This window comes from Pinus tabuliformis, chromosome Q (assembly GCF_031772625.1).
Source record: "Pinus tabuliformis cultivar Carrire ecotype Pingquan chromosome Q, CPIR1, whole genome shotgun sequence".
NCBI lineage: Eukaryota > Viridiplantae > Streptophyta > Pinopsida > Pinales > Pinaceae > Pinus > Pinus tabuliformis.
The window spans coordinates 991,247,976-991,320,064 of record NC_142296.1 but is presented as its reverse complement, the minus strand read 5'-3'; positions in this window follow the sequence as shown (position 1 = coordinate 991,320,064).

Here is a 72,089-nt window from a genome sequence, read left to right as displayed (position 1 = left end):
TTAGACCCTCGGTCCCTGAAAATGTGACTAACTGGCAAGTCTTTAATGATGATGAAGACATCATTAATTTCCTCACCTCTAAGGAAACATATGATGATGATATCATCAATGAAGAATCCCATGATTAGGAACTGAAAAAAAAAATAATAATAATAATAATAATAATAAATTAATTAATTAATTAATTAATTAAAAAAATAAATAAATAAAAATAAATAAATAAAAATAAATAAATAAAAATAAAAATAAAAAAATAAAAAATAAAATAAAATAAAAAATAAAAAAAAATCCAAAGAAGATTAACTCAGATCTAAAAACATTATTCCTAGGTTTGTGGTCAAATTAAAGCTTTTTTATAGTCTCAATGATAGATTCAAAATTCCTACAAATTGTAAAACTAACATTTCCACTATGAAATTTGAAGTCATTAATCTAGGCACATATCAAAATCCATAAAATGTTAATTTGGGCTTAGGTTGCTCTCCTATTGAAAGAACTGCATTTATAAATCTTTTGAAGTAATATAAATATGTGTTTGCATGGTTATTTGATGATATTAAAACCTATGAAACATCTGTTATACAACACACAATTCCAATGATGCCAGATGTAAAGCTTGTTCAACAAAAACTTATGAAAAATCATCCAAATATTGAAACCTAGATCAAAACGAGCTAAATAAATTGCTAAAATAAAAAATCATTTTTCCTGTCAGACATTCGAAGTGGGTTTCAAATTTGTTTTCAATAAGGAAAAAAAATGGAGATATTCAAATTTGCATTGATTTCAAAAGCCTCAATAGAGATTTTGAAAAAAGATAATTTCCCATTATACAGAAATAACTTGAAATTTGCAGTTGCTAATGAAATAAGACTTAAATCAATAGACACAAATTTCTTCTACTAGGTTCTGCTCAAGGAAAACTGACAATAGAAACACACAATCATTCAATCACATTGAACATAGTTTTTACTAGGGAATCTAACTGGGAAAAAACCCTCCTCTATTTGTATTATATCATATGAGAACCATGATCTGTTACAATGACAACTTAAATGCTTCAAGCTCGCTCTGCACTACAATATTGATATCCTCCTCTTGCAGAACTACTCAATATTTAGACAATGTTGGGAAAAATTCTGAGAACGGGGGATGGATCAGTATTTTCAAATCAATAACTTTTTACATTTCATATTCAGATTTATATACACGACTTTATTGAAAGGAACCTGCATGTGTACGCGACTGTTCTTAAGACAATTAGCGTATATCCAGTGAACTTGTGATTCAGTTAATTCATCATATGTTTTCCTTCATCCAGTGCATCAATACTTTATTAAACATTAGATAAACAGTAACCATGTGTTGTAATAAATAAACCATTACACATAACCAACACACATGAACACCAAGATTTAAGGTGGAAACCCAATGCGGGAAAAAACCACCTACTGTCGTCGTCTTTGTCTTCTTTTTAATATAAAGAAAAATTTGTTTACAATATTTTACTGGCACATACTCATACCTGTACGCAGGCAACTACCTATAGAAGCCTACAACCTTCACTCGTTCTCTAGCTGCTACTGGAAGGGAGCTACAACCCTGTGGTTCTTGTACCTGTGTAAAGTTGTACCAGTACGTAGGCACCAACCTGCAGAAGGCTACAACCTTCACTCATTCTCCAACTGTTACTGGAAGGGAGCTCCAACCCCTTGATCTAATCACCAGCTACTACTGGCAAGAAGCTTCGACTTCCTCACTAAAGGCTCCAACCCTCAGCATCCTCCATGGACCATGTTTCATCAAATTTTCAGACTAGATCCACCTGCTTCAACACATCATAACTTGTAAGCCACGTTTCATCAAATTTTCATACTGGACCCATTATCAACACTTAAGCTTAATATCAAAAATCAAACTGTAACTCATCATTGTAACATTTTCATTTATCTCTGACACATCTGAATAAATCAATCACTGAAACCCAATCATCAATCTCTGACATAACTAAAACCCAATCATCTATTTCTAAATCAACCAATCATTGAAACTTTTGACACAACTAAATCAAACAATCACTGAAACCTTTGACACAATTGAATTACCCAATCATCAATTTCTGATACAACTGAATCAACTATTCACTCAAAACCCAATCAACCGACACTTAATCAAAATTAAACCAATCAACTGGAAGAATCAGATCACTGTAACCAATACACATAACTAAACTTAGAACAATGTAGCAACAACCAGAACCAACTGCAATCTCAAAAAACATATGTCAGAATGTATACACTACTTCAATGAGGACAACCTGCGTGTATACACTACTTTAGTAACTCAACTTGCATATACCTCTAAAGATAGTAAATCATAAAACTTTTGAACCAAAAAATTTACTAACCAAAGACATTCTAAAGATCTACTGTCATATTGCAAAGTTCTAAACAGATAGCAGAAAAGGTCACCCTTCTTACTCAATCAATCAGTCATCCAGACTCAATCTCCTTATACAATTAGTTTAACTTCGGATCTAATGGATACATCATTGGATAGATTATCCATTTCTGAACAACAAGACGTTCCTCTGAATATGCTACTTGGAAGTGTTGAATCCGTGTGTATACTCACCTTCACCGAGGAGAACCTGCGTATAGATCTGCAAATAATGACTTATAGCTTCGCAACTTTTTAAGACTTCAGATATACCCAGATCATAGCATTTAAAGGATAAAACATGTGTTAGCACTTAGATCTAGTCTATCCATTATTAGATCATACAATGATAAGTCATTTCGGGTCTCATGATCCTGATCCATCATTAGTGCATAATTATTTCAGATCTATTATGTCTCATCCATCATCAAACACTCAGGTGCATACTTAGTTCAGATCAAGCAAAGCATAAAAAGCCCACAATATGCATATTTTCTTTCGATATAACTCTTCATAAGATTTTCATCGCTTGCACACCTACGTACTTTCACCTTCACTTCCTTATATAGTTAGAGCCTTTGTCAATACCATGGACCAAAACAACACTTAGAACCTATGGTATTCTTAGATGGGATCAAGTAACCATTATTCCGCTCAATATTGTGGGCTAATACCATGGTATGGACCCTTGGTATTCTTTAACCTTAATTTTTCATCCCATACACACTTTTCCTTTTGTGGAACTATGTGCATACGTATACGTGCCTTTTTTTCTGTGTACCTGCATGTATACGCAACTTGGACAAGGTTAAACAACATATGCAAATTAAAACATTATCTTTCCTCAATTTGTTGATTTTGATTTGTAATCCTTTGTCCCATCATCCTGTTCTTCTGTGCCATTACTCTTTTACCTCTGAATTGACTTGTTACAATGTGATTTGCCATCATACATCACTTTATCATTACTGAACTGACCTGTGGATACAACTGGTTATCATATATGTGAGTTTCCATCAAGGACAACACATGTACCATAATGCCAACAATCTCCCGTATCAAGCTTCTAATTTTGATCCATAAACCTTTGACCCATTATTCTGTTCCATCATTTTGTCACCTCTTATCTGACCTTTAGATTCATCCAGTTACCATTAACTTATTTTGTTATAAGTGAGTTTCCATCAAGGACAACACATGCATCATAATGCCAACAAACAAATCAACCTATTCGGAAGATCGTATTTCCTTGCGCAATCCACCCCCTAAAAAATAGGGAAATCTCTTATTTCCTTGTGCAATTACCAAGAGAAATATCTCCCCTGCTCAATACAAACTCTATACACTCACTAGTATATAATAATGATTACAATTGTGCCTTTTTCCTCCACTTCACTAGGCAATTTTAATTGCATGTGTGACTAGGGCCATTTTTAGTAAATTGACTAGTTAACTAAGATTTAGTTGAGTTTACAATAGTTAAACTACTCAACTGAAGTCATACTAACTCTATTCTATAATAGAGCTAAAATAACTGAAATTCACTAAAGATAACACTTCTAAATAGCTAAATATTAGCCACCAACTTGCATAAAACTCTACTTCTAGCCCACAAACTCGAAATGAATGAATTAACTGAGTGATTTGGCCATGTCACACTTTCTAACTACCTGACAACTCATCTTACTAAAGTGGAAATTTGAATTTCTCCATTTGACTAAGGAAAAAGTCAAATGAAGCCTTTTCTTGCTACAATTTAACACTCCTTCTTAGCAATAAAATGGTTTGAACAACCCCAATCTTTCTCCTCTGGAACTCGATCTTGCCTCTTGACAAATCCTTTGTCAATATGTCTGCATTCTGCTCCTCTGTAGGATTTTATTGTAACATAACAATCCTCCTTTGTACACAATCTTAGGTGATGGTATCTGATGTCCTTATGCTGGGATCTTCATGAAACATTGCATTTTTAGAGAGTTTTATACAACTATTATTGTCACGTTGCATCAATGTAGGCTCCATCCCTTGAATGAAGAGACCAACTAGGATCTTCCTCATCCAAATAACCTTGCATGCTTCTTGATTAGTAGCCATGTAATCAGCCTCTGCTAAGTTGAGTGCTACAAATATATATTTCCTATTATACCAAGAAACTATTGCTAACCCAACACTGAAGATTGTTCCCGATGTGATCTTCCTATTTGAGGGGCTCCCTACCCAATCTCCATCTATGAAGCCTTGGAGCTTCACTCCATCAGTATACCTGTACCATAAACCAAAGTTTGTTGTTCCTCTAAGGTATCTTAGAACATGTTTTTCTACTTTCTAGTGAAGCTTGGTAGGCTCCACCATGAACTGATTAAGTTGGTTCACTACAAAATAAATATTGCGCCTTGTGTTTACCAAGTACATAAAGGACCCCACCAACTGTCTGTAGATAGTTCCATCTATTTCCTCCCTTGTAGAATCATCCTATTTCCTCCAGTTAGTACCTAAAGGAGTATCCATGGGTTTGCAATCCTGCATATGGAATCTATGAAGGATTTTAGAGGTGTACTTCCCTTGTCCAAAAAATATCTATCCATCTCCTTGTCACACATACAAGCCAAGGAAGTAGTGCATCAAAACCATATCCTTCATCTCAAACTCTCTTGTAAGGTCCTCCTTGAAGTACTAGATCAAACTATCATCTCCTAACAGAATCTAATTATCCACATAGAGAACTATGATGAGCATAATTCCATCTACCATAATGTAGTAGAGATTGGCATCTGCTTCACTCTTAATGAATCCCAATACACTAAGATAAGAATATATGTGAATGTACCAAGCACGAGGTGTCTGCTTGAGACCATAGAGGGCTCTCTTGAGCCTATATAGATGTTTCTCCCTACTAAAGGACCATACTTGCATTGGTAGGATGAGTTGGGTGGAGGATCTACCAAATGGATGTTAAGACTGCCTCCCTTAATAGAGTGGTTGAGGAAGATAAGAATCTATGTGAGCGTACCAAGCACGAGGTGACTTCTTGAGACCATAGAGGGCTCTCTTGAGCCTACACACATATGTCTCCCTGCTAAAGGACTCGAACCCCTCAGGCCACTGAATGTAGGTCTATTCCTCAACCACTCCATTAAGGAAGGAAGTATTAACATCCATTTGGTGGATCCTCCACCCAAACTATGCTACCAATGCAAGTATGGTCCTGATAGATGAGTATCTTGCCACAAGGGAAAATTTCTCCTCATAATCAATCCCCTCCACCTGTGAGAAGCCTTTGGCCACAAATTTGGCCTTGTACTTCTCAATACTGCCATTAGTTACATGTTTGACCTTTTACAACCATCTGGGACCAATAACAAATATTCCCTCATGTCTAGGAACAACCTCGCAAGCATCATTGTTCATGATAGAGTCATAAATCTTCACCATGGAATTTATCCACACATGTTGGGAAACTGCCTATTAAAAAGAAGATGTCTCAGAATCAATAAATTCTAACATGAGTGCCATATATCTTGTATATCTATCTAATTATCTCTTTCTCTATAAGAGGAACTAGGTGCTCCAACCTACTCCTGAGATTCCCACACCAATATGTCAACCATCTTGGTCCTCTTCCTCCTTTCTTTGGAAGTCATTATGTGAGTGGGTTCATCCATTCAATCTGCTCCCTACTCCACATGTAGCTTCTCCACATCATCCTCCTAGAATGTCCTCTTTCCTTCGAGCAAGATCTGGCTCTATGGATCTAATTGAGGCTCCTCCTTTGAAACTAGAAGCTCCTCCTCTAGTGGTATGCAAAACTCTTGCTTTAGAGAACTCCTCGTGGCTTTATCCTCTTCAAATCTCACATCCTTCCTCAAAAAAATCATCCTTGGTGAATTCATGTACACCCGGTAAATATGACGTGTCTCAATATAACCTATAAAAATCCCCCTAATTGTTGTGGGCTTCAACTTTTTCTTGCTATCTTTGGAGACATGACAATAGACTATGGATCCAAACATGTGAAGGTGGGAGACATCTGGCTTCCTCCTGGTGAAAGTATCTTCAGGTGTAATCATTCCAATAATTTTGTGAGGGATTTTGTTCTGTAAGTAAAAAATTGTATTCAAAGCTTCTACCAACAGGGATAATGACAATCCCTGGTCATGCAACATTTCTCTAGCAACTCCTACAATAATTCTATTTTTCCTCTCTACAACCTATTTTGTTGTGGGTTGTGGGGTGCAATCAACTCACTTCTAATACCCTCATTGTCACATAATTCTTTGAAGGCATTAGACACATACTCTCCTCCATTATCACTTCTTAGGGATTTAGTTTTATTCCCAATGTCATTTTCAACTAAGGCTTTGAATTCAATGTTCTTTGAATAAACCTCATCTTTCTTCTTCACGAAATAGATAGAACATTTATGGGAAAAATCGTCTATGAAGATCACATAATACTTGTGCTTTGTAATTGAGGCTATGGAAAATGTTCCACACATATCTGAGTGAACTCGATCCAAGATGGCTCTAGCTATGCTATCTCGACCCTGAAAGGAGGATTTGACATATTTTCCAAGAGTGAATCCCATGCAAACATCACGTTGATCAAGGGTGCATTTTGGAAGTCGAGTGGTGGTTTGTTGCATTATTTTTAAAGCTCCATGGTGTAGGGTGTCCCATGCGCATATGCTAGATCTCTCCAACATCTCGGTCCTAAACTTGTTTTGCCTTGCTACTCAATGAAGTGCATGCATCCACCTCTAGCTTAAAGATATTTTTAACCCGAAAACCAATTTTTTTACTTTTCTACTAGTAACATGATTCAGATAATCCTTCCCTCCACTGAACACCACATTGTATCATCTATCTTCAAGTACAAATACAAAACCTATATTTTTCATTAGACCAGGCACATACATTACATTCTTTAGGTGAAAATGGGAGCCTGAATCCCTCTTAAAGGTGACAATGCCAATCTCTTTGGTACTATACCTTCCATCATATCCAAGCTCTATGTGTAATTGTAGGTCCTTCTCCTCTAAGTTGTTGAAGAACTCCTTATTTCCTGTCATATGAAATGAAGCACCAGAGTCTAAGTACCATACATTACCTCATACAGTACTTTCTATGCAAGCAATGAGGGTGAAATCCAACTCGAATTGTGACATGAGAGTATCTCCTCCTACTCCTGTTGCATGCTTCTTACTATATTTCTTGTGTGGACACTTGGTTGCATAATTTCCATACTCATTGCAGTGAAATAATTTAACTTTACTGAGGCCTTTCTTCTTTCCATGGTTCTTGCGAGATTCTACCTTGCCTTGGGCCTTCCTACCTTTGGCTTCATTTCCCTTTCCTTATAAAGTTTTCTTCCTCATCAGTTTTGGATGTGACTCCATCTCTAGTGTTTCTTCTAATCTCCTCCTACACCAAGTCATACGAAAGTCTCTTCCAATTTGGAAAATTTTCTTTTCCATTAACTAAATCCTTATATTTGTGCTAGGACTTTGGAAGACCAAGGAGTTCTAAGCTCAAAAGTCCAGATGGAGGAACAATTTCTCCAACTCCTCCAAGTTCATCTCTCACCTAAGTGAATCTAGATAGGTACTAAGCAATAGTTTCATTTTCACCGGTTCAAATGTTCCTGAGCTTATCCCTAAATGCCAATTTCCTTGAATCACTACTACTTTCGAATAGGTATGTGAGAATTTTCCACATTGCAAAATAAGTCTCCTTTCCATGCAAATTCAAAACCACATGTTCTTTGACTCCCTGTGGGATTATCCTCCTGGATTTTGCAATATCTTTCTTCTAGTGAGCCAACTGTTGTGCATCTGATGCTGCTAGTTTTGGAATATTAGTTTTTGTGTATTCTAATACTCAATTGTCATCCAACAGAACTTCCATTCGATCTATCCAAGAATAAAAATTTTAAGTTCCCTCCAATGCATACTCAAGCCTCAATCCATTGAAAGACATTGTTCCTGCATTGAAGAAATACCTGCACCACAAATCTGTTATTCGAAATTTCTTTGAGAGATGATTAAGAACCTAGTTTCTATGCAGTTTTCAATAAGTTTTGGCTTAGGGGGTCCTGAACAAGGTTCATATTTAGTTACACCAACCAACAAAACCATACATTGCTGGCCCTTGCAGCAACAACCTATGTAGCGCAGGTTGTAGTCTCACCTGAACCAGTATTGGGGGATGCAAGACCAAGTTTCTGCATCCAAAGATGAATGTGATGTCTTTTAGTACCTCAAATCTGCTTCCACACAGATCGATAATCTCCTAGGGCTCTTTTACTGCAACTAGGTTAACCGATTTCTAGACCTTCGCGAAGGCCTGCGATCAGCAATTGCAGACCTAAAACAGTCGATTTATCTACTTTTACGCATCAACAAGTAACCCTAGATCGGATTTCGCATAGATCTACTTAATTCGTTAGAAAACATAAGAAGAACAGCCTGTAACTTCACGGAAGTGGCTAAGTATTCATTTTGTATGTTATTAAGACAGATTTAGTAAAGTCGCGTAGCATTCAATAATTATTCCATAAAACATAACATTAATCAATAACATATAATATAAACAGATGCAATGGAAATACACAGTAATTCTGTAAACAGTCTTCTTTATTGATCTTCAATTCACCGATTACAGACTCTCTACCCTATGCACACAATTGTAGGGGTCGGCACACTCGGCTGCGAGCTCTACCCATCCTTCTTGCACACTCAACTGTAGGAGCCTTTCCCTTCTCTACCTAAGTGCAGGAAGCAAAGCCTTCCTGCCTTAGCTCTTGCTCAAGACAACAAAAACTTTCTTATGTACCCAATTTTCTATCCAAACTTGTTCTAAACTTCCTTCTTAGACTCGCTAAGACTCAACTATTTATACTTTTTCTTCATACAATACCATGGTCCCCGGACCACGGGAGAATCCTAAACCCAACCAAAACAAGGGGCTAAGGCCCCCTTGACTCTATCTAACCGTGCGCTCTGCATCCACATTTTGTGGAGAATTTACATCTTTTACAAAATTTGTCACAAAAAATGACTGATTAATTCAATTCTACCCCTAGGGACCCCATCCCAACAATCCCCCAACACAAAGATCGTGACTCGCCCTTGAGTTACTCAGTTGGTTGTTCTACTTTCTGGCGGAGTTCATTGAATGTCATGGTCAATGCTTGTAGCTCCGCGGTACTCTATTCTGCTACTTGTTGGACTTCCTAGAAAAATTTCTCTATGGTTGGCCCCTCTACAACCTGTTGCATAGTCCTTTGTGTCTGCTGCATTGCCTTCAGCTTCTCATGTATGGTTTGTGAAAAATGGAAGGCTTCCTTTGTCAAAGGCTCAATCTGTGCTCTAAGCAAGGACTGCTTCTTCTGCAATTCCTGTAGTTGCAACAATTTTTCTTTTCCTTCCTGTAAGCGCGTGAAGCGCTAGACTAGTGCCAACGTCTGTGCTGTCATATTGATCTCATCGTATTGTTGTTGCGCTTCCCTGATTTTTGTGTTCAACTGTTGTAGTGTAGGATCCTCCTGCAGTGTATCCCAAAGGCCCAGTGACTGAATGAAGAACTAGTCGCATCCTTTTACTACGACATATAGTTGGGCCATGGATTCGTTTATTGCTGCTCCTCTTTTTTCCCAAACCTTCGACGGTGCGTTCGGCTGCAATTTCAACTGCAACTCAGCTATTTGCATCCTTAGATCGAAAGTCACCTTATCAACCTTTTCCTTTGACATGCGCACTGCGACAACCAATTTCCTCACTTTAGCTGAAGCCTTTGCATCTTCTCGTATATCCAACTCAGGGATGCACTTAAAGGCCTGCTCAATTACTATGACCAAATTCTCGCGTTGAGTCTGCAATTCCTCTTGTTCCTTTAGCGCCTGAGTCTTTTCTGCGAAAAGCTACTCATTTTTTACTCTAAACTCACTAGCAACAGTGAGTGTGTGTTTCTCTCTTATTTTCAATTCATCAGAGACTCCCTGATGCAACTCATGAAGGGTCTGAAGCGGCAGTGTGGCAAGGTTCAGTGCCATATTCTTCACTGTGTTGAGCACTATGAGATCCTCATCTGATTCCACACGGACTGATCCTTCTAGTAAAGGAAAGAATCAGAGATACAGAGGCCATTCAATCTTTGAGACTGCACTCTGTCCCTATGTCAGGCTTACCTTCCCAACATCCACCTAAATTATGTTTGCCTGGATCTGCAGTTGGCGCAAATCCTTCTAGACGCTCCCTAGTGTCTGCATGTATTGTTGCTCAAATTGTTGCAACACCTCTGTCATTGTGTCCTAAATCTTGTCGCCGATCTCATCGAGATCGCCCTCTGTTAGCACCATGGGATCAATATGCATCTGCTTTTCAGACTTGTGTTTCTTTCATTGTCCACCTTTCTGCACCTACATGCGCTTCTTCAAGATGAAAGGAGTGCTTTGCTCCTCACCACCTCCTCCCTGCTCTAATAGCTCTTGCTCGTCAGTGTGGTGAGAAGCAGACTTCTCACTCTCCTCATCATCCTTCTGTTCTCTTTCTACCTGCACTTTGGCAGTGCGCTCCTCCTCCATATGGGCCTTCTCTGCAGCTACCTTAGTATTCTCCTTCTTCTTTTGCTTAGCTAATGTGCGCATAGCTTTCTGAGTGGCTTCCTTCCACTTCTATGCATCAAAGATTTCTGCGCATGTGCTTGTTCCTGCATCTAACTCCATAGGCATGCACCATTCTTGAAGCCAAAGCCCCACAACTTCCTGGATATCTGTATCCGTCACCATATAAGGCAGCGGGTGGCATTTCTACTCATGGTCTCTGCGTGCTTTGATCAATACCAGATGAAAATCAGCTTTGAATTCTACATAGGTCGATAGCTGCTTGAACAAGGTAGGAGATAACCTTGGCTGCTAATTAACCACCATGTGCATGTTTATATCCATCAAAACCCAAAAGATCTTAGCTTCTTGAATACGCTCTAGATATTTTGTGGCCCACAATAAGGCAAACCGCACTGCCTCGGGAAATTCTTCTTTGTGTGGAGGAAACTGGCTATCCTCCGGTAACCTCCAGGCAACCAGAACAATCGACAACAATAGTCAGGCATAATGAAATGACCTGCTCTCCTCCTAGGCCTCTCGGCAGTTCATGAGGAACTCCTGACAAAGATACTTGGCCCAGTTGTATTGTACCCCCTTTGTACACTGAGATTCAAGCGATATGATAGGCGCCAGAACTTCATCAGCGCAATATTTTCTCATTAAATTTTCTGCTAGAATTTGGGAAACCAACTGTACTTCTAGGTCTAATATGGACGTGATAGAGTATACTCGTGACTTTTTTATCATACCAAATTCCTTCTTCATCTTATCTGCCAACTCTTTTTCTCCGGTTTTTCCTCCAAACTCTTTGGCAGGGTTCGCCCCTTTGTAAGGTAACTTTGTGATCCTGTGGATCAACATGTATGTGATGGGGATAGGCTCACCTAGCCATAGGTATCCATCATGCATTAGCACGAGGAGCTGATGCACACAAATCGTGTTAATGGGGGAGTGGTGATAATGCGACACTAACAACAGATTGAGCAACCCTGACTGCTGAATACCAGAGACCCACTTGATGGGCTACAACATTATAACCCTCATATTAGCATAGTAAATTTTCTGCATATACTTGTGATTCGCTAAGTGAGGAAACTTTATATGGTCTGTGAGTTCCCAATCTTCCATTTTAAGCAACGGAATGTGCACTAGCCTAGGACCCTCGAACATGACCTGCTCAGGCAGCAAAGGTGTCGAAACTGAAAATTTTCCTGAATTAGGATCCTTCGTTACCTTAGTTTTTCCCTTTCATGAAGGGATATACTCCAACAGCCTCATCATAGGCTCCACCCCTTCTGCATCGACATCCTCGATACCCTGGAATTCTTCCTCTTCTAGGTCCACTACTTTTTCTAGTTGCTTGTCCTTTTTCTGCTTTGGCTGTGTCTCTATATGCTTTCTTGGTGAAGTTCACACTAGCACTAGCTTCTTTTGTTTTTCCTTCATGGCTGGTTGCTTTTCTTTCATGGTGGGCTTCTTTTCTTTTGTCACTATTTTTTTTTGCCTAAGTGACCTCGGCGTCGTAGGCACAGCAGGCATAATCTCCATACTAGATTCTTCGGGACATGGCATGTCAGAGACAACTGCTTCTAAACTTAGGGCTTCGATGGGGTTAGTGGCAGTCATTCTTTCCATAAATAACTCAGGTTGCTGGAGAATAGTTTGCAAGTGAAATAAACTCTTCCCAGAATGCTCAGCTCATATGCGTCAGACAGCAAAAGGCTCCAACAATTCTTAGAATGCAAAGTGTTCTCTGCTAGACTAGCACATGTAATCTATAGGGGGATTTGAATTCAAATTTGACCATCCCCCCACATTCGGATGATAAATGTTGTTTTGGTGGTATATCTTCAAATATTTTCGCCTTGCTCACCACCTCCATGCGCCTCTTAACCGCTTTCTGGGTGTCAAATCATGAATAGTAACTCCAACGGTCATTTTGTGGTTGGGTTACGCAATACATTTCCCTCTCGCGCAATGACCTGAGTGCAGCTTCATCTGGTGCATCCTTGTCAATCTTCGCGTAACTTTCTTGCTACCTGGTCCTCTAAATTAGGCAATATAGCTTTTAGTCCCGCACTCCCTTACAACTGCCTGGAGCACTAAGATTGTCCTGCTGCCATATAGTCATTGTGCAGGATCCCCCATATATAGCTTCAACCTGCTTCCATTCACTTTTCCCGGGAAGGGTTCCCCATTCAGCTTCGTGAGCTGAATTGCACCACCATCCATAATTTCCTTGAAAATATATGGTCCTAACCAATACATTTGGAATTTACCTAGAAATTTAGTGAACTTACTATCATATAACAACACCAAATCATTTACCTTGTAAGTGCGAAGCTTGATGTGGCGATCGTGCCATGATTTTTCTCATTCCTTTTGTACTTGTTGGTCGAATCTTGCCAAAAATTGATACTGCTTTAGCTCCATTAGTTGTGCGAGTCATTCTTCCAAGGCCGCATGATCTGCCATATCCATCAAGGTTTCTATGCATAGACTCGGCACAATGTATTCCATAGGCATTACTACTTCGACCCCATAGACTAATCTAAACGATGTTTGTCCTGTCAGCTTCTTACAGGTTGTCCTATAGACCCATAACACCGCAGGTACGCATAAATCCCAATCATTTTTCTGCATGTTACAGATCTTTGTCAGCGTATTCCCCAAAATTTTGTTAAAGCTTCGACTATCCCATTTGCCTGTGGGTGATACGATGTACTCTTCTAATGGTAGACCTAGAATTCCTATGTCAGCGCGCTAATTGTTTCATTTAGAAAGTGCATACCCCTGTCACTCATCAAGACCTTCAGGCATCCAAACCTCATTAAGACATGTTCAAACAATAATTTTGTTGTCGTAGCCCCTGTACAATCCTTTCCTAGCTGTGCTTCCTCCCATCGCAGTGATAATGTAGTGTGTGCCTGTTTTCTTCCCAAGGGGATGAATTGGTCAAATAAAATCAATTTCCCACTTCTAAAATGCCTGTAAAGATACTTGAGGATGTAGCAGTAGTTGATCCCTTTGTGATGATTTTCCAGTCATTTGACATGCATCGAACGCCTTACAATATGCTTTGGAATCCTTATGCAAAGTTGGTCACCATAATCCTGCACACAAAATATTCTGTGTGGTTTCTTTTCCTGCATAATGGCCTCCAACAGCTCCTCCATGAGTCTCAGCGAGGATACTATCACGCTCAAACTCTGGCACATATCTCCACAATATCTCATCTGCACCCATCTTGTACAAATGTCCTGCAATGACCGAAAAATCAGTTGCGCGTATTACTAATTATTTCCTTTGTTGACTTGTATATCCTTCAAGCGCCATCCCTGTAGTTAAGAAGTGAATAATAGCAGAAAAATGGTTATCAGCTACACGTACCACAAAGAGCTACACATCGGGCAACCCTTCCTCCAAATTAGTGGGTTCCTAGCCTATTTCAATTTGCGACAGATGGTCAGGTCCAACATTCAACCTCCATGACTTTACAATGACTTCAAAGTCATACTCCCAAAATAATAAAAACCATCTAAAATTCTTTCCCCCCAACACAAGTTCATTGACCAGGTATTTTTAGGTAGAATGATCTTTATACAGCTTGAAATGTCCTCCCAACAAATAATGCCTGAATTTTTGCAATGCGTAGACCATGGCCAACCCTTCGAGCTCAGTCGTTGAATAAATTTTCTTGGCCTTTAATAAATGTCTACTTGTGAAGGCTATAGGATGGTCTAGTTCTCCTTCGCCTACCTGTGTGAGTACTACACCCAGCGCAATGCAAGAAGAATCCACATGTATATGAAACCCCTTTTTCCAATCTGGAAATACCAATAATGGTGCAGTTACCATATTTTCTTTCAACACATCTAAGTTGCGTTGACGTTCTTCATCCCAACAGAATGTCACATCCTTGTTTAGAAGTTTTTCCATGGGCACGATAATTTGAGCATAAGCTTTCATGAATTTTCTATAGTATCCCGTGTGTCCCAGCATCGCGCATAGCTTGTTGACATTCCTAGGGGCCTCCAAGTTCACAATCACCACAATCTTTGCAGGGTCAACCATCAATCCTTTTTTGCACACAACATGACCCAACAAGATCCCAAAAGGTACACATAATATACATTTTTTCAAATTCAGTGCTATCTAGTACCTTCGACATGTATCCAACATAAGGTGCAGACTTGCTACATGGCACTTCACCAAGCCAAACATCGTCCAGTCATCAAAGTACACTTCCAAGAACTTATGAATGAATTCTTTGAACATTGCTATGACTACGGGGGAAAATATTGCAGGTGCATTCTTCAATCCAAATAGCATAATAGTGTATTGAACCCATTCTATCGCAAAGGTGGTTTTTCTTCTATCCTCTGGGGAAATCTTAATTGGATGATACCCGGAGAATCCGTCAGTGAAGGAATATGCCTCTTGCCCCCCGACGTTTTCTAACACCTCATCCATAAACGGCATCGGAAATGGATCGTGAACACAGGCATCATTAAGTTTCCATAGATCTACGCAAATCCTTATTTCACCCTTTTGTTTCTTCTCTTGGACCACCATCGGGCTCACCCAATCGGACTCTTAAATAGGTTCTATAATGCATGCCTCCAACATTTTATCCAGCTCTTGGTGAACCTTCTCCCTATACTTAGGATTAAGGCGATAAGGCCTCTGTTTAATAGGATTCTCGTCTGGCTCCAGTCTGATCTTCATAACGCCCAAATCAGCATTTATGCCCTTTAAATCCAAAAACTTAGTGAGGAAGAGATCCTAGTATTCGCAAAGTAATTCAGCAACTTTATCTATGGTAGCGTCATCCCAATATTCTCCAATATTTGCGAACTTTGGTTCTTCCTCAATGCCAATGTTTACTTGCCTCATTTTCAAAGGTGCAGAGATGTCTAGGTTCTTTACTTATGGTCGTACGACTTCGCGATGCCCTTCCGTCTCTGTAATATTGATATTCCTCGAGTCTTCTTCCTCCTCTTCAGTGGTCATGTTATAACATTCCAATGTGTGGCATAGCTTGGTGCTCCAATCTGGTTGGGTTCATTCCATATGTTCCTTCGGTGTTATGAAGATAACCAATTTAATTTCTTGCAACTCTTCGTCAATGCTTGCAAATCCATCTCAAAGCTTAAAGTCATTAAGAAGCTTTCCTTCAATATATACCATTCCGCAGTGTCATGGCGAAGCTCCATTTCAAGGTACCAGTTCATGGGGATCGTATCCAAGGTATGACAGAATATGTGTACCCATTCGAGCTTTAGTTATGTTCCCCATGCCTTAGTCCATTTTTCCAGGTGATCGCCCAGATCATCTCTTCCATTTTACTTCTCTGAAATTCTAGTATTAGCATGCCTAAATCGGAGCTTCATCACTCTTTTGTAATCTTGCCATCCAATAAAACTATACTTGTGCATACCCCACCATCGTACGAGTGTAGCGCGTAGCACCAACTCCAAGGCTTGAAAGAAGTGGTCCTCAGGGACTTCACACTCAAATTCATCTAGAAACATATCTACAACATTCAAACCATCATAATAAGGTAACTTTCTTCCCTCTGACGAAAGACAACGCAACGACTTTGTCATCATATTACATCACAATGTAGACACTTCATGTCAGTGGTTTGCCAATTCTTTAATTCCTCGTCTGAATAAGAGGTGTAGGAACTTCCCTGGTCCTGTGCAATCTGTCCATGTGCCATTGGATTGATCTAATCCTAATCTCACGATGTTATCTTGTAGATTTGATCTAGCTCATCGTTGCTTTCCACATAATCGCAGACTGGTTCAGTATAGTGCACCCCTTCTGCAGGATCTAGTGGTACTATAACCCTAAGCAACTTTCTTTCAAATGACATTATCCTCTTCTTCATATTAATGACCCCATTCATGTCAATAGCCCAGTCGATTCCCAGGAGCACAGGGTAGGGATTACTATCATCGACAATTGCTATAACTTCAAAGTCTGCTTCGGCACTCGCACCATCAATATCAACCATTACTTCATATAAGCGTCCCATGGAGATGATTTTCTGCTGATTCGCCATCCTGATATGAATCGGAGACAACTGCAGCGTAGGTATCCCCATCCTTTGCCATGTTTGTTTCGGTAGAACATTCGCATCAGACCCCAGATCCAAGATGACCTAGTCCATTTCATAATCACCTATATACGTTGTTAGATGCATCTCTCGCCTCGTTCGTGCCTCATGCTTACCTATTTTTCTAATCGTATGTTGCTCCAAAGGAGTCTTTTCCTCATTGGTGCACTTGTCTATTAGGTCCTGCAATCCTTCCATAGCGTTCCTATCGCACAACAAATTTATGCAGGTCTCCTAAAAGGTAGTGAGTATGGAAGGATCAACCTCTGATGGCGCACTAGTTTCTTGCAACTTGTCCTAGATTTCTGAGCAGGAGGCCTCAGCAAAGCTCTTTTTGGCTTCCATGAATGTTTCCTTAATGTGATTAAGATCAACGCCAAATTCCTTCTCCAGATCTTTGTGGACCCCTCCATCTTCTTCAGGTTGGTTACCCTTAACAACGTCAGTCGTCATATCACTTCTTAGTACAATATTGATGTTTTGATCCTCCTCGTGGGGCTCAACCCTCATCATTTGTAAGTTCTGCGTAGGCTACAGAGGCTGCAGTTTCTTCTCCTGCATATTAGTTATTAACACTGAGCATTCTTCTATGGCATGGTCGAACTGTCTGCATTATTGAAACGAAGGGTGTGTAGGATTCAAGCAATCTCAGGCAAAGTACCCTGGCTATCCGCAGTTGTAGCATATAATTTGACCACAACCTCTACTAGGTCCTCCTCCTCGGCCTCGTCCCCGACCCTGAAAACTTTTGCGCGCTCCTCCGACACCTTGATCTGGAGGTTGAGTCTCCGCTTGCATACGGTAAGTAGGGGTTCTTTCCATCATCATCTCATAGCTTCGACAGTGGAACTAATCGTGGCCCATAAACTAGTATAAATTACAGAACAACTGTTGAGGTGTCTGAACGAACTTCTGAAGCAAGTGGCAGTTATTCGTCGCATGTTTCCCAGTAACTTGAAAAATAGCACACCATAGCGCAGCCCCCGTGCTCAGCCCTGCAGGGGCTTCTGGCTTCAGGGGGATTGGCCCCCACATTGTAATATAATTCTCGTACATGGGACAATGATCTTTATCGTGCCTGTGGCCCTTGCACTTCAAACACCAAAATTCTATGCACACTTCTGGCTTGGTCTCCTTGTCTTTCTTAAAACTCTGTAATTCTAGGTGCAGGCTTGCTAATTGTGAGTGGATCTATTGTACCCCTAGGTTTGTATACTGAATAGATGATGCATGTAGCCTCATTGTGATCTCCAAGGCTTCTGCTTATGTTGCTATCTTCTATTGTGATAAAGAAATTCTCAAATGGGGAAAAAGTGACAGGATAAACCAGTCACAATGCTGGCTATCTGAGATCTGCATGTTAGCCTATCTGATATGGCACTTCAACCTCTGATCAAAGTCCCAAGGCATCTCCTCAACCTTCATCACAATCTCTTTAAATTTAATCACCGACTGCGAGTCAGATTTAGGCTTACTAAACTCTTTTTTCAAAGTCGTATGAGTTTCTGCTAGCGATGCATGAGGATTGTCAACACAATACTTAATGTACAAGGTTAGCGCGTAATCCTACAAGGCAGTAACCAACTATGCCTTATTTATATTATGATTATCATCAATGATTTGTTGTGTTGTCCATGCAGAGTTTGCAACAAACCAGAACTGCTTTGGGTCTTCACTTCCTATGCCCTTGAAAATCAGCATCTTCATTGCGTTCGCCATGTTGAATGGAGGCAGTGGAGGTGGAGGTGTAGGTGAAGGAGTATGCAGTGGTGGTGAGGGTGGAGGTGGAGTGGATGGATGATGTGTTCTAGGAATACCCTGAGTTATTAGTTGAACAACACTTCATGACGTAGTCTACACCGCCTCTTCATCGTCACTCGAAGGAGGTCCAATCAATGGGTTATACTTTGGTCCTAAGTTTTCACGATTTCTAAAGAATCTTCCACTTCGCATAGCTCCAAACATCAAGGTAATGGAATTACCCACTTTTCACATAATAGCATTTTAATCCAAGTATTAAATGGCCTTAAATACTTACCATGCGATCCCTTGAAGAATCGTCGCTCCGCTTCGCTATAGCTGACGGAGGTGTCAACTATAAATTCCATAACAAATCCTCCCAGAATTCAATCCAACCAATGATTGACAACCCGCTCGATCTTGTTTTTAGAGGCTTCTAGTCGTCACACCAATTCTGGAGTCCACACTATAGGACTATTGAGCTTCCACCTTCCTTGACTGTCTGCCAGTTTAGCTAACCATTCATATAGTTCAATTGGGAAAGTGCAGAAGAATATTCTGTGTACCTCTGTATACAGGTATCTATTTAGCCGATCCTCCTTTGATAGGTGCAGATTCCTGTTTTCTTGAGACGCAAACTTGTGAATATTTCGATCTAACCAATTTTCAATCTCTTTCTTTGTTGGATTCCAATGATGTGACATCACACATCTCTTTAAGCAGATCTCGGTTCCTACAATGGAACCATTTGTTGGCTTAGGGGGTCCTGACCCAGGTTCAGATTTAGTTTTGCCAACCAATAAAACCCTACACTGTTGGCCCTTTCGGCAACAACCTGCGTAGCACAGGCTGCAGTCTCATCGGAAGCAGTATTGGGGGATGCAAGAACCAAGTTTCTGCATCCAGAGATGAATGTGATGTCTTTTAGTACCTCAGATTTGCTTCCGCACATACCGATAATCTCCTAGAGCTCTTTTACTACAACTAGGTTAATCGGTTTCCAGACCTTCGTGAAGGCTTGCAATTAGCAATTGCAGACCTAAAACAGTCAATTTATCTACTTTCACACATCAACAAGTAACCGTAGATCGAATTTCGCATAGATCTACTTAATTCACTAGAAAACATAAGAAGAACAGCCTATAACTTCACGGAAGTGGATAAGCATTCATTTCATACGTTATTAAGACAAATTCAATAAAGTCACGTAGCATTCAATCATTATTCTAAAAAACATAACATTAATCGACAACATATAATACAAACAGATGAAATGGAAATACACAGTAATTTTGCAAACAGACTTCTTTATTGATCTTCAATTCACCAATTACAGACTCTCTACCTTGTGCACACAGTTGCAGGGGTCCGCGCACTCGGCAGCAAACTCTACCTAGGCTTCCTACGCACTCAGCTGTAGGAGCCTTTCCCTTATCTACCTAAGCGTAGGAAGCAGAGCCTTCCTGCCTTAGCTCTTGCTCAAGACAATAAAAACTTTCTTCTGTACCCAATTCTCTATCCAAACTTGTTCTAAACTTCCTTCTTAGACTCGCTATGACTCAACTATTTATACGTTTTCTTCATACAATACCATGGTCCACGGACTATGGGAGAATCCAAAAGATGACCAAAAACAAGGGGCTAAGGTCCCTTTGACTCTATCTAATTGCGTGCTCTGCATCCACATTTTGCGGAGACTTTACATCTTTTACAAAATTTGTCACAAAAAGTGACTGACTAATTCAATTCTACCCTTGGGGACCCCATCCCAACAATAGCTTCGATACCATGTTGAAATAACTCGAAATTTTCAAGTTCTAATGAAATCAAACTGAAATCAATAGACACAAATTTCTTTTACTAAATTATGTGAAAGGAAAATTGACAATAGAAACACATGCAATCATTCAATCACAATGAACACAAATTTTACTAGGGAACACAACTAGGAAAACCCCTCCTCTGTTTTTCTTATATCAGATGAGAACAATGATCTATTACAATGACAACTTCAATGCTTGAAGCTCCCTCCACACTAGTATACTGATCTCCCTCCTGAAGAACTGCTAAATTCTTAGCCAAATCAAACTGCTAGGAAGCTCTTATTTCCTTCCACAATTCAGCCCCTAAAAAATAGGGAAATATCCTATTTCCTTATGCGATTCCCAAGAGAAATAGCTCACCTTCTCAATAAAAACTCTGTACACTCACTAGTATACAATAATGATTACAATTGTGCCTTTTCCCTCCACTTCACTAGGCAATTCGAATTGCATGCATGACTAGGGCTATTTTTAGTAAATTGACTAGTTAACTGAGAGTTAGTTGAGTTTACAACAATTAAACTACTCAACTAAACTCATACTAACTCTATTCTATAATAAAGCATAGATAACTGACTTTCACTAAATATAACACTTCTAGATAGCTAAATATTAGCCACCAACTTGCATAAATCTCTACTTCTAGCCCATAAACTCGAATTGACTGAATTAACTGAGGGATTTTGCCATGTCACTCCTGCTAACTACCTGACAACTCATCTTGCTGAAGTCAAAATTTGAATTTCTCCATTTGACTAAGGAACAAGTCAAATGAAGCCTTTTCTTGCTACAATTTAACACTCCCTCTTAGCAATAAAAGTGTTATGAACAACCCCAATCCTACTCGTATGGAACTCAAACTTTCCTCTTGACAAATACTTTGTCAAGATGTCTGCATCTCGCTCCTCTATAGGAATGTACTATAACATAACAATCTTCCTTTGCACACAATATCTTAGGTGGTGGTACCTAATGTTTATATGCTTGGACCTATCATGAAACGCTGGATTTTTAGAGAGTTTTATACAACTCTGATTGCCACATTAGATCAATGTAGGCTCCATCTTTTGACTGAAGAGACCAACCATGATCTTCCTCATACAAATAGCCTCGCATGTTGCTTTAATAACAACCATATACTCAGCCTCTATTGAGTTAAGTGCTACAGATCTTTGTTTCCTGTTGTACCAAGAAACTGTTGTTGACCCAACACTAAAGACTGCTCCTAATGTGCTCTTCCTATATGAGGGACTTCCTGCCCAATATACATCTGTGAAGTCTTGGAGCTTCACTCCATCAGTCTGCCTGTACCATAAACCAAAGCCTATTATGCCTCTGAGGTATCTTAGAACATGTTTTGATGCTTTCCAGTGAAGTTTGTTAGGCTCCACCATGAGATGACGAAGATGGTTCATTGCAAAACAAATATCGGGCCTTGTGTTCACCAAGTACATCAAGGACCCCACCAACTATCTGTAGATAGTGCCATCTACTATCTCCCCTGTAGAAGCATCCTCTTTCCTCCAATTAGTACCTAGAAGAGTATCCATCGGTTTGGAATCCTACATACGGGATCTCTTAAGGATAACAGAGGTGTGCTTCCCCTGTCTAAAAAATATCTCTCCATCTCCCTACCATGCCTCCAAGCCAAGGAAGTAGTGCATCATACTCATATCCTTTATCTCGAACTCTCTTGCAAGGTCCTCCTTGCAATAATATATCAAAATGTCATCTCTTATTAGAATCGAATCATCCACATAATAAACTAACATGAATAGACTACCATCTACCTGTTGTAGCGGATATAACCACCCTCCAAAATTTTGGCTCAAATGTAAATTTCAGAGCCTCCTTGGATCCTGCAATCGATCATTCTTAGTCACTTATTGGTAAGATGATGATTTCAAGCTCCCCCCCTTGAACCTAAGAGTTATTTGTGTTCTCATCTTTATGCACCATGTGTCATTTTCGAGCATAAGGGTTGTTTTTGTCATGCAAAGGGAATGTTGTCTGGCTTCAAGGGAATTGTGTGTGTATGAGTGATTGTCATCACATAGACATGTTTCACTCTCACTTCACACACTCTTGTCATGAAAGTTGTTGCATCAAGCAAAATATGTCTTACGCATTATGGATGGTCTGCGTTGTGTCACTAAGTGTCTGTGTGTGATCAAAGTCAAGTCCTATCAATGTTTACATATGTTTCACTGATCTCACACTTAACCATTTTCTCAAACAACCTAGCCTCATCCAGTTTCCCAGAACTATGCTCTTTGCTTCTGCAACCATCAAGCTTCCTCCCTTTGCCTACTAAAACCCCGTAGTGCGTAGAGATACCAACCACCCTTTCCTACTGAAAATCGTAGCCTGTAGAGAGCCCAGCCAAAAATTCTCTCCAAAAATGCGCAGACCAGTCAGGTAGCCAACACTGCTATCCAGAAATGCATAGAGCAGTCCAGCTGCACTTCACTCAGAAATTACACAGAGGTGTCCTCCTAGGACCACGAGCCGACAACAATGTCCTGTGCCTCAAAACTATGCAGTGTTTTCCAAGCTGCCCTATCTGTCTTGCATGCAAAAATGCACAAACGGGCCCAGGGCCTCATTCCAGTAGCAGTCACTGTCTGCTAAAATTGGATAGATCTACCTCTCAGTGACTACAGGAAAAGGTAACATGTTGAGATCACTCCCAAGGAGTTGAGAATAACGACCAAGGAACCAAGTAATGGAAAAGATTAGGACCGCATGAAAACTCTGTCGAATACATGATCATCTTGAGGGTCAGTGTGGTAAGTAAAGAACACCTTCCGAAGTACACCTCTTAGTTCAATTTGCAGGTGTCGTCTTCGGCATGTTGATTTCTATGTCATGCTTGCAACCTCATTCGAGTGATGTTGAAGGTTGTTTTTTAGTAGTGTTCGCTATGTAAGCATCTATCACACTCACGCACGAAGTTGTATGTATTGTCACACAAGTGTCGTCACAGTCGTTCAACGATCTATCACAAGTGTTGCGCGTGTTTCTCACACCGTCAGTTAGTCACACTGAGTGTATGTTGTCTTGATGTTTCGAGGCGTCTTGTCATCAAGTCGTGTTGAATGTGTGTTCGCAAGCTCATGCATGTATGAAGTCACTCATTCACACACTTAGTCATTTTTCTGAATCTAGGTCGACCAGACCAACCCCAACAACCAAACCTCCACTGAGCTGCACTGCGCAGTTTCAGCCCCCAGTGAACATGTAATGCTCTCTAGAATTGCGCAGAGCTTGAGGCTACCTCCCAGGCAGTCTGCACTGCACAATCCTGGAATCGACTCGAATCACTGTCACCCAAAACAATGCAGAAGTTTCGTAGCAATCCATCTCAATCTGTGTTGCCCGCAAGAAAATCAACCAAGCCTCCAACTGGTCAACCAGATAATTTGACCAGGTATTGACCCGAAGCCTCACTCCTCCAAAAAATTGCGCAAAATCTACCAATCATGCCCACTTTCGATGACTGAAGAAACTGTGCAGACATGTCGGACAGACACCCTCTGCCTATCACTGCACTGCCCTAAAAAATTGTGTAGTTTTTCCAGCCAATCATCTTGTCAGATGGCCTGCTGCTTATCCTGAAAATGCACAGTTTTCATGAGCAGTTTCCAAGTTTCCCAACATCCCACTCATATCAGAAACTATGTAGGGATGTCCATTAGGCCAACCTCCCATCTCTGCACATTTTTTGCTAGCAGCGTCCCACAGCGCGCTTCCAGCTCCCTAAAAAAATTGCTCAATTTTTTCCAGCAACCTCCCACAACCCACATCCAGCTCCCCAAAGAAATTGCATAGTTTTCACTGCCAATCTCCCTCTGCTACCTGCACTGTCTCCCTAAAGAAATTACACATATTTTCCCTCCAGTTGAGACAGATCCCGCAGACAGTCATTGCTAATCTGAATTTCCCATCTCAGCCTCCTAGTGATCTCTGTGCAATTTTCATGGATAGTGCCTGGAGCCCGCATCCTAGCTTGAAATGTGCCTTGTGTAGTTTCAAAGCCTTGTTCTCTCTCCCGACCACCTGTATCTGAAAGTGAAAGACAATGCATCATGGTAGACTAGGGGATTTTTGGATTTGATGTCGTCTCGTCAGAAGTGATCGCAGATACAGGTACAAGAATGAGACATGGTGCGACAAGGAATGGGATGAACAACGATCTCATGCAAGGAGACTTGTTCGTGAATAGATGAAAAAAATAAGTATGCCAAAGTACAAGCGAAGGAGCGACGTGCACATGCAACATAAAGTGAACACCAAGACCATCGAAGACTCCGAACACCTTTTCATGCGGAGGTAAAGTGATGATACACCAAGAGCACATCCATCACTCAACAACACTGCATCTCAACATGCACACCGCCAACAGCATGAACATACCAGCTTTGTCGTGTCGAGTCATGTCATGGGTCATCTCAGACACATCACTACTGTGGGCCACACTGTTGTAATCAATTTAATGTAATGTGGAAGTCCAAGAGACCCACATGTAAATCTCAAGAGTCATGTAAAGTTGAAGAGTCATGTAAGTCAAACAATCATGAGGGAAGTCGAATAGTCACAAGGGCTAGTTTTACCCTTGGCTATAAATACCCCTCATTTGAACATGCAAAATAATATTCGCCTTGGCTCCTCCCACATAGACTTGAGAGTCTGTAATCTTTTCTTTGAGGAGTGAGCAGTGGCTCGAACGCTCTGAAATCGAGGCTAGTGATGTAATGGTGTACGAATGTGTCTTGCAGCTTTCACTTAATTTAGAAGCTTGTTAACAAACCATCACGTTTTCACACATGTATTGTATTCGTTTGTAAGACTATTATTTGGATGCTTATAATGCATGTTGCTTTAAACTGCCACATCCATGTGGACTACTCCGCTGGAAGCTACGCATTTCCTAGTGTGTTGTGCCTCTCTAGCAAAGTTGGGATTATTCCCTTTCAACCTCAGACTCACTTCCACCCTCTCCCTCTACAGCGAAATAAATTTGACACAAGTGGCACTAAGCACTCACCAGGCACGCGAACCTCATTATTCAAAGACAAAGTAAACCACTCTCATGTGCTAACAAGCAAGAGCTAAGGCATATATTTAAGATCATGGCAACCGGTCCATCGTACTGGATGGGACTCCTACACCAAACGGTGTGTGGTCTAGTTGGGACTTCATACCGAAGAGATCCCCTAAATGTTGGCGGGTCCAGCACCATCAACATTTCTAGCGCTAGAAGGAGGGCTAGATGAAAAGTTGAGTCCTCACAATCTATTTGGAATCTCTGCATACTTATCATGATTGAACACATAATTTCTCTTCCAGAGTGTATGTCTTATGGAAACGACTTTGAAATATTGGAAGATCTCTGGAATAACTTGTCACGTAAAACATACGATGGTGGAGGCCAGGTAGCCTTGGTTAGACATGTGGTTGGCGTTGTAGGCTCCTGTGAAAGGCATGAAATATTTGAAGATTACAAGACTTGCGTGTTGTTCGCATACACACTTCGAGGGCACCCACTACGTTTGTGTTCCACACTGCCCGAAAAATATATTCACTCTCTTCCTCATCTAGTCGCAGAGATAGACCGTGATTTCAATCATTTTGACTGTCAAACACTTAATAAAGAAATTCTAAAATTATAGAAAGCACTTGATGAATCCATTGAGAAATTTCAACACGCTTTTCTAATATTGCATACCGATTTCCTGAAGATGAAATTGATTGGGAGTTTCTCGATGGAAGATTTAAGTATCTTCTTTTCATATCTGAAAATACACAAATCCTAGAATCAATCAGACTCCTTCCAACATACCTCGGTGTTAGATCTGCCAAATCTAAGACGAATAAGGTCACTGTCACAAGTGACTGTCCGTCCTCTTCTAACTAAACAACTCTAGCTCCGTAGTGCGAGGTGGGAGAAGGTGTGCGCACATCTGTTGAACTATCACATCCTCCTACATCACCTGCTCTTGATATATGTGCAGATTTGGTTTGCAAGCCTGCTGATTGTCATATGGACTTGTTACCCCAAGCTCCGTCCCTGCGTTATGTTGATCCTCCAGATTGTATTGTCTTGTGTTCCTCCGTTCCAGACTCTACACTTGTTGTGAATGAGGATCAAGTTGTTGACGAAGTTGGTGTTGTGCAAACAACATGCACTATCATTCATGATGAGTATGTGTGGGAATCTAAAGAAGAACCTACGGTGAAGGATGAATCCCTTCGATCCTTGCCTCATCTACTCCATCCTGATATACCTTGCGATTCTGCCGCTATGAATTTCCCCTATGAAAAATTGTTTTTGGATGTTTCTACTTCTGATTGTTCACAGGACACATCAGATGTTAGTCTGTCATTACATTACGGAGAGGACACATCTTCCTTTGAAAATCATCCCATCTGTCATCTATCATTTCTGAAAACACAGAGGCTAAACATCCTTACTTCTCATCTACCCCTCTGCACGATTCATCAAATCATGAGGATGCCGTTGAACATCCCGAATTTTATGATTGTCGCTATCTTGATCTCTGTACTTCTTCATTTGATCACAATGTTGATTCACTCACTATTAATCTGTCTAGGCCACTGGTCTCTGATCATCCACCTATTGAGGAAGTGGAAACCACACAGGCTATCGAGCCACTTCAGCCTAGGCTAATGGTTATGTCAGGCCCTTGCTGTCTTGAGGTTAGTTCCACTTCCGATCATAAAATTTTCGAAACACCCAAGGCTCTTCATCACTCTTTTCTTCGCATTGAAGATCAACCAAACACCCATATTTTGCTTCCGCCACTCGAATCACATGTTCCCATCACTCAAGCTTTGGAGGAATCTTACACAACGAGCACGCTTACAAAGCATAAGTTGTTGGTCTTTCTCATGTTCACTCGTATGTCACAGTCCAAAGAGTGTGTATGTTTACCATCTACATGCAGTGTGTCGCAACACCATGGTACATCTGCAGAATGTTTGTTTTGTGCATTCACTCTTTTCTATTCTGTGGATGTTTTAGAACTCAAAGTGTGTTGGTCTTCGTTGATCTATCTTTCTTGTTCGCTAGTTTACATGCATATCTTTCTTGTTAACCATGCCTTCACCAACATGGGCTAGCCAATGCGTCGGTGGCTGCATTGGAAATATCACTTCACGTGAGTAGGCCCATGCATTGTTTAGCGTAGGAGTAGGAGTAGTGTTTGCTTCGTTGCTTTGCTTTACTTTCTGGGTTGCATGTTTGTTTTCTTACTTACTTGATTGGGTTTGCTTGCTTTCTTGTTTTTCTTTTGCTTTACTTCTTATTTTTCTTTTTTCTTTCTTCAATTACTTGTACCTGGAGGTTAGCATCTCGTGAAACCGTGTTTGGATCTCGAGACAAGCTGGGAAAATCTAAGAAAAGTTGTACAACTATCAACACTTGGTTATCTATTATCCTCTCTCTTTATAAAGAGCTTGTTGTCTTTAGTCGATGATGCCTAGATGGAAAATACGTTCTGTTTAGAGTGAATCTTGGTGAAAACACAACGCTTACACTGTTAACTAGTACCATCTACTCTAATTGGTTATTTTGGGTTAACCCTTGTCAGCTCAATCAAGTAGAGTAAGGTGAGGGGGAAAACCTTAACAAGTATATCATAGGTATATATAACATACTTTTATGAAGTAAAAACCTCTCCTGCTCTCAATAAGTCGGGATCCCTCTTCCACCTCTGAAATAAACAAGTGCCTATGCATAGTTCCTTGAAAAAAAAGAAAAAAAATGAAAAATGAATAAGGAAAAAGAAGAGAAAGGCTTCCTGCATAGAGAGGTGATGTAAGTAACTCCATCGGAGCACTGAGCAGGCTCGCTGGTAGTGGGACGATGCTTGTGTTCTTGCATGACTTTGTTGGAGTACTTTCCAGGCTTGTTGGTAGCAGAGAAACACCAAAGATGAAACTTAAACTCTGACAGTTATATTACTTGTGCATTGATATACCCCTCATCCCCAATCAAAATAACTAAGTTGACTTGGCTTGGAATGTGTGTTGACCGATCAAGAGAATGGTAGGGACTACATCTTTCAACCAAGCTAGTGTGGAAACCACGATGATCAAAGAATCAAACAATACTTCCAGAAGGGTTAGAGTCTAGACTTGCTTTTCACGAAACAAGGTCCATTTAGAGGGCTGGATTTCTACCAGTGTGTCACCAAGTGTTGTAGTGGCTACAACCACCCTCCAAAATTTTAGCTCACATGCAAATTTCAGAGCTTGCCTTAGATCCTACGATCGATCATCCTTGGTCACTTATTGGTAAGTTGATGATTTCAAGCTCCCCCGCTTGAACCTTAGAGTTCTCCACGTTCTCGTATTTATGCAACATGTGTCATTTTCGGGCATAAGGGTTGTTGCTTTTCATGCAAAGGGAATGTTGTCTTGCTTCAAGGGAATTGTGTGTGTATGAGTGGTTGTCATCACATAGACATGCTTCACTCTCACTTCACGCACTCTTGTCACGAAAGTTGTTGCATCCAGCAAAGTATGTCTTATGCATTCTGGATGGTCTGTGTTGTGTCACTATGTGTATGTGTGTGATCATAGTCAAGTCCTATCAATCTTTACATATGTTTCACTGATCTCACACTTAGCCATTTTCCTGAACAACCTAGCCTCATCCAACTTCCCAGAATTGTGCACTTTGCTTCTGCAACCATCAAGATTCCTCCCTTTCCTGCGGAAACCCCATAGTGCATAGAGACACCAACCTCCCTTGCCTACTAAAACCCCACAGCCGCAGAGACCCCAACCAACACTCCTCTCCAAAAATGTGTAGAGCAGTTAAGAAGCCAACGCTGCTCTCCAGAAATGCGCAGAGCAGTCCAGCTACACTGCACTCATAAATTCTTCAGAGGTGTCCTCCTAAGACCCCCAGCCCACAGCAGTGTCCTGTGCCTCAAAACTGCACAGTGTTGTCCAAGCTACCTTGTCTATCTTGCATGCAAAAATCCCACAAACGAGCCTCCTAGGGCCTCAGTCCAGCAGCAGTCACTATCCACTGAAATTGCACAACTCTACCTCTCAGTGACTATAGGAAAAGGTAACATGTTGAGATCACTCCCAAGGAGTTGAGTAGAAGGACAAAGGAACCAAGTAATGGAAAAGATTAGGATCACATGCAAACTTGGATAGATGCATGATCATCTTGAGGGTAAGTGTGGTAAGTAAAGAATACCTTCTGAAGTACACCTCTTAGTTCAATTTGTAGGAAGGCTTGTCGATGTCATATCATCTTATCCTTAGTAACATGCATGTGCGCAAACACGAAAGGTCATTGTATGTGTTTCTTCTACATGTCTTGCTTCCTTTTCACTTGTTTGACCAATTGTCGTCTTCAACATGTTGATTGTTATGTCATTCTTGCGACCTCGTTCGGGTGATGTTGAATATAGTGTTTGAGTTGTGTTCGCTATGTAAGCATATATTGCACTCACGCATGAAGTTTTATGTACTATCGTACGAGTTTCGTCGCAGTCGTTCAACGATCTATCACAAGTGTTGCGCTTGTTGCTCACACCATTGGTCAGTCACACTGAGTGTATGATGTCTGGATGGTTTAAGGAGTCTTGTCGTCAAGTCATGTTGAGTGTTTGTTCGCAAGGTAATGCATGTATGAAGTCACTCGTTCACACAATTAGTCATTTTTATGAGGCTATGTTGACCAGACCAACCCCAACAGCCAGACCTCCGCTACGCTGTATTACGCAGTTTCAACCCCCAGTGAACATGTACTACTATCCATAATTGTGCAGAGCTTGAGGTTGCCTCCCAAGCAGTCTGCACTACGCAATCCCGAAATTGACTCGACTAACTATCACCCAGAACAGTGCAAAAGTCTCCCAGCAAGCCATCTCAATCTTCACTGCCTGCAAGCAAATCAACCAAGCCTTCAGTTGGTCAACCAGAGATTTTAACCGGGCAGTGACCTGAGGCCTCACTCCTCCAAAAAATTGTGCAGAAGCTGTCAAGCATGCCCGCTTCCACTGATTGAAGAAATTACCCAGACATGTCGGGCAGACACCCGCTTCCTGTCACTGCACTGCCATCGAAAATTGTGCATTTTTTCCATCCAGTCACCCTGTCAGCCAACCTGTTACTCATCCTGAAAACTGCGCAGTTTTCATGAGAAGTATCCTAGCTGCCCAGCATCCCGCTCAACTCAGAAACTGCACAGGGATGTCCAGAAACCCAGCCTCCCAGCTCTGCGCATTTTTTGCCAGCAGCCTCCTGCAACCCACTACCAGCTCTTCAGAAAAATTACGTAATTTTTTTCTACCAGCCTCCTGCAACTCGCTGCCAACTCCCCAGACAAATTGAGCAATTTTCACTGCCAATCTCCCTCTGCTGCCTGCACCATCTCCCTGGACCTACCCTCCAGCCGAGCTAGATCTCATAAATAGTCACTACTGATTCAAATTTCCCATCTCAGCCTCCCAGTGACCTCTGTGCAATTTTCATGGATAGTGCCCAAAGCCCGCATCCTGGCTTTAAATGTGCCTTGTGTAGTTTCAGAGCCTTTTCCTCTCTCCTGGTCACCTGCATCCAAAAATGAAAGACAATGCATCATGGTAGACTAGGATATTTTTGCATTTGATGTCGTCTCGTCATGAGTGGTTGCAAATATAGGTACATGGATGAGACATGGTGCGACAACAAATGGGATGAACAAGGAGCGCATGCAAGGAGACTTGTTCACGAAGAGACGAACACAAGAAGCATTTCAAAGTACAAGCGAAGGAGTGACGTGCACATGCAACATTAATCAAACACTAAGACCATTGAAGACTTCGCACACCTTGCCATGCAGAGGAGAAGCTATGATACACCAAGAGCACATCCATCACTCAGTAGCACTGCAGCTCAACATGCACACTGTCAGCGTCATGAACATACCCGCTCTGTCGTGTCGAGCCATGTCATGAGTCATATCGGCCACATCACTATTGTGGGACACATTGTTGTAATCAATGTAATGTAATGTGGAAGTCCAAGAGACCCACATGTAAATCTCAAGAGTCATGTAATTCAAACAATCACGAGGGAAGGCGAACAGTCATAAGGGCTTGTTTTGACCTTGGCTATTCATACCCTTCATTTGTACATGCAAAAGACTTTTCACCTTGGCTCCTCCCACATAGCCTTGTGAGTCTGTAATATTTTCTTTGAGGAGTGAGCAGTGGCTCTAATGCTTCGCTATCGGGGCTAGTGATGTAATGGTGTACGGATGTGTCTTGGAACTTTTGCTTAATTCAAAAGCCTGTTAACAGGCCAACACATTTTCACACATGTATTGTATTCATTTGTAAGACTATTCTTTGGATGCTTGTAATGCATGTTGTTTTAACCTATATTAAGACAGTTGAACTATTTCGGTTGTTTTAGTAAATATGCTATTGGAAATGTGTTGTATCAGTTGTTAATGATGTCTCACCTGTGTGGGCTATCCCACCGGAAACTCAATAGATTCATTCTTGTAAACTTGTTATTATGCTCATTGCACTCATGTCGACTATTCCGCTGGGTGTTGTATGTGATATCTATTCACCTTGTGTTTGTGACTGCCAAATCCATGTGGACTACTCCTCCGGAAGCTACACATGTCTTGTTATGTTGTGTGTCTCTAGCAGAGTTGGGAATATTCCCTTTCAACTTGAGACTCACTTCCACCCTCTCCCTCTGCAATGAAATAACTTTGATACAAGCGACACTAAGCACTCACTAGGCACGCAAACCTCATTGTTCGAAGACGAAGTAAACTACTCTCATGTGCTAACAAGCATGAGATAAGGCATATCTTTAAGATAATGGCAACTGAGCCATCGTACCAGATGGACTCCTACACCAAATGGTGTGAGGTCTAGTTGGGAATTCATACCGAGGAGATCCCTGAATGTTGGCAGGTCCAGCACCATCAACACTACCATAATGTAGTAGATATTGACATCTGATTTACTCTTAGTGAAGCCCAATCCACTGAGATAAGAATCTACCTGAGTGTACCAAACACGAGGTGCCTTCTTGAGACCATATATGTATATCTTGAGCCTACACACATGTGTCTCCCCGCAAAAGGTCTTGAACCCCTTAAGCTACTCAATGTATATCTTTTCCTCAACCACTCCATTGAGGAAGGAAATCTTAACATCCATTTGGTGGATCCTGCACCCAGATTGTGCCGCCAATGCAAATATGGTCTTAATAGATGAGTATCTTGCCATAGGGGAAAATGTCTCCTCATAATCAATCCCCTCCACCTGTGAGAAAACTTTGGCCACAAATCTGGCCTTGTACTTCTCAATATTGCCATCAACTGCATGTTTCACCTAATACAACCAATTGGGACTAATAACAAATATTCCCTCGGGTCTAGGTAACACCACCAAAACATCATTCCTCGTGATGGATTCATACTCTTCCACCATGGCATCTACCGACACCTATTGGGAAACTTCCTCTTCAAAAGAAGATCACTCAGAATCAATCAACTTAGACATGAGTGCCATATATCTTGTATATTTATCTAGTGATCTCCTTTGTCTTCAAGAGGAACTAGGATCTCCAACCTGCTCCTAAGCTTCATGCACCAATTTGTCAACCATCCTAGTCCTCTTCCTCCCTTCTCTGGAAGGCTCTATGTGAGTGGGTGCCTCCACTCGATCTGCTCTTTGCTTCTCCACATATATTTGCTCCACATCATCCTCCTGGAATGTCCTCTTGCCTTCGAGAGAGATCTGACTCTATGGATCTAACTGAGGATCCTCCTTTGGAACAAGAAGCTCCTCCTATGGTGGTATGCTCAAATATCACTCTAGAGAACTCCTCTTGGATTTATCCTCACCAAATATCACATCCCTCCTCATAACAATCATCCTAAGTGATGGCATGTACACCTCGTAAATATGAGGTGTCCCAATATAGCCTACAAAGATACCCCTCTATGTAGTGGGTTTTAACTTTTTCCTGCTATCTTTGGATACATGACAATATATTATGGATCCATAAATATGAAATTGGGAGACATCTGGATTCCTCCCAGTGAAATCCTATTCAGGTGTAATCATTTCCATAATTTTGTGAGGGCTCTTGTTTTGCATGTAAACAATTGTATTGCAAGCTTATTCCCACAGGGATAGTGGCTATCCCTAGTCATGCAACATTTCTCTAGCAACTTCTACAATACTTCTATTTTTCCTCTGTACAACCCCTCTTTTTTCAAAACATAGAAATAGTTCATATAAAGCCAAATTTTCTATATTTTGGTTATTGTTTGTTGAAAATAATTAGAAGCGTCTTTTATTTTATATAACTTGTTCATATATCTTAAAACAAAGAATCAACATTAAGAAGTTGCAATAAAGACTGAAAAATATTTTATATTGTGTTATCATGTTGACAAATGCTTTGATGATTAATTCATTCTCACTGAGAAAAATCATCTTGGAAAGTACTTTGAGATGAAAACTTTTTCAAATTTTAATTGTCCCCTATATATTAATGAAATAATAAACAATGGGAATGGAAAATATCAATATGAAAAACTTAGTTTACTCCATAAGATGCATTATATTAAAGTAACTTTCATATCACCTTGCTTCCTATTCACCATTGTAAACAACAATCTCAAATGTATTTTTTATCAAAAGGCGATTAATAAAATACAATACATAGTATGTTAGAAGTACCAAATGGTGTGGGAGTGTATATGTTGGGGTTATGGATGCTCGCTGGTAGCGATTCAATTTATACATGATATGAAGGAAACTTTTTTGGGGCAATGGATGTTTGTTGGCAGTGTAGCAATGTCAGGTAACATAAATATGAGTTGAATTGATTTCATGAAATCATGGTCTGTAAGCTTTGCCTAATAGTCAAATTTAAAGGCTAGCTTCCTATTTAATATTTTTAAGTTATAATTAACCTTTCCCCTGGAAAAGGTTAAATGGATAAGTACAAGTGTATTTTCTTATTTTCAAATTTTGCAATAAAAGAGTCTTTTATGATATATAAGAAAGTTATAATTTTCTATATTTTGCAATCTAATCTATTATTTCTCTTATTTTTCATGAACAGAGATAGTTGACTCTCCCCGTGTGTCACTAATTGTTGTGGTAAAACAACTAACCCCCATTTAGTATTTATTCCCTAATAAGATTGGTACCCTTATAAATTTTTATTTCCTACTTTCCCCTTCCTAATGCATATCCTTTATTATCATGCATTTTCTTCCTTTTAAAAATTGATTACATTTTCCATATGTACAAATTTCATACTTGAAATCCTTGTAAACACTTCAAAAAGTTGAAAATGGTTGTCTTGGAGGTGTCGTTAGATAACACCTTTTTCCATGTCCCTCGAGACTTGAATTTCCCAGCCCTTGTCAAAACCATGCTTGATCCTTTATACCTACACCCTGCATGAAGATTCACGACGTGATATGAATTTTCCCTACAATTCATCGTAATTTTCCTATCCCGACATTCGTCTCCCATGCTAGACCTATAATACTCATTTCTTAATCGACCGATGATGCGACATATATTTTCCTGTCACTTGTGGCAAAAAATTGTGGCAAGAGCTAACGAGCCTGCCATAGGGCATTAAATGCCCGCTTAGCTGCAAGCTCGATAGCCCGATAACGCGCGCGCGCAGTGACCAAATAAATAAAAAGTAAGCGCGGTGTGTTATCGGGCTATCGAGCTTGCAGCTAAGCGGGAATTTAATGCCCTATGGCAGGCTCGTTAGCTCTTGCCAAAAATTTATGTCTCATTTTCCATTAGTCGCATCCCATCTTTTTAGTTGTTAAGTATTAGGTATTTCATGCGGTCTTGCGCCAGGACTTGAATTTTTTTGTTAAATGATAGGAATATATCCATCTCGCAACATCTGTTATTTCACAAATCACATCCTATTTCAATGAAACATTATAGCATCAAGCTGGGGAATCAGATCCACGATAATATGCCATGCGATGCCACATGGCCCTCTTAGATGCTGCCATGTGTCAGTTAAATTTTGATCAAATCTTCATAGCTAGAATTTGTTTCAAATGTCATTCATTGGAGATTGACACATTATTGCTATTGTTTGCCTAGATGGAAATCGAAAATTATCGTTATCTGTAAGTATGTTAGCATTAAATCTTTATGTTTCAAATTCAAGTTCATTGTTCATTTCCATCGTGGCAACCTCGCGAGAAATCATAAGAACATGATTACCATCCCATAGTGAAAAGGTAATTAGGCAGATAATTAACACTTAATCTCTTAATTAGTTTAGGTGCTCGTGTGAGTTAATGTGGGTCTTTTCAACATTAATTATGAAAATCTGTGTGTTACTAAAGTATCACCGTGCATGCAAATCACAACATTTCAACTGTTTAATCACATTTATTTGAAGTATGGTGCATTTATTACTTATTTTCAAAGTTTTTAGTAAGTTTTAAATCAATAAATCATTTGGTAACTCTATTTTCCTTTGTGTATTCAAGCTGCTCATCTAGGAAATTCCTCTAGGACTCAAAATATGGTTAAGAAAACTAAGAAAGTACAGAGACCCCCATAACCTGTTCTTGAATACCTGGGCAATAAGAACCCAAGTGATTTTATGTTCTCTGATACACTAATCACAAAGGTAGATGTTGGTACATCTTCATGGAATGGCTTGCACAAATTATTGGAGGATGAACTTCATGGAACATATCCCGACATTCCTCTCAACAAAGTTGGTACAGAGGGTGACCTAGACACCTCTTGGCATGATGTTACAAAGTCTGCTCTTCACAAAATTTCTATACGACCCTCAATTTTTCCATATACTGGCATGATACACTAGGTTGTAGATCATGTGGAGACATCAAAGCAAATAATTTGCACTCCTTGTGGCACTTGCCATGGGCTCATTTTGTCCCGAGGACCTCAAGGTTATATATAAGCTTCTTGAGCCTGAATGTCAATATAATGCTCAATTTATTACCAAATTCATTCATAAGGAATGTGTAGAATGTGACAAAAAGATGCATTAATTGATTAAACCATGGAGGGTTAACAAACGTCATTTTAAAGAAGTTACAAAAGAGTATGTTATTTCCTCTTTAAATTCAACACATTCCTTTATCGCTGCCATGCTTTGAAGAATTTATGGCATAAAAGGAGTAACACATTTTCCTCTGGATTGAGTTCCCATCATTCAGTTGGCCTTGGAGGGTTACTCTTTTAATTAGGAAACCATATTATTTGAAAACATATATAAACAAGTTAACTCTTTCAAATTGTCTAAAACCACTACCCATAGTCACTCATTTTATATGTCAATTTATATTATGGATGCCCTTTGTTATTCAACCTATTTCCCTACTATGGGGTGGAAATGGACTCATTCTGAGCCACTTCCCATACGCATATACCATTCAAAGATCTGGGAGGAAAATTACTTTGACCATTTTTACCAAATTTGCCACTTTTTCATAATTCCTATTATGAAGTAATATTCTACTCAAAACCCATTCGGATTCAAAAGAGGCCAAGCGGGGCCTTGACCATATCGGTGATTGTTTTTTTGAGGTTTTTTTTTCTTATTTGAGAATATATGGTTGTATGGCATCCTCACATGCATTACCCATTTTTACCACCAACAAACTAGTTGCAAATAAATATCCTATCATATGGTTGAAACATGCATTGTTTTTGAATTGCAGAAAAATTCTACAAAAATATGGTCAAGTTTCCCTATAGATATCAACATTTATACCTTACAAAACTTCCATCATGCCAGGAAAGAACAAACTAATTTTCATGCTCTTAAGTTAGCCCCAATTTATTTTAGGCATCATGCCCACTATGGAACTATTGACAATCATTATGTTTTTGTTTCTATGAAGAAATATATACATGAAATCCCCTCTTTTTTTATATATAATTTTTTTAGAGTTCAGTCATATGAAGAGGTATATTATAAAGATAAAAGACCCCTACTTGAAAAGTATCAACTATTTCTCACATTCAAATAATAAAGAAGAGCATCCTTACCTCTGATTTTGCAACAACCAACATGTGAAGCCATTGCCATAAATGCCTCTAAGTTCACATTACCTTTGATAGAGCATTCAATCAATAACATTGGAATTTCCAAGTTTTTTGTTTATTTTCCTTAGAGACATTTCATTCCATAATTATAATTGTAGTGATGAAATTTTGACTCATATGCTTATAGGCTTTCCCTTTCCCTTATAGGGTTGAAACCTGATGAAGATTATTTTAACAACACCAAATTTTCCCAAAATCAACAACCATTATTTGTTCTACTTTCATCTAAAATTGGGTTAAAATCAAATGCAACCAACCCTTGTTAGAATAAAAATTACATTATATAACCTAACATCGACATCCAAATTTTATAAATTCACTACTTTAAAGATCATTCAGTGATGGGTCTCTTGTAAAACTTCCCCACCAAGCCAAATTATTGATGTTATAAATCTTTATCCAAGATTATAAATTCTCCTAAAACCATTTTAACCCTTCTTCAAAAACAACTTCACACATTTATGTTTTTGTTTTCATCTTTCCTAGGTTTGGATGCCAAGATTTCAACCCAGAATCCAACTCTCAAGCCTCTTCTTATAGACTAATGAAGTATAAAAAAACCTTTAATATTCTTCACTCCTTGAACCAACATAACCTATTGGGTAGAGAAACTAGGGAAATGCCCCACATATTTGCTATAGTGTGAGGACTATAGTTCTAAACAAAACATGGGATCCATTATACTATCAACCATTTTCACAACCACATCCTCCTTAACTACATTGTGCTTTATATATTGTGAGGGAGTGCCTTCAAACTTTTGGAGGTTCTTATCTTTAATGTGGGTTACATCCATTCACCTCAATCAAGAACTAATGCTCATGCTAACATTAATTGCTTTATTTGATAGCACCAAACTCTTCAAATGACTCATATTTTCCAAATTTTGAAAAGATACTATTTTTTTTGGGTCTAGAATTACCTCAACAATATGTAAATTAAGCCTAAGAAAATCCAAAGAAGCTTTCGCCCAATCAAATGGCTGCAAATTCTTAGTATCACCATCTTATCCTCAACATGTCATAAACCATTTCCTTGGATACTTGTATGAAACTCTTAGAGATTTCTTTATAGACTTTGTAAATTTATAAAATAGAATAGAATTATGGTAAAACATAATATTAATTATAAGTATTGTTAACTCAATTATTAACATCCATATGTTATGAAATTTGAAACCTATTGGACCATGTTCTCGACCCCTCCTCCTTCTAATCATTCTCACAATCACCATCCTCATCCCTATCATCAATTTAGGTTTTTCTTATCATCTTAACTATCAAGATCAATGGGTCCATTATATTATAAGAACAAGTCATTGTATCCTCCACTTATCATACATGACACTCTTGTATGGCCTACTATTACTTCACATCCTCACTTAGGCCAAAGTTAGAATTTCAAAATATCTCTTATTAAAAATATGGATCGGTCTAAAAAAAATCTGTATGTAGTTGTCAATTACCTAGTTAAATGCATTATAATATTCTTTCACAACAATTACTTACCAACACATTGTAATATGAATATAATGTTCTCTAGTTTATATATAATAATTGCTTACTAGCACTCTACAAAAAAAAATAGGGGCTAATATTCCCAAGAGGGCTAATTTTCCATGTTTTTTTCAAAAAAAAAAGATTTGCCAAATACCATTTTTATAAAAATAATTAGCCCAAATTTTATAGTATAGAATTATTTTATCTTATAAATCACCACCAAAAATATATAGAGACCATACAAAATGATTAAAAATTTGAATATTTTTACAAAAATGTTACCAAATATTTTATAGATTGCATATTAAGGGCTAGTAAAATTCGCTAAAGTTTCTAAACTTTAAAATAAATCTCCATCCTTAAAATTTTTCATAAAAAAATTCATTCACATCTCACAAACTTTATGTATGAATTGTTAAAAAAAAAATTAATCCCATTAATGCTTCAAAACCTTGTTTAACATTAACTGAGATTATTATTAATAATTATCCTAAAATGAGTGATTATTTGGCCTTCACGTTACATGATGGCACTATCCATCCAAGTGGTTGATCTATTAAGTGCACACCCCACTTATGTTAACTAACTCTTGGCAAATAATATGAGGTTGTCATTAACGAGCATGGTACCATCCAGGTGGTTGATCAATTAAGTGCACATCCTACTTATGTTAATTGAAAATTAAGTGCACATCCTACTTATGTTAATTGAAGCTTAGTAGATAATTTGAGTTTACCGTTAACAAGCAGTCTTGTTATTATGAATGGCAGTCAATCAATGGACACAACTACTATAGCCACCGTAGTCTTATAATTATGGGAATATATTAATTTTGTCAACAAATGCGAGAGTGCAAGATTGGTTATTCCACTAATTGTAACCATGCTATTATTCAGTGTATGCAAGAATGAATGCAAAATTTTCGGTGTTTCTATTTGTTAACAATAAGTGAATGACATGGATGTGGGTTAGTTTTTGTTAGGTCATAAGGAGGGGTTGAAGATGTAAGTTATTTTGAGGAATTAAATTTCTCAATTCTTTTCCACAGAGTTTGCAGTATAAAATGCCATACATTCACATATTGGGCACATTTTGAACCAAATCAAACCAAGGTAAGCATTAAATTGCAGGCTATGATATTCTAAATTAGTCTGATCTAGAAGTAGTGTTCTATCGCGTTGCAGGGAAATGATTATGTGTTATAAATATCCCATCCGACTAATAACCATTCCTTTAATATTAAATACATAAAGGTTAAATATTGTACCATTGTTATCAAGAGAAAACATATAGCTACTTTTATAACTTTTTAAATTTCAATGTTGCCACTACATATTAGAATGGAAATAGTTACATTTTGATGAGAATCAATTTTATAATTACACAAAATAAAATAAAGGTATACATTTTGTTTTTTTTATAAATTAAATAATATTATCTATTTGATTTAATTATAATTGAAAATTAATAAGAAAATGATAAACAATTAATGAAATTATAATTTTGTTATAACATAATATTTATTCTTTTGTAAATATACTTAGTATTTGATACATAAAAGTATTATACAATCAAGGGTTAATAACAAAATTTACAATTGTTTTAAGTTTTAATCTGAATGGACTTTTTTAGAGAAGATTATGTTCATATTGTGCACTTGATTGTAATAATAAATCTATATCTAGTCTCCACTTTCGTGAAATCTTTTTCATTTTTCTTTAGATTTTTACACGATTTATGGAATCTTGTTGACTCATCAATGAAGTTCCTTGCCTATTCGTGGGGTATCCTCCTTCCCCATATACCAATTAGTTGCAATGGGGCTATAGGAGGAATGGATACTCTAGAAGTGTTGGAAAAAAGTTTCACAAAGTCCAAGAGGTTTCCACTTTACAAAACCTCCACACACACTAAACTCACAACAAAGCTAAACTTAATCACTCAAAAGATATTTCTTCATTAGGAAAATCGTCCAGCATTAGGGTGCATAAAAGTGAGACTCTCTTAGTTTGGTCTTCTTTTATAGGATTTTTCATTACCGGCACTTGTCCTCTCATACAAAATTATGAATGCCTTTAATTTTAAAAAAAATATTATTCACCTACACATATGTCAAGTTTTTATTAAAACTCTCATGAATTTGAATTTCTTATTTTATTTAAAAAGACTATTTTCCATCACCCAAAATAAGTTTCCTAAATTTTCTCTTAGTTCTTCCTTTATCCCCTTCCCTTTTCCCCTATTTTGGTGCTCATGCATGTCTTTAACTTGAGTTAACTATTGGGTGTCAAATTTATGCCTCTACCTTCCCTTATTTTTTTTCAAATTTTAACTTGAGTTAACCATTGGGTGTCAAATTTATGCCTCTACCTTCCCTTCTTTTTTTTCAATTTTTAACTTGAGTTAACTATTGGGTGTCAAATTTATGCCTCTACCTTCCCTTCTTTTTTTTCAAATTTCAAATTTTGGTTAGAGATTCTAATTCTATGCTTTTTCCACATGAAATGTTCTCATGAATATAATCTATCTTATAATTAATTAGATTATATTTAGTTTATGCACACCTCCCCTTGAGTGTTAGTGTTTAGTCAAAAGTTTTATTGTAATTTTACTTAATTATAATATGTTCCTATATGTTTTATAATAGATCAAACATTTAGTCATATTCTTTACTTCATTTCAATTTTCTTAATTTTATGTCATTTTACTACCATAACCCTTGTTTCCCAAGTTATCTAGAATTTAACAATTTCAATAATAAAATTCTCATTCATTCTTTCACATTAGCTTTAAGTATTTAATCATTTATCTTGAATTTCAATTACCTTTTACCAAGAGTTCTAAGTCGTTTGTACCCTTAAGGAATTACTTATGAAATTTCAAGGGTGCCACAACACTTGTCTTCAAGTATTTGTGACTAGTTGAGGAGAACATTAGCATGAAGATGTCAACAACCATTAACTCCAGTGTTTCCCTTGTTGTGATACCAATGGTGATTAAGGATTAAGGTGTCTAATTTAATGCACACCCCTCAATTAAACCTCGTGAGTGACTGAATCAACAATCCAATGCTCATGACATTGTAAAACTTCAAGGTGAAAGGGCCCTACAGTTTCAAACCTAAGCCATGGCTAGAGTGCGAGTGGGTGGAATCAGAGACATTTTTTCACCCGTTGAAAGAAGATATAGTTCACTCCATATAGCCCCATTACCCATATGTGAGTCATTTGGAAAGTATGCACCCTGTGCCTGCATCCACTATGCATGTTACCAGTGATTTGAAAACATATTCATCATTACTAATTCAAATTCAATTTCAAATAGTACTTAATAATCAAACCAAAATCATTGCACAATCATGTGCTTATGTGCCATCGTGGTCCCCTACCACACTCAAATGATCATAAGTAGCATTTGATCATAATGATTAATCATCATAAAATTATGCATGATAATTTTTATAATATCAACACTATCAATATCTAACATCAAAGTTATCAATATAATCTGTCCTAATAATCAAAATATGCATAGCAAGAGTCATCATCACATAAATGAATAATGAGATCATCAATATCTGATATCTTCAAACAATAAAGTGTAAGTCACGATATCGGTCTCGGAAGTCAAAATAAAACTAAAAGTGTATGTCCCAAGGTCAAGATAAAATAAGGAATTACATGTATGATCTTCTAACCATAAAGTGTCGTTGACCAAAATTTTTTATTAACACCATTTTTTTTTAACTTTCAGTTTTCATACCTCTTATACATCTATTTGGTTCCTAATACTTAATGTTTCTAGAAGAAATAATCTATACTTAGTAGGATGTAGGATGGAAACATCACCTATCACTTAACTTATCCATCTTGATCCCAATTCTTATACTTAGCCACTTATTGATTTTCAATGTGTCGAGATGACTAAAGTTTTCTTGAACCTTTTTCACGAGTCCCAACTCCCTATCATCCTAATTCCTAAGTATCCTAACTATTGCCGACTATCCTGACCAACCATCATCCTGAAGCCTGGACTCTAAATAACATGATTTTGTATACAGTGTTGTTTCCTAGGTGAATTAAATGCCTACTACCATGAATTCATTTCAATTGATTTCAGCATTTAATCCAACATAGTCCTAGATAAAGTGATCACATACATGTCACCTTGGGGAAATTGTCATCATCAAAGCACAATCATATGATACTATGACAAGTAACTGATAGAGTTAGTTATATTCATTGTAACCTTCCTCGTCAAGTAAGCATTAAGAGTTTATTATTCCAAGTGCCTCAACCATATCAAAGGAAAATATGGTAAGTTAAAGGAAAGAACCTTATTGCATAGATACTTTTAATACACTTGCAAGAGAGAGTTGTTACTATCATTGGTTCATTGCATACAGATAGTGTTTAAAATTACCAAAACATAAATGAGGCACCAACCAAGCTTGAGTGATTGGAATAGTAATAATAGGTTACATGATTGAAGTTTTTGAGTACATGGGCATTGTTACATGGTACATAGAAATGTTTGATAAATATAAAAGGGCCATCAACCTTGAACAAATAGAGAAAAACCATGTATGTTAATGTCAAGTCTATATAGAAAAATGTTAATATTGCCCACTTCACATAAGGATTTGAAAGTTGCCAAGTAAAATGAATTCATGAAAGCTCAAGGAGGATGCAATGAACTTCTAAGAAATTTTCAAAAGAACCCTTCTCTCACCTTGATGGATGCTAATCAAATTTAGGTAAATATATCAGTTGACCCCTATAAAGAGTTTGCATGGTTATTAGCAAGAATTGTTGGTTAAGACTCCACTAAACAAGTAATCATATATGTTTTGTATATTCTTCTTCATTCAATAAATGGAATAATCATATTTGAATGGAATAGTATCATTTCCAATGAACTTCCTATTAGTTAGGGAATTTTGAGAGTTCTATGATATTCTTCTTATCTTTCTATCTAATTTACACCCTAGCTTATGTAAATGTGTTTAAAGACTTATTTGGTGCTCAAAATGTAAATATAGATGAGCACCCTCAACTCTGGTATCAAGTGTTATGAAAGCACAAGGTCCCCTTTTATTTCTATCAAGTTCATAATTATTTCATTACGAATTTCAAGAAAATGCTTTTATTTTCTAATAATAGAAGAAGGCTCTCTAATGAGGTCCATAATTCTCTTAGGAGAGGAAATTTTTGAATGCCAAGAAACATTTTCTTACATTAATCTATACAACTTTGAAGGAATACCTTTTCTCCTTCCATATTATGTTTTTGAAAAGCTATTTACTATTGAAATGTGCCCACAATACCAATATTGGGCACATTTTATTAACAAAAGAAGGAAAATGTAGTTCATATTTCAGAGAAAAAATCATTGTCCACCTAGACAAAATTGCTTCACATTTTGGTACTTTAAAATGGATAAATTCGATGATTTCAAAGGATTTGACTCAGAAATGAATTCATTTTATGCACATATGAATTCCATCAGTTATGATTTAATTTTTAATAGGAAATTGGAAGGAAGAACCAAATATAATTAGAATTTAGGAGAAGAAGAACCTAAGAACAAACATATCCATGATGATACTTTAATAAATGCAAATGAAAGACAAAAATAGTAGAGACAACCTACATTTAGTACTAACCATAGTTCCCCTGTTAATTCTCATAGGACCTCTTCAGTTTCCAAAAGTCAAGAGTAAGGAAATATATTTCAAGAAAAAAGAGAAATTATATAAATTACTAATGGTGAAGGAGATGAAGACCCTTTAAGAAATTTATCTAAAAATCCTCATGTTATTTCTGCTAGTTCGAAAAGAAAGAGAAAACAAAAGGGAAATTTCGTTAAAGAAACTTAAGAGGAACCACTTGCTTCTTAGAATATGGAAACTGATGTTATTGTTGAAGTCCTTACTTGGGATAAGGATCAAATGTTGGAAAACAGAATGCTAAGAAAATAATTGGTCATGCAAGACCCTATTAATTTTAAAGAATAATCAATAACACTACATAATATAAAATTTGATAAGTGTTCAAAAAAGATACAAATTAGAAAGGTCGATGTAAAAAATAAGAAAGTGGTGGGACAATGGAACTTTCATATTGATATTGTAGAAATCAGATCGTCCTAAGTTTAGAAGTTAAACGAGACTATAGGAGATGTTTTATAATATTTAATAATTGAGTAGGAAAAATAAATAATTACTTTGAAAAATAAAATAAAGGAGTTGGAAGTTGTTTTGTGTTCCAAAACTCTATTTATAGAACCCTTAAGTACATTAAGAGCTACTAGATAATTTGTTGAACCAAGTATAAATATGACAAGAACATCATTTCCACTATGAGAAATAAGGAAATGTGTGGTTAAAAACAATAAAAAAAAAAAGGCTTTTTGTAATTCATCAATCATGGGAATTAGTAGGGAAATCACTTATTATTTCCTCTAAGATTACTCCTTACAAATAAATTATACAAAAATATTTGGATTCTAATGAGTATTTATAAAAAATAACATGTTTTTTTCTATTTCTAAGGTCACTAAAATGAACGAGATCCAAATAAAAGAACAAAATTTTCCCTCAAAGGCATGGCTCAAACACCTAGAGGCTTGCTAGAGTGAAAGAATTAGTTCTTTAAAATAATTTATTATTGATTGTGACAATGCTACCGCAAATAGGAAAGATGTATTGTTCAAACTTGTTTATGTGGCAAAGCATTTAAATGGCCCACATATGGTGATTGATGTGTTATTAACAAAAGAAAGAATGAAAGAGAAGTTATATGAAATGTGTACTTTATGGGCCAATCCTTTTGTAACAACCACAAAATTTTGAAAGGAAGATAGTCAAAAGTGGTTAGTCGACTACACCAACAAGAATAATGACCCAAAAAATGTGACACATTAACTAAGTGTCGAAGAGAAGAAATTTAAGATTAATTCTCTAATGTTTGAGTAAAGCATGAAATCATCATGGCACCTTTACGAGACTTCATCATGAGGTGGTTATAAAATGTTATACAGAAAAGTGTTGAAGGCTAATTGATTTCAACAGTTCAAATACAATTGAACCAGTTAGGTTTCATTTAAGAAAATTCAACAATAAATACAAACTTCATCAAGAAAACATAACAGAGAGAGAGAGAGAGGTATTTTCCATCATTTTAATTAAAGTGTCTAGTTTGGTCTTCTTTTCCCTTGGTTAATTATTTCCAATTAGAAATCATTCAACATTTTCACTTTGGAGTTTTCTAAGTATTTAGGTCGATTCCTAATTGAATTTTTTTTACTCTTCTAGGTCTCTTTTCCTATTTATATGGTTCACAGGAACCTCATCCTTCTCCTTAAACGGATGGATGCATTTTAATTTCTTATATATTATAAACTTTTATTCAAACATTTGTATTTTTTTTAAATATTGCCACAGGGAACTATCATGAGTTCAGAGATAGTGTGATATTTTGAATTTTAGTTTTGAGCTTAAGATTGAAAGTGTGTAACTACTTTCATCCCTATGATTTTAAATGCAATTAACCTTTAAAGTTATCTTCAAATTTGATCCATCTTTACTTCATCTATCTAAATGTGTGATGCTTTACTTTCTATTATGTTGGAAAATGATGTCTAATAAATATACAATTTTTATATATGCTTATGTCAATCTTGTATTATATCATTATTGATACTCATTTCATATAAATCCTAGTCCATTCTCAAACATTTTATATCTACATTTAGTCTTTATTTTTTTATTTAAAATATGAGTGTCACCTCCATAAAAATAAGGGGGGAATATTTTCTCTCAAATGTTGTCTTTGAGACTTTGATCAAGCCCAATGATCAATAAGGGTACTATTTATTTAGATTCATATGTGTTAGAAAATCAAAAAGGCAGAAAGATTTTATCTTGTTGATAATAAATTGTGATTATTATTATAATCTTTCTTATGTTCTTATTTTATCTTAGTTCATCAAACAATTACCAAAACCAGATGTAACCGCACAGCCAAGGGAAAACCCCTATATAGGGGAAAACCTAATCAATAACTCTTCCTTCAGTAATTCAAAATGCGATAAACCAAGACCCTGTTGGCATTATGTTTTCTGGTATGACTGTATGTTCAGATGTTGTACTTGATGGCAACTCCAGTGGTAAGGCTCTCAGTTTGTTGAAAATTAAGAAGGACGCAGGCAATCGGTTCAGAAAGTGCGTCCCCGCAGGTATACCATGCAGAACCCACGTCCAGGGACGCCGGCCAGCCGTTCAGGGGGTGCGTCTACCCAGTGCACACATTTCAAGGCAGAGAAAAGCACGTGGGGGTTTCCTGTGTGGTATCTAGCCGACGGTTTTGTGTTTCTATGGTGTCGGCTCGTGGTATTGTTCCATGTTTTGGGGAGGAGCTTGCCTATATAAAGCAAAGGAGTTCATTTGGATTGTGCAAGTGTCTTGGGTTGAATATCTTATTTGGTGAGATCTAGTCCAGATCTAAGAGGGCGAATCTTCTAATGGACTGTGATCTCTATGGCGCATGATCAGATCTGTAGATCTGACTGTTTGGGTCTGTTCTGAAGTCTTCATATCATTTACATCTGAAGGGTCGCAGGTTCAGTGAACGGAAAGTGCGCCGGGACGCTGATACTGTAAAGGGCAAGTGCGCCGGGACGCTGATACTGTAAAGGGTAAGTGCGCCGAGACGCAGTACAGTAGAAAGAGACCTGCGTGGGGACGCAGGGCGATCAAGTTTCAGGTGCGTCTCTGAAGCAGAAGGACGCGGCGCGATAATGTTTTCAAGTGCGTCTCTGTAGCGAAAGACGCGGCGCGATAGTATCTTTGGGTGCGTCCCTGAAGCAACAGAATGCAGAGCAGTCACAGGAACAGTGCATGGGCACGCAGCGGAGCAGAAGGATATCTGCGTGTGGACGCAGAGTAGCAGAAAGATAACGGCGTCTGGTCGCAGTCCACAGAAAGATAAACTGCGTCTTTGTTTTAAGATGTTCTGTTGACTGATTTTCTCTGTTGATAAGGTGTTCTGGGTTGTTTCTGTTATTGCTGATCTGATATCTGTAGTGGTCTATATCTGTTATGTACTTGTAGGGGGTTGTAGCTCCCTTCCAGGAGTAGACTGGAAAACGAGAAAGAGAGAGAGTTGTAGCTCTCTGCAGGTTGCAGCCTGCGTACTGGTAAAGGACTGCACCAGTACAAAATCATTGTAAAAGAAGTTTCTAAATTGAAAGAAGATAGAGACATATTGCAGCAGGTGGTTTTCACCCACATTGGGTTTCCACCTTACATCTTGTGTTCTTTGGTGTGATTATCTGTTTTTCATGCTCATTATTTTATGGTACTGACATGCAAAAATAATTCAAAGATCAAATAAGGAAGATTTATTAAATTGCTTGATAATACTGATTCACCCCCCCTCTCAGTATTATTTTCAACAATTGGTATCAGAGCAGGTCCTTCAGAAAAGCTTGATCGCTTGAAGGTAGATCGTTCATCATGAGCAACTACGAGAAAGAAGCATCAATCAGGCCACCTATTTTTGATGGGACAAATTTCAATTATTGGAAGGTAAGAGTTACTGCATATCTTCAATCTCTTGGTACAGAAGTTTGGAACATTGTAGAAACAGGCTATGCTTTTCCTTCAGCTACTCCTACAGATCCAGCTGAGAAAAAGCAGTATGAAACAAATGCAAAAGCAGTCAGTACTCTATTAGGAAGTATATCCCAAACAGAATTCATGAAGGTCATGCACTTCAAATCAGCAAAAGAGATATGGGACAAAATGATCACTAGCTATGAAGGAGATGAACAGGTAAAACAAGCTAAACTTCAAACTCTCAGGATTCAATATGAGACTCTCAAGATGTATAATGATGAAAGTGTGGCTAATTATTTTCTTCGGGTAGATGAGATTGTTAATTGTATGAAAAATTTGGGTGAAGAAATAAAAGAGACTATAGTAGTTCAAAAGATTCTAAGATCATTATCCCCCAAGTTTGAATCTAAAGTATCTGCAATAGAAGAAAAGGAAAATCTCCGTGTTCTCACTATGTCTCAGCTACATGGAATTCTAACTGCTTATGAAATGAGAAAGGGAGGTCCATCAGACAGAAGGGAAGCTGCTTTTAAGGCATCAGGCAAAGAAGATTACTATGAAGCAAGCCATGTTCCAGAAGAAGAGGAAGAAGAATCAAATTTTGTCAGAAATCTTCAAAGGGGTTCTGGAAGGTTCAGAGGTAAGCTACCTTTCAAATGCTTTGCTTATGGAAGAGTAGGTCATTATGCTGCAAAATGTCCTTATAAGGATAAAGGAAAAGAACCTGCTAAATGGAACAGGAAACAAAGTGCAAATAAGAAAAGCTACTACACCCATGAAGATAGTGATGGCTTATCAAACAGTGATGAAGATGAACAAGGTAATAAATATAAGTTGTTAATGGCATTTGAAGATGATGATTATGAGGATGTTGTAGATGTGGATAATCTCTATGATGAAATTACTAGACTCAAGAGATGCATAGAAGAAAAGAATGTGATCATTGATACTTTGCAATTTCAAATTGATGAAAAGGAAAAACATCTTGAAAAACTAGAAGGTGAAATTGTTGGTCTCAGAAAAGAAATTGAGAAAACAAAAGCTATTAATCTTAAGTTTGTCAAAGGATCTGAAACTTTGGATGAGATTATCAATGTGCAGCGGTCTCCTCTAAACAAGACAGGTTTGGGCTATAATGGAGAAACCTCTCAAGCATCCACCTCAAAAAGTTATCTTGATGCAGCAAGAAGAAATGAGCAGAAGAACAAAGAAGATAATCAGGTAAAGCAGGGACGAATTACAAACAGAAACTATCAGGGACAATCCATCCTAAGGGTGAACAAAAGCTACAACCAGCCACAGGTAAAATCTTCTCAGTTTGGTTCAAGAATAGATGAAAATAGAAATTACAATCAGTTGGCTGGTAGATTCAATAACCGCAGAAGCTTCTTCAATGGACAATGCTTTTCTTGCCATAACTTTGGTCACAAAGCAGCTCAATGTGTTGCATATAAAACAATCATGACAGGGATTACAAAGAGGACCTATAACAACTTTTCGGTTCTTGAAAATGAAGTTGAATGTTCTATTTGCAATAACTTTGGTCATGAAGACTCTGAATGCAGGAGCAGGTTTCAGGAGAAAAAGGAACAAGCCACAAGCACCAAAACATGGAGAATAAAGGAACCTCAAACAGAAAGATGTGGGATAGCATTTTATGCAGAAGGATAGGAAAATCTATGGTACATTGACAGTGGATGTTCGAAACATATGACAGGTGATAAAGAAAAACTTGAATCTTATTCTACTTTAGAAAAGGGAAAGAAAGTTTCTTTTGGAAATGATACTCCTGCAACTATAAAAGGAAAAGGTATTGCTCCTTTGAAAGAAAAGGTCAAGGCTGGAAATGTTTTGTATGTTGATGGATTGAAGCATAATCTACTAAGTGTCAGCCAGATGTGTGATCAAAAAACCGAGGTTATTTTCAGATCGAATGGATGTCTTGTTCGTGATCTTGATACAGGTAAAACAGTACTCAAAGGCAAAAGAACTCCAAATAATCTGTACATATTTGAAGAAGGAGAACAACAATGCTATCTTAGCAAGGATGAAGAGCACTGGTTATGGCATCGAAGGTTGGGACATCTAAGCTTCTCTCAAATAAGGAAAGCATGCAAATATCAGGCAGTTCGCGATCTTCCAGATATCAAAATTCCTGACAACATCATATGCAGATCATGTCAGTTTGGAAAACAAACCAGGACTAACTTTCCAGAGAAAGAGGGATCAGCTAGCATGCCTCTTGAGCTAGTACATACAGATACATGTGGCCCATTCAGGAAAAGAACACCTAGAGGAGAGGAATACTTGATATTATTTATTGACGATTTCTCCAGGTTTGTCTGGTTAGGACTTATGAAGCATAAAGATGAAGCATTCGAAAAATTCAAGACCTTCAAAGCCTTGGTCGAAAATGAATCAGGTCACAAAATTAAGTGCCTCAGATCCGACAGAGGTGGGGAATTTACTTCAAATGAATTTTTCGATTTCTGTGATGAACATGGGATAAGGAGAGAATTCTCTACAGCTAGAACTCCTCAGCAAAATGGAGTTGTTGAAAGAATGAACAGAACAATCCAACAAATGGCTCGTGCTATGCTTGATGAATCAGGAACTCCCGCAACTTTCTGGGGTGAAGCTGCACATGCTGCGGTTATTATTCTCAACAAGACAAATGTCCGGGTAAACAGCACTCAAACTCCTCATGAGCTCTGGAGTGGTAAAACTCCTTCGGTAAAGCACTTCAAAATCTTTGGGAGCAAATGCTATATCAAGAATACTGATGAGCAGCTTGGCAAACTTGAACCTAGAGCAGATGAAGGCATTCTTCTTGGCTATTCTCCACATAGCAAAGCATACAAATGCTACAATAAAAGACTTGGCAGATTGTTGACAGCATTGATGTAGTGGTTGATGAGAAGGGATATATTCCTAGGCAAGTACATCATGAAGATATAGAAGAAGATGAAGGCTACCCTCAAAGACAGAATGATGAAGAAGAAGAACCCCAAGGAGAACCTCAAGAAGAACCAGAGGAGCAGACAAGAATAGAAGAGAAAACTCCATCCAGATATGTTCAGAAGAATCATCCAGAATCTCAGATTGTGGGGCAGAAAGAAGCAGGTGTACAAACAAGAAGAACAGTTGCAGAAGCCTCAAGCTATTTGGCATTACTCTCCTCTACTGAACCACAAAATGTGAAAGAAGCATGCAAAGATGAATGTTGGGTGAAAGCAATGGATGAAGAACTTGAGCAAATCGAAAAGAACAACACTTGGGAGCTGGTTCCTAGACCAAAGGATAAGAATGTTATCGGAACAAAATGGGTCTTCAAAAATAAATTGAATGAAAATGGAGAAGTAATTAGAAACAAAGCCAGACTTGTTTGTAAAGGGTATGCGCAGCAAGAAGGAATAGACTTTGAAGAAACTTTTGCTCCTGTTGCAAGACTTGAGGCCATCCGAATGTTCCTTGCTCTCTCAAGTTTTCAAAACTTCAAAGTATTTCAAATGGACGTGAAATCAACCTTTCTGAATGGAGACTTGGAAGAAGAAGTGTACATTGAACAGCCAGATGGGTTCATTCTTGGAAATGATCCAAATCTTGTATGCCGATTGAAAAAGGCTCTCTATGGTCTCAAACAAGCTCCAAGGGCTTGGTACTACCGGTTGGACAAATATCTTCATCAACAAGGCTTCTCAAAAGGTTCAGCAGATAGCAATCTGTATATAAAAATTGAAAATGACAAATTACTAATACTTGTTGTGTATGTAGATGACATTATTTTTGGCAGCAATGAAGAAGCTATGAGTCAAAGCTTTGCCTCGGTCATGCAGAAAGAATTTGAAATGTCCTTGCTAGGAGAACTGACATATTTCCTTGGTTTGCAAATCCAACAAAAGGAAGGAGGAATCTTTTTATCTCAAACCAAGTATCTCAAGCAGATTTTGAAGAAATATGGCATGGAAGATGCAAAACCAGTATGTACACCCATGGTCACAGGATGTAGTCTCAGTGCAAATGATGAATCTGCAGCAGTACATCAACCAACCTACAGATCTATGATTGGAAGTTTACTATATTTGACAGGTACCCGACCGGACATCATGCATGCAGTTGGAATAGTTGGAAGATTTCAGGCAAATCCGAAGGAGACTCATCTTCAGGCAGTAAAGAGAATTTTCAAATATCTTCAAGGGACTCAAAATTATGGCTTATGGTATCCTAGAGATACAGATCTTACTCTTCATGCTTATACAGATGCAGATTGGGCCGGAAGCGTGGATGACAGGAAAAGCACAAGTGGTGGTGCGTTCTTTATGGGTTCCAGACTGGTATCTTGGTTCAGCAAGAAACAGAGTTCGATTGCCTTGTCTACAGCTGAAGCAGAATATATTGTTGCTGCATCTTGTTGCACTCAACTCCTTTGGATGATGCAGACTTTGCAGGATTTTCAAATCACTTGTACACCACCTATCCCCATCTTATGTGATAACACAAGTGCAATCAGCATCTCAAAGAATCCGGTTATGCATTCCAAAACCAAGCACATACCAATCAAGTACCATTTTCTCCGGGAACAAGTGCTTGAACAGAATGTCAAGTTGGAGTATGTTCCTTCCAAGGAACAAGTTGCTGATATTCTTACCAAACCATTGCCCAGGGACACGTTTGAATACCTCAGGCAAAAGCTAGGGGTTGTTGATGCATCATCTTGTTGAACTTCTTCTTATTGGTGGTACAGGCTCAGGGGGAGCACATAATGCATTGTTGGCATTATGGAGAAGGAGATCTTGGAAATAGCTGCAATATGTCTCTATCTCTTTCATGGTGGTGCGTTGCTGCAGATCTGGTTCATATTCAGGGGGAGCATGAGCTTAGGGGGAGCATACCCTTTGCCCTTGATGTCAAAGGGGGAGAATGAAGCTGAAGTTTGTGAGGTTGCCATCAAGTCCAAAGGGGGAGATTGTTGGCATTATGTTTTCTGGTATGACTGTATGTTCAGATGTTGTACTTGATGGCAACTCCAGTGGTAAGGCTCTCAGTTTGTTGAAAATTAAGAAGGACGCAGGCAATCGGTTCAGAAAGTGCGTCCCCGCAGGTATACCATGCAGAACCCGCGTCCAGGGACGTCGGCCAGCCGTTCAGGGGGTGCGTCTACCCAGTGCACACATTTCAAGGCAGAGAAAAGCACGTGGGGGTTTCCTGTGTGGTATCTAGCCGACAGTTTTGTGTTTCTATGGTGTCGGCTCGTGGTATTGTTCCATGTTTTGGGGAGGAGCTTGCCTATATAAAGCAAAGGAGTTCATTTGGATTGTGCAAGTGTCTTGGGTTGAATATCTTATTTGGTGAGATCTAGTCCAGATCTAAGAGGGCGAATCTTCTAATGGACTGTGATCTCTATGGCGCATGATCAGATCTGTAGATCTGACTGTTTGGGTCTGTTCTGAAGTCTTCATATCATTTACATCTGAAGGGTCGCAGGTTCAGTGAAGGGAAAGTGCGTCGGGACGCTGATACTGTAAAGGGCAAGTGCGCCGGGACGCTGATACTGTAAAGGGTAAGTGCGCCGAGACGCAGTACAGTAGAAAGAGACCTGCGTGGGGACGCAGGGCGATCAAGTTTCAGGTGCGTCTCTAAAGCAGAAGGACGCGGCGCGATAATGTTTTCAGGTGCGTCTCTGTAGCGAAAGACGCGGCGCGATAGTATCTTTGGGTGCGTCCCTGAAGCAACAGAACGCAGAGCAGTCACAGGAACAGTGCGTGGGCACGCAGCGGAGCAGAAGGATATCTGCGTGTGGACGCAGAGTAGCAGAAAGATAACGGCGTCTGGTCGCAATCCACAGAAAGATAAACTGCATCTTTGTTTTAAGATGTTCTGTTGACTGATTTTCTCTGTTGATAAGGTGTTCTGGGTTGTTTCTGTTATTGCTGATCTGATATCTGTAGTGGTCTATATCTGTTATGTACTTGTAGGGGGTTGTAGCTCCCTTCCAGGAGTAGACTGGAAAACGAGAAAGAGAGAGAGTTGTAGCTCTCTGCAGGTTGCAGCCTGCGTACTGGTAAAGGACTGCACCAGTACAAAATCATTGTAAAAGAAGTTTCTAAATTGAAAGAAGATAGAGACATATTGCAGCAGGTGGTTTTCACCCACATTGGGTTTCCACCTTACATCTTGTGTTCTTTGGTGTGATTATCTGTTTTTCATGCTCATTATTTTATGGTACTGACATGCAAAAATAATTCAAAGATCAAATAAGGAAGATTTATTAAATTGCTTGATAATACTGATTCACCCCCCCTCTCAGTATTATTTTCAACAGACCCTAGACCAAAAGACCTTCCTTATCCACTAAGTCATCTCTTCCTTCTGATAGATGATCTCTTTCAAAGTTACCATGTGTCAACTTCTCAAATGTAGCTTCAACCTAGAATTTCGACCCTCAGCTTCAGAATTTCGACCCAACTTTCGGACTGATCCGGATTTAGACAGGAACGCAATAGATTACAGAGATAACCATAAATACAGAGATGCGATAAACATAAATACAGAGATGCAGCGGAAATAATACTTCATTTCATTACTGTAAAATACTGAAATATGCTTACAAACAGAAATGGAAATAAACCAGCTAGGGCGATGGTAGCTTATCTCTGAGAAGAGATGTGGCGGCTACATGCCTCTGAACTGTACTGAACTGTATTACAATGAGGCTCGAAGGCCTATTTATTGTTGAGAAACAATGGAAAACCCTTCACATCCCGAAACCTAACCCTAGAAGATGAAACACCAAATTTTGGGCCCCGTTTGGGTAAATTGGTACATCAATTTCCCGGGGTCGTAACTTTGGCATACGATCTCCGTTTGACGCGTACGATAGCTCGTTAGAAAGATCTATCCGAGTACTACCACTTTGGGAGGCAACATCGATCCATGGACCCATGTTGCCCCATAATCCCAAAAAAACGTCGTTTAGGGCCTCAAAACGGCTCCGGAAGTTCAGGACCCGAAAAACTGCTAAAAATAGTACATTGTGCTACAATTAAGGAAACTGAAAATGCTGAGAAAGACAATGGTGGGGGTCCAGGTGGACTTGGCAGGTGGCCACCAATATCCACCTGGATCATTCCTCCCCCCTTAGGAAGCAATGGTCCCCATTGCGTTGAGCCCCTCCATGAGATGAGGAAACTTCTGGTGAGCCACTTGCCCTGCTGAAGGAGTTGGCCTGCTTTGACAACTCGATACAGTTGGATATTCTATTGGCGAGTGTTCTTGATCTGTGTGTCCATGATCCGATCAGTTGCAGCTTGTTCCATGCAATCTGGATTTAATTCTGTGGGTTTGAGCTGTTCTGCAATGTCGGATGTGTCTAGCAATGGTGGAAAGTATGGCCGAAGGCGGTCCACATTGAACACTGGGTGCAGGCCAAGGAATGGGGGAATGCTGAGCTCAAATGCATTGTCTCCCATAGCCTTAGTAATGGTGTAAGGACCATATCGGAGTGGTCTCAATTTCCGATAGGCTCCAGTAAGGCGTTCCTTCTGCAAATGCAACCAGACTTTGTCGCCCACCTGAAACTTGTGTGGCACCCGATGTTGATCATGTCGCTGCTTGTACTTGGCATTTGATTTCTCAAGAATGTCATGGACCTGCTGGCGAATATGTTGGATACGCTCAATGAAGCTGGTGGCCTTATCTGTTTCAGACTGGACATGAGCTGAATTCATGTGAGTAGCTGCAAGTGGCATGGCCACATCAATGGGGCATAGTGGCTGGAATCCCAAACCCACCTGAAAAGGGCTATGGCCAGTAGAGCTGTGAAGAGCTCGGTTGTAGCTGTGCTGAACATAGGGGAGGCTCTCGTCCCATGTGCGTGGATGCTTTGAGTTATACATGCGCAGAATGTGCACAATCATCCTATTGACAACCTCTGTCTGGCCATCAGTTTGAGGATGGAAGGCTGTGGACTTCGTGAGTTTGGTGTCCAGCATTGACCAGAGACTGGACCAAAATGTGCTGAGAAACCGACTGTCCCGATCTGAGATGATAGACTGTGGGATCCCAAAGTGCACCCACACTCGTTCAAAGAAGAGTTTAGCAGTGGCTTCTGCTGTGATATTCTTCTTGCAGGCCACCATAATGGCCATCTTCGAGAACCTGTCGACGACCACAAAAACACAGTCATTTCCATGCTTAGTGGAAGGAAGGCCTGACATGTAATCCATGGAGATGGATTCCCAAGGTCGACTAGGGGTAGGCAACGGGGTATAGAGGCCTTGCTTCTTAATGGTCGGTTTGGCAATGGCACAGGCAGTACATGATCGGATGTACTTCCCAACATCCTGTCGAAGATTCGGCCAATAGAAATAATTTTGCAGTACTGCCACTGTTTTCTCGACCCCGAAATGCCCAGCAGCCCGACTGTAGTGTGCTTCCCAAATCATCTTGGCACGCTCGCTTGAAGGAACACAAAGGTGACCGAGGTGGCATAATAGGGCATCCTGGAGGTGAAAATCTGCAACATGCCGACCCTCCAAGAGTGTCTGGTATGTGTGGCCGAATTCTGGGTCGCTTTTGTAGAGAAGTGGCCAATCAGAAGTCTCGTGCCCACAAGAGTTGAGCACGGTGGTCAGCGTCATGATCGGTGGTCGACTGAGGCAATCTGCAACATTATTGGTGCTGCCCTTTTTATACTTGATATTCAAGTGAAACTGTTGCAGGTATGTAGACCACTTCTGATGGCGATCATTCTGCAATTTCCCTTGGGTCTGTATGAACTGCAGGGGTCGGTGGTCTGTGTGGATGACCGTTTCCTTCCCCAAAATGTAATGCTTCCATTGTCGGCAGGCCTGTACAATGGAATACATCTCTTTATCATAAGTGGGGTACTTCCGGACTGTGTCTGAAAGTGTTTCACTGTGATATGCCACTGGATGTCCATGTTGAGTAAGGACTGCCCCAATAGCATAGTCAGAGGCATCTGTCTCGACCTCAAATGGTTGTTGTAAATCTGGTAACGCGAGCACTGGTGTCGTGCAGAGGCGATCCTTCAACTCCCTGAATGCCTTCTGTTGAGATTCAGACCAAAAGAATTTTGCTTTCGCCCCTCCCTTGGTGACTTGACTCAAGGGCCAAGAAATATGAGAAAACCCCAACACAAACCTGCGGTAGAAGTTGGCAAGACCTAGAAAGCTGCGGAGCTCTGTTAGAGTGGTTGGAGAGGGCCAATCCCGAATGACTTGGACCTTGGCTGGATCGACATGCACCCCCTGTTCATCAATGATGTATCCCAGATACTGAACCTCGGTCATGCCAAAAGTGCATTTCTCCAAATTGGCACATAGCTTGTGTTGCCGCAGTGTTTGGAGAACCTGTCGGATGTGGTGGAGGTGCTCTTCCCAACTCTGGCTGAAGATCAGAATGTCATCCAAGTATACTACTACAAAGGAGTTGGTGAATGGCCGCAAGATGTCATCCATTAGCCTCATAAAGGTTGCAGGAGCATTCGTCAATCCGAAAGGCATGACCAACCATTCGAAGAGGCCCTCCTTGGATTTGAAGGCAGTCTTCCACACATCTGAGGGTTCGATTGGTACCTGGTGATATCCTGACTTCAGATCGATCTTGCTGAAATATTTCGCCCCCTTTAGTTGGTCTAGGAGGTCATCAATCCGCGGGATCGGGTACCTATTACGAACAGTGATCTTGTTCAGCGCCCGATAGTCAATACAGAGTCTCCACGTCCCATCCTTCTTCTGTACCAACACGATCGGGCTCCCACAGGGCGATGAACTCGGACGGATGTGACCTTTCTGCAGGAGCTCCTGAATCTGCCTCTTGATTTCATTGTTCTCCAGAATGGAGCGCCGATAAATTGGTCCATTGGGTAGCGGCGCACCTGGGGTCAGATCGATGGAGTGCTTGACTTGACAGTGCAGAGGAACCCCTGTCGGGGAGGTGAAGATGTCTTCGTACTCCTCCACAATCTTGTCCATCTGTAGCTGTCGTGCAGAGGGACCCCGTTTGGAGGTCGCGGCCACTGTCTTCTTCTTCCCTTGAGGGCGTATCATCAGGAAAACAAATTTCCTGGTTTTGGAAATGATCTTACTGCATTGTTTTGCAGTAATCAAAGAGATGGCGGCAGGTGGTGCTACCTCTGGTATCCTGAACAACTTATTTCCCAATGTAATAATAACAGCATGGGGCCTTGATTCATACACAGCATGTCGCTTCCACAAGTATGGTTGTCCTAGTAATACATCACAAACTTCAAGGGGAGCAATGTCACACAATACCTCATCCGTGAAGGGCTTGATGTTGTATGGAAGGCGACACTGCTGGCTCACGCGAAGATCTCGCCCTTGGTGAAGCCACCCAATGGTGTATGGTTGTGGATGTGCTGTGGTCGGTAAGCCCAACCGCTTCACGACCTCTGCCGAAATGAGGTTCTTTTGACTCCCGCTATCAACAATGAACTGTATCGGGGAGCCCTTTACCCACATCTGGGAGTGGAAGAGACGCTCCTCCTCCTCTGGATCTTCGGGTTCATTTTTCTGGATCTTTGCGGTAGCAACAGTGGCGCTGGGATCCGCATCAATGATCTGCTTCCCTTTTTCATACCCCTTATCGGGTTCTGACTCAGAGTCGGAACATGCATCTGATTCTGAAACCTTTAGCTCAGCCACCAGTGACTGCTTGGCCCGACACTCACTTGTGTTGTGAGTGGAGCTCTTATGGAACTCGCACCATTTTCCAGTGTCCTTTCTCGGCTTCGCGGCGTTGTTCTTTGCTTGCAGCTTCGGCTGGTTGTCTTGGGCTGTCCCGCCTTGGCTTTGTCCTTTGTTCTGTGGTTTGGGGGCACCTTTCCCCTGCTTTGGATTCGCAGATCCAAAGTCTCGCTTCTTTTGTTTAAACTTCTGCTCGACCTTGACGGCATATCGGTATGCTGCGCCGAGCGAGGGGATGTTTAGGAATTGTATTTCTTCCTGGATGTACTTGTGCAGGCAGCCACGGTATTTGAGTATCAAATGTTGCTCCGAATCCTTGATACCCAACTTTGTGCGAAGGGTATGGAAAAGATTGGTGAACTCCGGCACGTCTTGGTCCCTTCCTTGCCGCAGCGTGGTCCACTTTATGTATTCATCCTCATAGCTTCCGACAGGGTAGTACTGCTCCTTGATGGCATCCCGGAACGAATCCCAGGTGGGTGCGGCTGAAAATAGTGAGCCAGTACTTTCATCCTTCTGCTCGCAGTAGGTTTCCCACCAGTCCTTGACGTGGGGGGCTGCTTTGAGCAGAGCAAAAACAATCTTTTCCCGACTCGAAAATTCATGAACAGAAAAATAACCCTCTAGCAGATTTAACCATTTATCTACGGCATCGGCGTCTATCTGACCCTCGAATATGGGGATTTCAAAATTAACTTGTACCTTAAAGGGTGTGGCGTTTCCAGAGGAGCTGCTGGAAGCCGATGCGCCGCTTCTGGGTAGCCGCTGAAGGATCTGGGCAAAGCTGTCCATCATCGCGTTCCGTTGTCGCTCGAGGGCTTCTTCGAGCAAGATTTTGATGGGATCTCCTGCCCCCTCGTCTTTCTTCTCGTCCGCCATGGGAGGCCGTCGGGATTTGCGAGGCTGGTCTTGCAAAGGTTCAACCAGTTCAAGCCCTAACTCCTTATATCCCGACCTTGTTGGGGACATGCAAAGAAAAACAGAGAAAAAGCAGACCGCTCTGATACCACTGATCCGGATTTAGACAGGAACGCAATAGATTACAGAGATAACCATAAATACAGAGATGCGATAAACATAAATACAGAGATGCAGCGGAAATAATACTTCATTTCATTACTGTAAAATACTGAAATATGCTTACAAACAGAAATGGAAATAAACCAGGTAGGGCGATGGTAGCTTATCTCTGAGAAGAGATGTGGCGGCTACATGCCTCTGAACTGTACTGAACTGTATTACAATGAGGCTCGAAGGCCTATTTATTGTTGAGAAACAATGGAAAACCCTTCACATCCGGAAACCTAACCCTAGAAGATGAAACACCAAATTGTGGGCCCCGTTTGGGTAAATTGGTACATCAATTTCCCGGGGTCGTAACTTTGGCATACGATCTCCGTTTGACGCGTACGATAGCTCGTTAGAAAGATCTATCCGAGTACTACCACTTTGGGAGGCAACATCAGTCCATGGACGATGTTCCCCCAGAATCCCAAAAAAACGTCGTTTAGGGCCTCAAAACGGCTCCGGACGTTCAGGACCCGAAAAACTGCTAAAAATAGTACATTGTGCTACAATTAAGGAAACTGAAAATGCTGAGAAAGACAATGGTGGGGGTCCAGGTGGCCACCAATATCCACCTGGATCACGGACTGTAGTTTTGATCTAGCAACTTCAGAAGCTCCAGCCTAGAAGATTCACACATTTGACCTTGATGCAACTTCACACCTTCGATGCATATTCATAGCTTCGACCTTGATGCGGCTTCAAAGCTTCGATGCAACTTCATATATTTGATGTAACTTCATAGCCTCGATGCAGTTTCCTAGCTTCAATGTAGCTTTAGAATTTCATTGCACATGAGAGAGAGAGAGAGACCCAAAAACTTTGATTCCAACTTCCTTATTTAATTTTGTAGTTTTTCTTCTCCCAGCTATTGCAATTTGAACTTGTGTGAGATGAGTGACAAATGAGGTTGAGTTGCTCCAATATATAGGCTTCTTGTGAGATTGAATTCCCTTGTTGAGTTTGGCTTGTCCTTCCTTGAGGCTGACTTGGTGGAGGAGGTCGAGAACACCTAAAATACAATAAAATAAATTTCTTCTTTGACAAATAAATCCCAATAAGGGTTATTTACAATATGACATGGACAAGGACACTTGACATAAACCCTAGAAGCCTACAATGGAGGCTATGACCTAAAAATAATTGACCCAAGCACAAAACCCATGCTTTAATAAGTCAATTTATTTAATAATTTTTTTCTTTTGATAAATATAATACATCATGACTCAAATACAATTATGAAGACCAGAACTAGTTAAATTCTTCAACACTCCCTCTTAACTAGGGAGGTATTCATAATTACCTATATCTATAAAGGTACATGGAAGATCTACAAAATGAACTATGAAGAGTTCTAGCACACTCAGTGCTATGGACTAGATTCCTAACCAGGGTAATCTATCCAGGAGGGACTAAGATGGACTAAATATTTTAGCCAGTCTATGTACCATCAATCTTACTAACTAACCATCAACCCAGGGATCTAGGTGTGTATCCAAGGTTAAAGATCCAATACCAACACCACCCTCCCTCTTCGGGATCTAGACATAAAACACACATATGTTGGCCATATGTCATCCCAAGCATCCACCATTAGATGCTTCATCTCTCCCTAATAAACTAGATATATCCATTTTTCCAAGCATGCTTCTGAAGTGTTCATCCTTATTCATGGAGAGATTTACTTGTACAAACACAAACCCCAATCAACAATAAACTTTCAAATATACAAACAAGTAAACACAAACCTTCGGGGTCCTCATTCATTCAGATGTTGCTTATATTATCATGAAGTTAACCATATTCAAATCATCATAATATTTCTTCTACATTCAATTATATTGCAGATCTATTCACTCTCTGATTCCTTTTACAAAGTATCCATAATAATATTCCCTCCCTCTCAATTGGGAGATGTACTATTTTCTTCGAACCATGCTCCCTCTTAACTTAGGGAGATTAACTAATTTATTCTTCTACAACATCAAAGAACCTTTTATGGATTTCATTCTTTCTTACGGTATCAAGGTCATCTTCCTTCATCATGCTTATATGAACATATTTATCACCTTGAAGATTGCGTATCTGCCAATCCTTCAATAGAAAGTACAACCAAATGCAAATATACAGAAGTGTGAAGCTAACCAAAATTTAAGCCATTATAATGGAAGCATTAAAACATTCAAACTTTAGACATCTGATACCTAAACCTAGTTAGGTTCATAATTAGCAAGAGAAACATACTTCAATCTTCTGCTAGGATTATTGTCATAAACCCTAGATCATATTATTAATACTTAAAGCAACTTAACCAAGATAGCATACTTTTACTCTTACAAACACCAGATTCCACCTTTTTTACACAAAGCCTTTATATATTAACAATTAATAACAATCCTATCATGCATTTAAGGTTTCAACAATGTTAGACACTACTAGGGTTTGTTTGCAAACCCTAGATTTTATCATCAAAACTAAATCATATCGGAAAAAAATATTATCATATCCTAGAATATCAATTACTAGGGCTTTGTTACAAACCCTAGAATTCACAATCTATGAGCATCAATAATTAGGTCAACATACTTGCAAATACATATCTAGGATTTCATGCACTGGCAATACACACCAATATCAATACATCAGAGTTAGACATATACCAATTTTGATTAGCCTTATGGTTTCGATCAGATAGACGAACAAATACCAAAGGATTCATCATAGGACCTTGCTATAGATATTATACATGTTTAGTTCATAAACCCTAAATATCTAGAGTTTCAATACATGACTTAGATATTAACAACAAACCCTAAAGGACTAGGGTTTCTATAACAATTCCAAAACATCAAAAGAATAGGAATTCTAGATTTCATCAACAACCCTAAGTAGACTAGGGTTTCAATATTAACATTGACATATACTCAGGTTAGGGTTTTACAATGAACCTTTTTAGGGTTCCACAATAATGATAATATAATGAGGGTAGATTCAATCTAATGATTAATCACCCTAACAAGAATCTTTGTGATTCAAAACCCTAGACATAACAATGTTAGTAATGTAAAGCAAATTTAAAATAGAATGAACATACCTTTTATGAAGAGAAATTTATAACAAAGTTTATAGTCTAAGGCATACCTTTGAGTTGTTCCTTAACAAACCTTGTAGAACATCAAATCTTGACGGGCTTCAATAGAACTTCTTTCATGCTTCAAGTTTATCCTTTGAAGTCTCCTCCATAACCCTTGAGAAATCAACAAGATTTCCTATCCAAGGAAAATATAAAGAGAAAGGTTATTAGTATACAATACAAACAAACCTTGATGTAAGGAGGAAACCAAACATGAAAAGATGAAACCAAGAATAGAATAATTATATTTGGGTAAAATTGTGGAGGATCCCTCTTAAGGCAATCCTTTTGAGGGATACCTACAACCTTAGAAAAATGAAAAATTTTCTAACAGGACATGTTAGACCCGTAAAATATAGAAATCAAAACATAAAGGAAAACAATTCAAAACAAAAATAAAAAACTGAGAGGGCTATGTGAGAGATAGAGGACTTGGTAGTATAAGTCCCTGGCTTTTGATTCTTCGGCCTTGTTCTTCTTAGGTAGTTCTTCATCAGCAACATTTGCATGTTCCCTCTCTCTTTTCGTATTTCTTGGATTCTCTGGACAATGGCTTTTGTAGTGACCCATCTTGTGACAGTTGTAACATTCAATCTTATATAGGTCCACTTTCCTCTTTGGTCCTTTGAACTTCTTGAAGGTTTACCCTATCCTTGTGATGAGCATAATAGGAGCTCAAGGTGTTTTCTTCTTCCTCCTTATTGTTTACTAATGATATTTTGGCTTCTTCTTGACTACATGCGTTCCACATTTGTTCAAATGTTGGAGTATCCTTCCAATTGTTAAGTCCTGATGCAAAGGCACTCCAAGATTTTGGTAGTCCTAGAAGGGAAGTGATTACAAGCTCCTTTTCTAGGACAACTTCATCTATTGCTTGGAGTTCATCTTTGATTCTAGATATCCTTATAAAATATGATGAAACAATATCATCATTTGTCATCTTAACAGTTCTTAGTTCATTCTTGAGGCTTGTTATTTGACCAATGTTCTTGATTGTGAATAATTTGGAGAGAGCCTCATACATTTCTTGAGCGGAATTTATGTTGGATATGTATGGAATTAGGTTATCCTTAACTCCATCCACTATAAGGTTCATAGCCAAGATTTCAATTTCTCTAAAATTTTCTTTTCTTGCTTCACTTGATTCATTTGTAGGCTCCTTGATTTTTCCTTGAGCGAGATCCAAAACTTTTTTCTTTTCAAATATGAGGTTTATTCTCTATTTCTAGGCCCTGTAGTTGGAGGCCTCTTCTAATTTGTTTTCTCCCTTCACTGATTTTGTCATGGTTCCTATAGATAGTAAGCTTGTCTCTTTATATGATCATTTTCCTTAATGACCTTTATTTGATCTCCTTTTCCTTCTTCACCTTAGCTCTGATGCCATGTTAGAAAATCAGAAAGTAAGAAATATTTCTCTTATTGATAATTACTTGGGATTATTATTATAATCTATATTATGTTCTTCTTTTATCTTAGTTCATCGAGTAATTACCAAAAAAAAACACGAAGATCAAAGACACTAGATGTAGGCGCACATCCAGGGAAAAACACCTATATAGGGGAAAACCCAGTCAAGAACTATTCCTTCAGTAATTCAAAATGAGATAGACCAAGACCCTAGACCAAAAGACCTTCCTCCTCCACCAAGTCATCTCTTCCTTCTGATAGATGATCTCTTCCATAGTTACCAAGTGACAACTTCTTAAATGTAGCTTCAACCCAAAATTTCGACCCCCGGTTTCATAACTTCGACCCAACTTTAGGACTGCAGTTTCGATCTAGAAACTTCAATAGCTCTAGCCTAGTAGCTTCACACCTTCTACCTTGATGTAGCTTCATAGTTTCGATGCATCTTCACAGCTTTGATGCAACTTCACAACTTCGACGCAGTTTCCTAGCCATTAGGGTAATTTTGAGGTCTAAAATTGGCCTCCTACGAAAAATGTACAACCAAAAAAAAAATTATAAGAACCAATAGGAATCAAGATGATTATGTAAATCATGGGGGATGATTCACCATTTTTGGAGTAAAAAAGTAAAAATAATAAAACTATTTTTTCAACTCTTATTTTCAACTTATCTCACTAAGGTTTTACTCAAATTTTGAGCAAGAGTACTCATTGGATGCAAAATTTAATTCATCATCCAAGGAGTCCCCATGTTGCATACTTTCGATGGACCCTGATACACGAAAAATGAGAAATACATGAAAAAACGTGATTGTAATAATGTTTTTCATGTATTTCTCATTTTTCGTATAGAAAGGTCCATCGAAAGTATGCAACATGGCTACTCATTGGATGAGGAATCAAATTCTGCATTCAACGAGTGTTGCTACTCGAAATTTGAGTAAACCCATAGGGAAATAAGTTGAGAATACGAGTTGAAAAATATTTTTTTTTCTTTTTTTCCCTCTCAAATTTGATGATGTAATCTAATCTTATTTTATTATTTCCACTATTATTTTATAATTTCCTTAGGAGGCCCATTTTAGACCTCAAAAATCCCCTAATGTTCGATGCAGCTTCAAAATTTTGTTGCACATGAGAGAGAGAGAGAGACCCAAAAACTTCAATTCCTGCTTCCTTCTTGAACTTCGCACTTTTTCTACTCCCGTACATTGCAATTCGAACTTGTGTGAGATGAGTGAAAAATGAGGTCAATTTTCTCCACTATATAGGCTTCTTATGAGGTTGAATTCCCTTATTGAGGCTGAATTTTCCTTCTTTGAGGTTGACTTGGTGGAGGAGTCCGAGAAGACCTAAAATACAATAAAATAAATTTCTTCTTTGACAAATAAATCCCAAGAAGTGTTCTTTCATTAGGGGAATTTTGAGGTCTAAAATGGGCCTCCTAAAAAAATTTACAACCAAAATAAACTTTATAAGAACGAATAGGATTCAAGATGATGATGTCAACCATGGGGGGTTGATTCACCATTTTTGGAGTAAAAAGTAAAAACATAATAAAATAATAAAACTACTTTTTCAACTCGTATTTTCAACTTATCTCCCTAAGGTTTTACTCAAATTTCGAGCGGGAGTACTCGTTGGATGCAAAATTTAATTCTTCATCCAAGAAGTACCCATGTTGTTTACTTTCGATGGAACCTGCTACACGAAAAATGAGAAATACATGAAAAAACATTATTGCAATCACGTTTTTCATGTATTTCTCATTTTTCGTGTAGCAAGGTCCATCTAAAGTATGAAACATGGGAACTCTTTGGATGAAGAATCAAATTCTCTATGTAATGAGTGTTGCCACTCAAAATTTGAGTAAACCCATAGGGAGATAAGTTGAAAATACTAGTTGAAAAAATAGTTTTTGCTTTTTTCCCTCTAAATTTTAATGATGTAATCTAATCTTATTTTATTATTTCCACTATTATTTTATAATTTCCTTAGGAGGCACATTTTAGACCTCAAAACTCCCCTAATTAAAATATGACATGGACAAGGCCACTTGACATAAACCCTAGAAGCCTGCAATGGAGTCTATGACCTAAAAACAATTGAAGCAAGCATGAAACCCGTGCTTTAATAATTAAATTTATTTAATAATGAAATTCCTTTTTCTTTATTTTGATAAATGTAATACGTCATGACTCAAATACAATTATGAAGACCGGAACTAGTTACATTCTTCAACAATATGACCATGTTGAGTGTTTGGATAAAAACACTCAGTCATTCCTTGACTTCAAATGTCAATTATTAGGAATTAGCATAAGCACTTGAACATGGGACCTATGTTTATAAATGAATTTCTTAGACTACTTCAATATTGTGGCCAACCCTTGTGCATGTGACTTTGGTTCTTGAGACTACTTCGGTGTTGTAGTAAAAAACTCAACATGTGTACATGGGACCCTATTTTATGGTTGTACCTCCTCACTACAACCAATGAGGGTAAGACTATTCTAAGGTGGGTGGAGTGTTGGGATCCATTATAGGGGTGTAATGTGGCGCCAAAGGACCCATTAGAGTAATAATAGTGGGGGACGTTCAATAGAAAGTGGATTAGGTCCACTATATATTATAAACTATGCTCACTATGGTAATTAGTATAGAATAAATGTTATGTATCCCCATTACAGAAGATCCATTAGGTATTTAGCATGGGGTTCTTACTAGGTCTTTCTATTTATCTATAAATAAGGATGTAGTTATCCTTATGGAAAGCATATTAGAGAATATTATATTAGAGCTTAGCTCATTAAGAGGTCACCCTAACTTAATAGGAAAGTGAATGTGGGTGGATTCTTTCCATAAGAGTATCATTGTACAATGTTTCTCTACCTTAAGGATGTTTTTATATAAGGGGATATTTTATCTTATTCTTGGATGTCTTGTGTGTGATAGTTATTTCAAATCAATGGCACATAACATTAGTGGATCTATATGAGTAAAGGATTAGGGCTTATGGGGGATTTAAAGGTCAATAGTAAGACAATAGTGGTTAGTTAGTATGATTACATCAACTATGGACAACTATATGAAACCATTCCCAATAGAGGCCAAGCCATGGTCACCCATAGTCAACCATCATTAGTGGGTTAGGAAGAGGGAGTTAGCAAGTTAGTGGGACAATTGATTAGTAGCATCAATTATTAACATATTCAACAATGGTCAACATTAGTTAATCATTTTCAATCATCATTATTTGGTTAGCTATGATCTATATGTGGGTGAATGTTCATGTGTTGACATAAAAGGATGTTAGAGGATAATGGTCATTATGTTATGGGATAATTCAAAATGGATCATTATACAATTTTTTATTTACCTTAGTGCTTTTAGGTGAAAAAATTGGAGGAATTGGATTGTAGGGCCCTTTTAAGTGGTAGGTTCCGGTTTGGATATTTGTGGTGTGAAACCTTCCAAATCCATTTTGAGGAACCAAATCACATTTTTTGGGGGTAAAAATTTTGATCATATTTCTCAAACTTGTGACGCTGTTTCAAATGCTTGTCACTTTCTGATTCACTATCAACTTACTAATTTATTAGTGAAACTAAGGGTGCAATGTAGTTCATTCCTTTTAGAATTACCTCATTGTATCTATATTGCATTCCCTTTAATTATATTTCTTGTTCAAGCAATGGCACAATAGTGTAGACATTGATAACTCATCTTTCTTACCATTTTTTGATATACCAATGGTCTCTAAGGAGAATGGTCATTACTTTATTGCACATCCCTCAATTAATCCTTGTGAATGACCAAATTCACAACCTACCCTCATGAAACAAGACACCTTGGAGGAAAAGTGTCCCTAAATTTTCAACTCATTCCATGGATGGAGTGTTGGAGATCTGAAATTAGCACTAAATTATTTATTCTACTAATTCAGATTCTTTTAACAAGATTCTCAATTTATCATAATTGCGATTAAAATTGGATTAACTCATTAAAAATTGACATTTAAAGACTAAAATTTAAAACAAGAAATGAAATGACATGCGTAATACTCAATAAATTGATAATCAAGTTCACCCATATGGGATACACTTCAAGATCTAGTTTAATTGACAAACCAATTCATTTAGAAGGATGCAAAGTACATTTTGCCTCATTACATCAAAATAATGGTCTCAATATGCAAAAAGTATCTTTGGTGTTCTTTATGAATATAGTAATGTATTCTTCATGTAATCAACAAAATTAGGATTTCCTTATTCACCAAATGAATGGGTTGTCTATTATTGTTTGCTTTCCAAGACTAAATTTTCTACCTTATATTAATTCCTAGGTTCTTGGTGTATGCTAAGGACAACATTTCCTCCTTCATGCCCTCTTCAACAAATCTACACTCTAGGATAGATATCTCATATATATACTTAACAATCTCCATCCATAGTAGCTCCATAGATCACTTTATAGATCTGTGCTCGTCCTAGGCATATATGGTTTGAACCTCCTCAACAAGAAATGTTGTCTTCCTCTATGATCTACAAATAGCTTTCAAGAAACATACAACACTACAATTATTTCCTTGGTGATCCCATCCTCCATTAACAAAAATATGGATCATTAGTTTATTAAGAAATAACAGATGTATATTGAGGATGGGAAAGTCATGACTTCTCCTTAATGACATTGGACGGTATTATGCAACCATCTCACAAAAAAGATAGATCAATGACTTAAAATTTATCCTTTTTAAGGGGGAAACTTCCTTTAAATTACATAAATGAACAATTCCTGGATGATACAAATGATAAGACCTCCTTGGTATAAATAAGAGTCTAAGGGGTCACAATATAATGAGAGCCTACATAACAATAATAATATAAGGGCACCACAATAATAATAGTGTACTTATATGGGGAACAACAATAACAATATGGGGCTACATGGGCACAACAGTAACAATAGGGGGCTACACTTACAATAACAATAAGGGGGCTACACGAGCAATATAGGGACCTAACATGTCCCTCTCCTTTAAAAAAGTGTTGTCCTCAATGCTTGAATAGTTCTGGATGCTTCTATATAAAATGATCATCCTCCCATGTGTAATCTTCACCCATTAAGTTCTTCCACTTAATGAGATACTCTGAAATTAATGGATTTCGTTGTTGTTAGGTTCTTGTTTCTGTGACTGATTCAGGCTCAAATATGAATTTTCCTTCTTTGTCAAGTTCTAGAAATATTGTTTGAGCTGGGAGCTTGTCACTGATAACCTTCTTTAAGCATGAAACATGGAAAACCAGGTGTACTCGGGAAGATGCAGGCAACTCCAATTTGCATGCCATAGTGCCAATATTTTGCAACACCTTGTAAGGACCATAATACTTGGGTGATAATTTATTTTCCTTATTAGCTTTCTTGAAAGACATTTGTTGTATGGTTGTAGCCCTTGAAATTCCTAGGCGCCTACATCAAAACTTCTTTCGCTGTGACACTGATCTACATGTTGTTTCATTCGATTCTGCACCAAAGTGAGGTTATCCTTTAACAGTTGGAGAACTTGTTGTTGATGTTCGATGTGATCTTTCGCTACTTGCACCTTAAAATTCTCTCTTAAATATGATGTGATGGATGGTGGATGATATCCATAAAGTGCCTTAAATGGGGTCATTTTTGCTGCAGTATGGAAGGAATTATTATACCACCATTCAAGCAGAGGTAAGCACTTGGACCATTGTGTTTGTTTATCAAATACAAAGCAACAAAGATATCCTTCCAAGAATGTGTTCACTATCTCAATTTTCCCGTCAGATTGAGGATGATAAGATGAGCTATGAGCTAATTGAGTACCAAGACAAGAAAATAATTTCGTCCAAAAATTTCTAGTGAAAATGGGATCTCTGTCACTTATAATAATCTTTGGGTTTCCATGTAGCTTTTGAACTGTTTCTATAAATGCAATAGCAATTGTACTGGCTTTAAAAGGATGAGATAATGCACAAAATGTGCATGTTTTTTTAAGTCTATCAACTACCACCATGATGACACTTTTTCCTTTATACTTGGGTAAACCTATGATAAAATTCATTGAGACCTCCTCCCAACGCTGACTTGGAATGGATAAAGGTTGTATTAGACCTAGGATCTTAATTGTATCAACTTTATTTTGTTGGCAAACCAAACATTCTACCACAAAATTTTGAATATCAAATTTAAGGCCATCCCAAAAAAATCCTTCTTGACCCTGTGGTAAGTTTTTAAAAATCCTTAGTGCCCTCCTAAGGGTGAGATGTGAAATTCCAAAAGAATATTTGTTTCAGTTGGGAATTATTACAAAGATATAAGCGATCTTTGTACCATATTGAATCATTTTTCCATATAAATGTATCAGATGTATTTGGATCTTGTTGTAACTTTTGAACGAGTGTCCACACCTCTTCGTAATTCTTCCATTCATCCCTTGCTTTAGTTATCCAATCAGGTTAGATAATAGAAATGGCACAAAGAAATGCTCCCACATCCTCATCCTTTCTTGAGAGTGCATTTGCAACAACATTTTGCTTCCCTTTTTTGTAGATGATATTAGTCATAACCCAACATCTGTGTGACCCATTTTTTCTTCTCTTTTGAAGATAATATTTGTTCCAAAAATTATTTAAGACTATCATGATATGTTTTTACCTTGAAGTGTCTTCCCGTTAGGTAAGGTCACCATTTCTTTAGTGCATGTATAATTTCCAACATTTCCTTCTCATAAATA